We start from the raw sequence: 72,089 nt of genomic DNA on the forward strand, positions 1-72,089 counted from the left end.
GCTATCGACCTATCTTGTTTAGCCAACATTCCACAGTATTGAATCACGGAGGTTGCGAGCCGAGGATCACTGATATATATGGCAAAAGTAGGGGAATAAAATCGATATATGAACTGCAATAGACTCATCATCATCATCATCATCAGCCAGTCTCAGATGGGGTGAGGTACGATCCAGAAAGAAAAAGTATAGGCCTAAAAGTAGGCGAACTATCGTCATCATTCTCTGGTGTGCTTGAGGGTTATGATTATATTACGTTATGTTACCGGTATTTTACATTAGGTTAATTTAAATTACGGATGATGATGATGATGATGATGATGATGGTGACGATGCTGTACTTTTCAGAGGATGGTGCGAGTGGGGTGGGTGCGTGGTATAGGAGTGTGGTGTGCTGGAGGGCTGCTGTTGGTGCTACTGGGGTTGGCTGTCAGGACACACTCACCATCCCTTCACCTGGCTGAGATAAGACCCTCTACAGTGAAACTACATGATCACTGGGAGCATCCACCTCGACCTTTACCTCAGCCCAGTAAGGTGAGATACATTATGTTATACTGTACTGTGATGATTACCCGGTACCAGATACCGTAGTAGGCACTGTATTACAGTACATAGCCTATTATACTATACCATGTCATACCGGTACTATACTATACTACACTACACTACACTACACTATACCCTACCCTACCCTACCCTACCCTACCCTACCACACCACACCACACCACACCACAGTACACGATACGATATCCTACCCAGTCTTACCCTACCCTACCCTACCACAGTACACTATACCCTGCCCTACCCTACCCTACCGTGCTACACTACACCTTACCATACCATACCACAGCACATTATATATATATACACTAAACTACCACACAACACTATACCCTATCCTACGCTACCCTATCCTACCCTACCATATACCTTACAATACCTTACCACACCATACTACAGAACACTTCACTGTTCTACTCAGCTCTGCTCTGCTGTATTCTGTTTTACTCTGCAATGCAATACGCTAACTAAACTACACTGCAGTACACGACAATGCACTACACAAATATATCTGAGTTCCTCTACAGTACACTATACTACACAGTTCTAGAAATGGATACTCTCTCTCTCTCTCTCTCTCTCTCCTTTCTGGAATGTGTATTTGTGTAGCCCAGAGTTTGTGTGTGTGTGTGTGTGTGTGTGTGTGTGTGTGTGTGTGTGTGTGAGTAGATTACCTACCTCAGAGTAACGTAGGGGTAGATAACCTTACCAATGCCCAAGTCACGCTCTCTCTCTCTCTCTCTCTCTCTCTCTCTCTCTCTCAACCTTGACGCCCACCCCACCCCACCTATACCTCAGTCTATTCGTACGTACAACTGAAATGGGGACGTGGATCATACATTTGACCGTTGTATAACGTAGTATGCGGACGACTCCCAAACTGTAATATTTTCACCTTAACCTGGCCCAGATTCTCATCCTGTTGTAGCTTCACGTAGCTCAGTGGCGAGATAAGGCACTATGATTCTACATCCTTTCGACAGCACATATTCATGACCCGCACCATCATATTCTAATGTTAACCTGTCGCACCACCATATTCTAGTGTTAATCTCTTGCTATAACTGAACACTTGAGATGAAAAGAGGGCAATTTTTGATCAAGTGTAAAAAGTGTAGGCTGCCTTAATAAACCACGCGAACTTGATATGCACTTATTCTAAGCCCTTTACCTAAAGACAATAAGAGGAACATAACTAAACATGCTATTATCCATCAATATATTCAACCTCCTTTCATTTGACGGAAATGGGCCACTCCCATAACCTGAATACCAAAGTTATGGTTGTATAAAATTCGATGAACCATATATATGAAGGAATGAGTCTTCTTGGTTACTAGTCACATCCATCTTCCAATCTGACTATTTTTAGAATACTACACCTAGAATACAAAGCTTCATTACTGGCTACCTCTCCTGGGTAGCTACTACGCTTAGAATACTACCATAAGTCGTGAATGCATGAAATTCACAGATTCTTACTTTTGAGGCAGGACTGGGTCTCGTCGGTTACTTGTCGAACCAGCTCTCCAATCTTCCTACACATGCCATCGACGGAGCTGAAAGGGGTTAAGGATCGTTGTCAGGTTATAACAAACACACTATAACAACAACAGCATAAGTAATGAAAACATTACTACAGTTAACCCCTTCACTGCGATGACGTACCGTACGTTAGTCTTGCTACCGTACCTCCAGAAGATTTTACCCAGCTCAAGAGTTACTTGTTGAAGTGGAGGGATTTAGTATAACCGTCATCAACCCCTTTTATTCAAGAAGCCATTGCCAAGTTGAATAAAGTCATCTGGAGGTAGTAAAAATAAACTTGTGAAGAAGGACTGGAGGGATTAACAGTAGTATTTAATGACACGACCAACAACAATAACAACAGCGAAGTGTGCAATCGATTAAAGCTATGGTCGTCAAGGTGTGCGTGTAAGTGTGTGTGTGTGTGTGTGTGTGTGTGTACTACTCCATAGCGACCAGTGTACAGTACGGCCAGAGTCAAAAGCTTGCACATTATTCCACTGCATTTGCTTTACATTTACGGCATTTCCGTCGTTTAAATGCATTGTTTTTATAATGATGATGATGAGGAGGAGGAGGAGGAGGAGAGGGATGGTGTGAGTTATCGTGGTGGTGGTGGTGGTGGTGGTGATGATGATGATGATGATGATGATAATGATGAAGAGAAGGAGAAGGAGAAGGATGGTGTGTTACGATGATGATGGTGATGATGATGAAGAGGAGGAGAAGGATGGTTTGAGTTATGATGATGATTACAGTGAGGGTGTGAAGGCTGTTTTTCATTAAATTACTGTTTCTGATAATTCTGCGTGACCCGACTCATGTTAATACCGAATAATTTTCCTTGACCTACATTTTTTCTTTCAATACGTTGTCATCTTTCATATTTTTAATTCTTGTTTCCTCCAGATGATTTTATTTAGCTAGGAGAGAGTTTTCGTGCTTAAGGGGTTGGAGTGAGCCTCTATTAACCCCTTCACACTAATAGCTTGTCTCTAGCTGAATAAAGTCGACGGTAGATAAGATTTAGAGTCTTTGGGTTGAAGGGGTTACACACACACACACACACACACACACACACACACACACACACACACACACACACACACACACACACACACACACACACACATCTCTTCTGCAAACGCATATATACACACACATACTTTATGTACGCACATGCACTCATAAAGGATACATGCTTACATACACGCAAATGTTTACATATTTATAAACATGCATGCGCAGTAAGCATACACACATACCTTTGCACGCGTGCATACATATACAAACACATACATATAAGCAGGATCACATTCTTACAAAAACTCTAGTCTACGGACAAATATTATTTACTGGTGATCACGTTCTCAAATATTTCTATGAGAGAGAGAGAGAGAGAGGGTTAGTAATGTCTAATATTTCGTTTCAGTTTAAAAAACTGCATTTTTAAATGGATGGTGAAGATACAGCTATCATTAACCCCCTCATTAAGAGAGGCCTTTTTCTGAGTTGAATAAAAATTGGAAAAATCAAGAAACAAAACCGCTGAAGACAAACCGTTAATAATCAACACATGTTTTAACTTTATCGTGCAGGTGGTGGTGATGGTGGTGTGTGTGTGTGTGTGTGTGTGTGTGTGTGTGTGTGTGTGTGTGTGTGTGTGTGTGTGTGTGTGTGTGTGTGTGTGTGTGTGTGTGTGTGTGTCGAGAGAGAGAGAGAGAGGTGGTATGGGGTAGGAAGGGAGGGGAGTAGAGGACGGGAGAGGAGAAGTATGGAAAAGATCGTAAATACATGAATGCACCAAAATCTCACTATAAACAAGAAAGCATCGCAAAAAAAAGTATACACCATTGGGAGGAGAGAAACGGAGAGGAGAGAAGGAGGGATGGAAAGGGAGAGGGTGGTGTATAGTAAAGAAGGGAAGAGGACAGAGAGCAGTAAGGAAGAAGACTGAAGTGGGAAGGAAGACCAAGTAATGGAAGGAAAAAGAAAAAAAAAACGGAAAGAAAGGAGAGAAGAGAAGGGGGGGGGGTTAGGGTAAGGCAGAGTATATTGTGAGAATCAAAGCTGAGAGAGAAGTATGAGAGGAGAAAAGAAAGGAGGAAGGATGATTAGGACAGGTTAGAGACAGAGAATATTATACACTAAGTCTTATGCAGAAATGAGGGAAGGAAGGAAAAAGGTGATAAAAGAAGAGAAGAGATGGGAAGAGAAGGATAAGCTAAGAGGACAGAAGATTGGGATAAGAGAGTTAAGGAAGGTTGGGGTCAGATAAAACTATTGAACTCAATAGACGAGAACAAGTGAAGGAAAAGTAAGAAGGAGAAAAAAGAACAGAAGAAGGGAGGAGAGAAGAGAAAAGAAGCGAGAAGAGAGAAGGGAGCGGAGGGTTAAGGTAGGTTAGGGTAAGACAGAGAACATTAGAAGGCTCAAGTGGCAAGGGTGAGGGTGGTTGTAATGAACTAAAAATAGCATACCCGGTATTGGAATATCTGCTTCTGGTTCTGTCACTGCCTTGTATGCTTTTTACTAACACCGTATACATCATCATCATCTTTATTACATCATCATCACTGTGACCCGAAGGATTAGCTGTAGCTGAATAAAATTGCCATGCAGTAGCCACAAGGATAAAAAATGCCAGAGAGGATCTAAATATGTATATGGTTTTATAGGCCCTGTTATCAGATGAATTTAATCAACTTACCGGTATGAAAATTCTCTTGTAGTGACCGGGTATATTAATGCCTATCTAACCTCACCGGTTCATAAAGTGTCCTTAACTTTAAAAAATAATGAGGACATACGAAGAATTTATATGTACATAAAAAAAAAAAAAAAGATCTTGGAGCTCAAAAGGGTGGTGTCCCTCATTAGCCTTTTCTCACTACTACCCGACGATTTATTAAACTTATGAAAGGTTCTCAAAGTGAATGAGTTTATTTAGGTTATATATATTTATCCCTCTAGTTTGAGAAATCAATTCTAAATTGAATAACCTAAATAGGAGATGACAAGAAGTATATGAAAAAAAAGACGTCCCCGCCGTGAATGAGTAATAAAAAATGATAATTGGTGAAACGCGGCTTTGGCAAGTTTTATAATGACCATATTCCCTTGCTGTCGCCATCAGTATGAGCCTTGGGTTTGGAGTTTTTCTTCTCTAGGCCAGCTGCACTGCCTGCAATCCAAGGCTAGCGAGTACAACCTACATCAGGAAAAATTATTGCAGTTGTGAAGAAGAGATACGTCTATGTAGTAGTCTTGTTCCGGATACTTCACACACACACACACACACACACACACACACACACACACACACACACACACACACACATAAACACACACACACACACACACACACACACACACACACACACACACACACACACACACACACACACACACACACACACACACACACACACACACACACACACCGTGTGTGTGTGTGTGTGTGTGTGTGTGTGTGTGTGTGTGTGTGTGTGTGTGTGTGTGTGTGTGTGTGTGTGTGTGTGTGTGTGTGTGTGTGTGTGTGTGTGTGTGTGTGTGTGTGTGTGCAGTATGTTTATGTATTTGAAAGAGAGAGAGAGAGAGAGAGAGAGAGAGATGAAGTGAAGCCTTATGTTAGCACTTTCCTCACCCCTCCCCCTCCCTCCCGTTCCCCATCTGTCACCCCTCACCTCTGTATCTCCCTCACCCAGTCCTTTTTCCTCCCGTCATCGTTTCTCTTTCTCACTCATTTCCCATTTTTCTCATTCCTTCTTATCTTTCCTTCCCCTCCCTCTCCTCCACCCCTCTCACTCACTTTTCTTCTCGTCTTAAATTACTTTCTTTAATCTCTCCCCCTCACACAAGCTTTTTCTTTTCTTTATCTTTCCTTTTGTGTTATTTTTTCCTCCTCTCTGTCTGTCTGTCTGTCTCTTTCTCTCTCACTCACTTCGTCACCCATCTTTCATCTCTCCCTTACCCTGCACTCCTCCTCCTTGGCCTCCCCTCAGTCTTTCCCTCCTCCCCTGCTCTCCCCTCTCCCCCCTTTCCTCTTATCCTCTTAGCAACTGTCTAAGCCTCACCACTCCTTCTTCTCGTGTTCTTCTTTATGGTAACGTTAAACATCTTCACGGCAATGAATTTTTTGTCCTCTTCGTCCTACCACGAGACGATTTATTAAGCTTCGGGGAACCATGCGTAGTGATGGGGTTAATAAGGGCTGTGTCTAACCACTGAAAACAAGAGTAAATGTAACATAGACATCATATGAGTGATAGGGTTAATATTTATCATAATTTTGAAGTTATACACAAAAATGGGAGAATGCATGCATATTATAATACAGTAATAATGATGATGATAATAATGATGATGATGATGAAAATAATAATAGTAATGATAATAAATTACAGTATTACAACAATAATAATACCAATAATAATAATGATAATAATATTGATAATAATAATAATAATAATAATAATAATAATAACAGTAATAATAAAATAATAATATAGCCATAATAATAATAACAGTAATAATAATAATCCATCTATCCATCCATCATCCAATCCTATGTCGCCCTATGAGGAGCGTAGGAACCCAGGGCTAGGCAAGTCGGTCCTGACATTTAAGATGAGTGACTCTCACTCATCCCTGAGTGGCATTACATGAGCAATAAACCCCAACCACCCCTTGGATATAAACCTACACAGGCTCAATCCGACTGGAGCACCTTAATTACCCACTAAACCACCAGGCACCATAATTTGGTTATATGGTTACCACCCAGCGTAGTAAATGGTTTCCTGGTGTACAGGAAACCATTTGGCTTGTCACTCAGTTTAGGGTCACCCATACGCGGAAGGAAGAGAAAAAAATACTACTACTAGTACACTACTACTACTACTACTACTACTACTGTACTACTAATATCAATAACAGTATTAACAACAATAGCAAGAACAGTAACAGTTATAACTGTTCGGAGCTTTAATGATGAGTGGAAGAGTGTGTGTTTTTTTTCTTTTTTAATGCAAGGAAGAAGGAAAAAAAAGCCAGGGGCCTGCAAACTGCTCCCTCCAAGAAAAAACAAAAACAAAGTAACAGAGCCAAATTCAAAATCCATTCATGTCGAGATGCCTGGACACACTGTGTTTGAAAGACTGGAGATCATAGGCAGTAGGAAAAACAGACAGACGGAGACAGTTCCAGAGTTCACCTGTTTCATATATGAAGGACTGGGAGTAGCAGTTAACTCTTGCATTAGAATTGGAGAGAAAAGGGATGTGAGTTTGTTGCTAGACAGGTGCTATGTGCTCACCATAGTGGTGGAGGGATGCAAGCAGACAATTCAGAGAAGCAGTGGCCATTGAAGCAGCGATAGAAATTAGATAATGATGCAACACTGCGGCGAAGAGACCGAGGTTGAAGGGAGCCAGTAAGAGGAGGAGAGTTAATGAGACGAAAAGCCTTTAACTACACCAGTAATTCTCAAACTATGGGTCGCGACCCAATGGTGGGTCGCGAGAGGAATTTTGATGGGTCGCTGGGATATACAATAGGCCTAATGCTTTCACTGTATTTCATTTACTTAACTGAAAATGTAATTATCCTTATTACACTACAGTATTAGCATATTCATAAAAATTACGATAGGCTATATACCGGTTACTCTGTGTGTGTGTGTGTGTGTGTGTGTGTGTGTGTGTGTGTGTGTGTGTGTGTGTGTGTGTATGTGTGTAGAAAAAAGTTTATATTCCACTGTGTACTGGGTATATTTGATTTTTTTACCCCGAGGGTCACAAAGTCTTGAAATATTCCAAATAGGGTCACACACTAAAAAGTTTGAGAACTGCTGGACTACACCCTGTTGAGAAGAGCTGTGTATGGGGAGCCTCCCTACACATGAGAGTTGTACTCTACACACGGGCGAATAATACCCGCTTATAAAGTCAACACCTGTGCAAGGATAAAGATGGTACAGAGTTGGCTTAGCACACCCGATCATTTGGAAACGGATTTTACAAGAGAGGTAATATGTTTTTTCCAAGATAAATCCAGCGAGAATGAAACCCCTAGTATGTTTAAAGATGAAGTAGGATTGAGTTGGATATTGTAAAAAATTAGAGGGTATTCCTGTGGAAGATTTTGTCAGGTTGACAGATGTTAGAACTGAGTTTTTGATGCATTAAAAACAACAAGGTTATTTTTACCACAATCAGAGATATTAGTCAAATCAGACATAAAGTGTGCCATGGCCTCATCCCATGTTTGCTGTAGTAGTGGCAGTAGTTGTTCCCTAGGCAGTCTGGCCAAACAGCCCCGGGTCCCTAAGGAAGGCCACGACCGAGACCAGGCTTTCCCACACAGCTCTCAAGGAGTGTATGTTGTGTTGTTGGCACAGGCGATTGTGTGCAATGCAGTCTTCCATGATGTGCTAAGTACTGTATAGGGTGCTGTGTTGCATCCTGGACAGGCGTCAGCGACTGAGTCATCCAGCCTCTTCTGATCACTCGAGAGGGCTGGATGATGCCCACATCTCAGCCTGACCAGGTGGACCCTGTCCTCATGAGGGAGGTAGGATTCAGAAGGGTGGATATCAGGAGGCCATGCATGCAGCTGCATGTTGTCTTTGAGTGACTGAATGGAGCGGCGAGTGATTTGAGCATGCATATGCTTCTGGAAGCTGGTTCAAGATACACGAGGGGGGAGGTGGCAGCATTTGTGTATGATATCCTATGCTTGGTGTTGTTTTGATGTTCCTTGGTGTGTGAGGATGTGCTGCCACTTAGTGTAGTGGTTGGTGTGGGTTTGTGGATGCTGCAGCAAGAATTTGTGTACCTCTCATGTCTAGATGATCCTTGACATTGAGGACTTTGGTTTCTTGGTGTAGGTGGTCTGTAGGTGTAGTAGCTGTGCAGCCTGTGATTATTTTTAGGGATTTGTTCTGTATGGTCTTTAGGGTGTTGTAGTGCGTTTTAGTGAGGTCAGAAGCCCAAGCAGGGCTCGCATAATTCATCAATGAACGTGTAACTGTTTGTATACTGTGGTGGTGGTTTCTTTGTTGTGTCCAAATGTTGTATGGGTGAGTGACCTTAGGACGTTAAGTCTTGGTGTTAATTTATTTTTAATGTTTGTGATGTGTTGTTTAAATGACACTGATGTATTGTATGTTACACCAATGAGTGTGTGTGTGTGTGTGTGTGTGTGTGTGTGTGTGTGTGTGTGTGTGTGTGTGTGTGTTAGAGGGGTGTTGTTTATGGTGAGGTGTGGAATGTGACTATGTTCTGCTGTCCAGTTTGTGAGAAGGGTCACTGTAGATTTGGCTGGGGCTATTTTGAGTCTGTTCATGGTGAACTATTTGTGCAGTGTGTTGAGGTAAGGTTAGAGGATGTGTGTGGCTGTGTTTGCGTTTTGATGTGTACATGTGCTATGTCGTTTGGACAGGAAGTTATGGGTATTTGTGATGTGTGGCGTGTGGGTATGTCGTGCATATATAGGTTAATGAGTGTTGGGGACAAAACAGATCCATGAGGGATACCATTTGTGAAGTTTCTGATGTTTGAAGACTGACCGGCAAATGTTACATGTGCACATCTGCCTGCTAAGTAGTTTGCCAGCCATCTTTTTGTGTTATTGTGCATGTCTGTGTTGAATATTTTGTTTGTGAGGTTGTGGCAGGGGATGGCATCAAAAGCTTTGTTAATGTCTAGTGTGACTAGAAGTGTTCTCTGTGGTGGCCTAGGTGAAATGATGCCATTGAAAACTCATTGCATAAGGTCTGTAAGAAGAGTGTTTGTGGAGTGTAGCAACCTAAAACCATGTTTTGATGGCAAGAAGGAATGGTCCAAGTTGATAGACAACAATGAAAGACTTTACCTAGGCAGGGTGTGTAAGTACAGTTCTTGAGGACAACAGAAGAGACCCCATCAGGCCCATATGTGTGCTTATGACTGAGCATGCTACTCAAAAGTTTTATTATTTTTTTCCTCATTCCTTGCGTGCTGGGAATACCTCAGCCATCTTTGGGGGGGAGTAAGAAATCATGCTGCTGTTGCTGATGATGATGATGATTTAACTTTTTCAGGAGAAAGATTGTTCAAATGGTGCATGTCGTCGTGGAAAGTGGATACCCAACCTGCCGACCCTATACATAGTCACGCCTACATACCCGAGAGCAGAGCAGGTCCCAGAACTGACTCGATTTGCCCAGACACTAATGAATGTGCCCAATGTTGTGTGGATTGTGTCAGAGGACGCCCCACAAACCACACCTGCACTAGTAACATATCTGAATGAAACAAATCTTAGTACTGTTTATCTCAGAGGTGGGTATAGTTACATCAATTGCTATTTGACCTTTTTATACAGTATGTTCCTATTTGCCATGATATACTGTACACCCTCACTCTGATGACATCATGTTTACTTGCATTTTTGTTAACTCCTGACAATTAAAATTCATCTTTGGCAAACTCCCTAGAAATGAAGGGATTAAAGGATGCTGGGTATTTTTCTGTAGCTGGTCATGTTTGGTGTAGGTATGTGTACTGTATATGTTTTATATATATAGTATATCTGTCTGTGTGGTGTGGGTGGTGCCCAAATATGTCCCACCATCTAAACCCACCCTCTTGACATACCTCAAAAATACTAGCTTTAGCTAGGAACATAAACGTCTGAGGATAGCATGAATAAAATACAGTATATGAGATGTTATAATGCTGAAGAGGTTAAGTAAAATGATATCGGGTGGTTCATATGGTCGGGTTGATAAGTTAGGAGATTGTCATTGCAAAAAATAAATATTTACTTCTGACTTTATATCAGCTTTGTATTGTGAATCATAAAGAACCTGTATACCGTAAAAAGCCCACGCAACCACTGACCTAAGATACTCACAGTAATCTACAGTATTCTGCTAATGTACCAAGCTGCACAGGCTTTAATGTGAATGTGAGAGTATAACCAATTTTGCCTATATGGCCAAGGGAGGTATATCCTAGGCTGAATATATGTATAAAAAAAAAAAAAAAAAATCCTGGGGCTGAAGAGTTTAATAATCAAACTATTATAGGTATAGCTTAAATAAAAACCTGAAGTTAGATACCTATACTAAAATACTGCATACTCTATTACCCCTTGCAGTTCAGATGCCAGCCCAATATCACAAGGTTAAGAACAAACCCAGAGGTGTTGCCAACAGAATGGCTGGCTTAAACTGGATCAGGGAGAATGCTAAGGAGGGGGTTCTGTACTTTGCTGATGATGACAACACATATGATATCCGGATTTTCGAGGAGGTAAGATCACTTTGCCTAAGGGTACTACATGTGATGATTTCTGACATCATCATCCAGGCAGTTCTCATTACAAGCCATTTTTTTATTTTTTATTTTCTTTTTTAATATTCTTTTTTCCTATTGAGCCCTAAGTAAATTAGAGAATAATCGCCTACTAAGTTTCATTCCTACTTATGATGGCAAAGACCAAGATGACAAGGGGACAGTTAATTTGTAGCCACCTTACAGAATTAAGGCATCTTTCAATTGATCAACAGAGTGATGGATTAGGTCCCTAGATAGATAAATAGATAGATGGATGGATAAACAGATAGAAAGATAGCAACCTATGATGTTCATTTGTCTCTTTCCCCATATTCAGTGTGGTATAATCAGTACTGTAGCACCTGTATGTAAAAAGTTGTGATATTATAAAACTCCCCCCTTACTTATAACAAGAAATGCTTTGAGTACTTCACAGTACAGTACTAAGTAAAAGTACCTGATGTTACAGATGTGGGGAAAAAAAAAAGAAAAAAGGTGTCATTGTTTCCAGCTGGACTGGTGATAGAGCTAGGAATATTGATTCAAACAGTGAATTCAGGATTCAGGATGATTATGATGATTAAACCAGTTCCTTATGTTCCAGATGCGATGGACAAAAAAGGTGTCAATGTTCCCCGTTGGATTGGTCACAAAGCTGGGAGTTTCAACCCCAATAGTGAAATCTGGGAAAGTTGTAGGTTTTTACGATGGATGGATCGCCAAACGTACATTCCCTATTGACATGGCTGGTTTTGCTGTTAACATTAGGTATTTGCTTGAACATCCACGAGCATCAATGCCATATAAAGTTGGGTACGAAGAAGATGGTTTTATGAAGAGCCTGGGCATCAAACCAGAGGAGATTGAACCACTTGCCTATAACTGCACAAAGGTACCGTATTCTTCCAGCCATCCATTCATCCACCCACCCACCCACCAACTCATCCATCCATCCATCCATCCATATAAGGTTCCTGTACATCCACACTTACACCACAGTGTTCCTGAACTTCCTTGTTTGTCTGTTTGTCTCTCCACATAACTCCACATGGTCCTTTCAGATAATTAATTTCCATTAGGCCTACCCCCACTCTTGATTTATGCTCTTCCAACAAAGACCAAGCCTCAAATGAGAGTCGAGATCACAATACTGTCATGAAGTCACTACTGTACTTCCATGCTCTTCTTCCCATTCTTTGTTACAACCTTCGGTGTACTGTATGTACAAATGTAATTATTCAAAATAGCTATAAAATATTCTGGTAGTCTATCCATCTGGTAGAAGTATGCTGAAATAGAGATTTGCTGATATTAAAGGTTTGAAATTAATTATTCATGATGTAAAATACTGTAATAGAGGGTAAAATATTCATCATCTACAGTAGATGTAATACAGATTGCTGAATGAAGAGAAGAATTAGAAAACATGGAGATTGCCAGGCACAAATGGATTGAACTTGCTGGTGAGGCTCTTAAGTGCATGGAAGTTTTGTTATTTGGGAGACATGTTATCTGTTGAAGGTGGGACAGGAGCTAGCTCTGTGACTGACTCTATTGAATACATTTACGTGAAGCTACAGAATGTGGTGAAAGTTTTTGGTGTATCAGGTAAAGCCAGGTTTCTGGGGGCTTGAATGATGAGTGAATGGAAGCATGGCCCACTGAACTGGGCAAACTTGGGCTGCCTGGGTGTTGCTACTCCTCACCCTGCCTTAGGATGGGAAACAAGGTCTGGATGATGATGATGATTAAGAACTGGCAAATCAACTTTACAGGTAGGAGTGGAACTTTAGTAGATAATTTACCTTTACAATAATTTACTGAGAAGCGAATGGCAAAAAGGATATTGCTTATTATAAGAACTGCCTGTAAACAGCCGATCCCACAGTACCCCCTTCACAGCGTAGGAGCACAAGGTTTCATTAATGCTGCATAGTTTGGACTATAGTATAAGAGAGAAGGTGAAGCGTGACTGAGTAAATATGATTTAGAGCAGATGGGGGTGTGTGCAAGATACTCACAGAAGAAATCTGTGCAGCATGTAAGGTGGTGCTTGGGGTGAAGAGAAGACAAAAGGGGGTGCAAGGAACAGCATGATGGGATGAAGAGTTGAGACAAGCTGCAGCACACAAGAATCTATCTATCTATTGCCAGATGCCATAATCCCATAAGGGGTGGCCATTTGACTTTGAGTTATTTGTTTTACGGGGAGGGGCACTAACCCTCCACCAACCCACTTGTTGACACGTAGGGAGCACCTATGGTTTGGTTATATGGTTACCATCCAGCGTTGTAAATGGTTTCTTGGCTTACAGGAAACCATTTGGCTTGTCACTCAGTGTAAAGCCACCTGTAAAGGAAAGAAAAGCAATAAGAAGTGACAGGAAAGCATATAATGAGTGGATGGGAAGCAGAGGCGTGGAAGTTCAGAAACAGAAGAGAGAGAGTTGCATGCAGAGAGGAAGAGAGAGGTGAAAAGATTAGTAGGAGAGAGTATGAAGAGAATGGATGAGGAATTTGGAAGGAATCTGAGTGTAAAGTGGAAAGAATGTAAGAAAACGTTCTGGAAAGACGTAAAGAGAGTAAGACAGGGTGATAATAAAGTTAATCAGGGGGTGAAAGATAAAAATGGTAGATTGCTAGTGGCGAGGGGAGAAAAAGTGAGCAGATGGAGAGAACACTTTTGGGAACTCTTAAACACTGGAGCGAGGATACATGGCCAGGGAATGGCTGGGAGAAGGAGGAAGGTGAGAAGAGAGGAAGAAATCCGTAGGATGGATGTAGTGGAAGCAATGAAGGTCAAAATGGGAAGAAATCAGAAGGATGGAAGTAGTGGAAGCAATGAAGGTCAAAATGGGGAAAGCCCCAGGAACAGATGGAGTGTGTGGTGAAATGCTGAAGCACGGAGGAGAGATACTAGTAGAATGGATGTGGAAGATGTGAAGACTGGCCTGGGAGGAAGGTAGAATCCCAGTAGATTGGAAGTCAGGTATGATTATTTTTCTGTACAAAGGAAAAGGCGAAAAAGAAGTGTGCAGTAATCATAGGGGCATTTGTCTTCTTACTGTAATAAGAAAAGGTTATGGTAGGATACTTATTGACAGAGTGAGAGAAATAACTGAGGAATTATACTCATTTTTTTTTTTTTTTTATCAAGGCAAAGGTGCACTTGACAGGTTGGTGATGATTGGCTGAATGCAGCATGTCCGAATAACATCTTTGTATTTCAAATAATTATCAGTAGCTAATGCAAATCTAAACCTATCTGCTAACCCAAATACAACGATGTTATTCGGACATACTGCATTCAGCCAGTCATCACCAACCTGTCATGTGCATCTCTGTGTCAATAAAAAGAACTGAGTATAGTTAGTGACGAACAAGGAGGTTTTTGGAAGGGAAGAGGATGTGTAGATCAGATATTCATTCTTAGGTCTTTAGTAGAAGAGTTTCTAGAGAATGGAAAGAAGTTGCATGCAGCCTTCATGGATATGAAGAAAGGATACTGGTATGGCAGGGTGGATGGACAAGGAATGTGGAAAATATTAAGAATATATGGAGTAAATGGGAAGTTGTTGAATGCTGTGAAGAGTAGGCCAATGTATCAGGCAGCTAAGGCTGCAGTGCATGTGGATAGTGAATTAAGTGAATTTTTCTATTATGTTGGATTGAAACAGATGTGTCATGTCTCCATGGTTGTTCATTCTGTTTATGGATAGGGTTATAAAAGAGATACAAGGAAGGGCAGTGGATGATGAAACATCCCTAATGAGTAAGGGCTACATTTGGAAACTCCTTGTACTGTTGTTTGCAGATGATACTGTATTGTTAAATGAAGACAAAGGGGAACTGCAAAGCTTAGTGAAGGAGTTTGGAAGTGTGTGTACAAAACAGAATCTAAAGGTGAATCCAGGGAAGAGTAAAGTTATGGTCTTCGAGAGAAATGAAGTCACTGGATGTACAGTGAGGTTGGATGATGAGGAAATGGAAAATGTGAGTGCATTTAAGTACTTGGGAAGTGTGATGAATAAGGATGGAAGTTTGGAGGATGAAGTGCTTGAAAGGGTACAACAAGGAAGATCAGTTGCTGGTTCTTTGAAAGCAGTGATAAGAAACAGAGAAGTGAGCACTGAAGTAAAAAAGTCACTGCATGACAGCATTGTGATACCAATTCTAACCTACAGAAGTGAAGCTTGGACCTTGTTGGAAGGACACAAGTCAAAAGTGAGAGCAGTGGAAATGAGTTATTTGAGTGGAGCATGTGGAGTTACATGGAGAGACCGACTGACAATTGAGGACATGAAGGAGTGTTGTGGTGTGGATATGGATGTGACAGAAAGCATTAGGAGAAACAAAATGAGGTGGCTTGGCCATGTGGAGAGGATTGAAAGCAAGAGACTAATGAGGAGAGTGTAGGCTATGTGTGAGGTGGGGGGGGATAGGAAGGGGGAGACCAAGGATGAGATGGTGGGATGGAGTGGAGAGGTATATGAGAGAAGGAGGTGTGAGCTGGAAGCAGGGCAATGAAATGGTGGGGGACTGAGTGACGTGGAGGCGCTTTTGTTTGTGACCACCCCTTACGGGATTAAGGCGTCTGGCAATAGATGGATAGATAGTTTGGACTATACCAGTATATCCCAAATCTTTCACCTTCATGACATCAAAGGATCCTATGGGTCATATTCTAGGTAGCACAAGAGGCTTCTTAGCACCTCTTCCTTTGTAATTTAATTTACCTAATGCATCTTAATACTCTTTTCTACGTTATTTGTAGTTTTAATACTAACACTGCGTGCATCACTAACATGCAAGAAGATATTACGGTATTAACATATGCTCAGTTTAAATTACTAATGGAAGGTGCTATAGAATCTCCAAAGCCATTTAGCATACGATCCTATATGTTACAGTACCAAAGAGTTAATGCTGAGAATTCACATGTAAGGTCATTATATATAAGTAACACCTTTAGAATTAGGATACGAATTTATGCATTTTGTTTGTACAGTACTTAATGTACAGTGTTTGATATTTGCTTGCATGAGTTTAAACATCATGATGATGATGATCATCATCATCATAACCTTGTGTTCCACTAGCTACTGTATCGGTACTGTACTTCTGTAAAGTGAGTAGGTTTCAGATACAGAAAAAGGCAAGCAGAAAAACAGTCAGTGAAGAGATAAATGATGATGATGTTGATGATGATGATGATGATGATGATGATGATGTTGATAATGATAATGATAAAGTTGGTCTACCTTAACTTTCCAGCAATTTTCATCCTTTTGCTGCATGTTTCTCACAGTTCTGTAACAAAATCAGTACTATGGTCCTATATCCTTTCCAAAGCAGATCTTTGTGGATGGCATAATATAATTCTAGTAATACTCTCTTGCTACAATGAAATGGCAGAATAAGGCAGTACTATGGCTCAAGATCCTTTCCATAGTACATTTTATGACTAGCATCATAGTCTACTATTAATCTCTTGTTACAAGTCTGCATTTCAAGATGGAGAGATGGCATTTTCAGCTCGTTAAAAACAACAGAATATTGCTATAATGATCTTGGTAACAATAAGAATGCTGTATAATAATATTCATCATTACGCCTTTCAGATATGGGTGTGGCACACTCAGACGAAAAAAAATGAGCCAGCTACCCCGGTGGTTCGAAACAATGCAACATTGGGCACAAACCTAGACCAGATCAGTCAGCTGCTGTGGAAGGGATCTGCTTCAAATTCTGGTGCTAAACCCAAATCAGGAAGTTCAGGTGGATCAGTCAAAATTTTGTAGTTGTGGGACTGGGACATGATTAGGCATGATGTGGAATGTGCATTTAGGTAGCAGACAGGTGGCTTTCCATCAACCCTGGGAGGTACTACCATAAGAGTTAAGTGTGGCTGTTAGCTTGGTAACTAAACACACAATCATCACTCTTAGGCAGGAAACATTCAACCACAAGTACAGTCACTTGATGATCTTTTTTTCTGAGTGACAGCACACAGAGTCAGAGTCCAAGCTGAGACTCTCACACTGTTGCAGATATTATGCATCTCAAGTAGGCCATCTTTTTTCCCAACAGTTTCCAGCAACTGTTAGGAATTTGCTGGTTTTGGAACTTGGTTTAGCTTCCAGTCCATAGATAACAACACCGCATCATTGCCAACCTCAGTGTGGGGATTCCTTACAAGGAACTATGGCTCATTTTTATTTATGTACGTATGTATGTGAAATGGTAGGAAAGCTAAATCAGCCAAATCAGTAAAAACACTGTAGTTGCAGTGATGTGACAGGATGAACTGTGATGTGATTGGTGAAACATGGCTTGATGTGATATCACAATGAGACTTAATTTAAAATAGCATATCTCACTGGGTTTAAAGCAAAACTCAGTCAAATCAATGTATTGTCAGTTCTCATCATAGCTTAGGGATATTTAAGAATGGGACAAGGTCATAGAGTGTGACCTCAGGGTTAAGAGACTGAATAGAGGGCCTGCTAGAAATTGAGCAGCATGGAGAGCTGTCATTAGGTGACTTAGGCCATTGGATGCAAACATGTTGGAACCTTTATAAATAATAATTATAAAAAAGAAACTAGAAACAGATGGTTTTGCAAATTTAGGGAGACTAGGAAATAAGCTGAGCAGGTAACACTGGCACTTAAAGAGGCAAATTTTTCAAGGATTTTATGGACCTGGTAGCCAAAAAGATGTAAAAAAGGTGACATATAATAAGGACTTATTGTAATAGTGGGGTGCAAGCTGTGGCATAGCCAGGTTTCAACAGAAGGGAGGGCCAAGCCCTATTTTTGGGGGACCCAATGCTAGACATCATCCACAAATTAAATAATCTGACATTTCAAGGGTCTGACTGGAAGACCCAAGTCCCCCCATAGCTATGCCACAGGATGCAGGTGATAAATGATGTGATGAGATTTGAAATGGTATAACATTTGTATTGTATCATTTATAAAGACTCCAACATGCTTGCATGCATCAGCCTTGGTCATCTAATGGTGGCTTTCCATGCTGGTTGATCTATTGCAGCCTCCATATATGGTCCCTTACCCCTGAAGTCACACTCTAGGACCTCGTCCCAGATCTTTTTTAGTCTGCCTCTCGCAACCCCACCCAGTGGTCATCCTCCATCCTCTCAACATTCCCAAACCATCTCAATCTACCCCTTCTCATCACAATACCAATAAATTCATACATAACCTTACTAACACAAAAAACAAAATTAGTCAAATCGATGTAGTTGTGGGGATGTAACAAATGTAATGTGATATGATATGACTTGAAATAACATAACCTCACCTCATTTCACCTGATCTGAAGTGAAAGTATAAATTCTGGCATGGATTGACATGAAGTGATGACATGATATGACCATATAAAACCTGATGTGATGGGAAATGGTGATCTTACTTCCATCTGACTGAAACATAACGCTGTGAAATTATGCAGCCTGACTTCATCACTTCTAATCGGACATGATGTATTATTTAATACTGCAACATGACATGATGTCTTGTGAGATAATGTGATTTGACCTCATCACATGAACCATGAAACTATAAAATGATCTTTAACTGCCTCACCCCATCCTGTGTTTGGAAAAAGGTCATGATAATGATGATAATGAAGAACTTATCTGACAAGACAAGAAAGTGTGAAATGATGTAGCTAACTTTGCCTCGCCCAACAAGACATGACCTGCTGTGCCCTCACCATGTGTGGAGTGAGTTGTGTTCTGCACCTGACTTCACTCCTCTGCCAGAACTTCTTGTTTCTGTGGCTGTGACTTTTATACTGTACATTAATTTATGTTATGATATTTGTATTATTCTTAGTTATTAAGGATTTTTTGTAATAAAGGAGTATTATTTTCTACAGTGAATATACTTTCATGTTTAAGTACTGTGATGCAGTGGCAAATGGTTAGCAATGCCAGCTATTACCTGTGAAGACATTCTACCACCGCGTTCAAATAAGTCATATAAAATCTTGGAACTGGGATGGTCTCTGAGCTCAGATGGCTGATGGTGAATAATTTAATACATCATACATTCAACTTCTGCCAAAAGAGAGACTGACATAAACAAGTGCTTGGCTAAAACCACATTATAAATTGAACATTTCAGGAGGCAAGATTTAACTCAACTTTGTAGCAACTTCATTAATATAGACAAAAAACTATATAAACGTCAGGATTTCAAAATTCGGCCTTCATTTCTGGGGAAATAAAACAACGATTGCAGTGTATTCTCTTCTGTTATATTTTTGTTACAAAGCTTTTTCATTACAGTACTTCAGTAGTGTACGATCGTTGTCATGATGGAATCCTTCTAGTCTAGCTGAGTTCTTCTAAACAGGGAGCAACAACAAAGCAGGCTTCAACACACCTTAAAAGTACAGGGTAAACACAGAAATTCCAGATGGCAGGATAAAAGATTTATTATTGCACAGCCTCTATATACAACCTTACACCCAATATGAGTTTTATATACTGGTACAAGAAATGGTCAATTGGGGTGAAATGGAATTGGGAGGGGAGACTTGGAGGGAACATCCCCAATATAACAATGACACCCGTCAAACCTCTCTGGAAAAGGATGGGGCCAGGTTTTATCTCTACGTCTGTAGGCAGTGTTGGGGTGTAGCTAGTGAATTATTTGAGGTAGGACCAAGGAGGAGACAGACTACGACCCTGGCTCCAGCAAAGTGGAGACCAGATGTCTGACTCGTTCTCTCTCTCTCTCTCTCTCTCTCTCTCTCTCAGCCTGGGGATAGAGTAGTGTGGTCTGTACCCAGAGTGGGTCTAGTGGTGAAGTTAGAAGGAACCCAAGATAGCTGGGACAAGTTTATACAGTGCTGTATTATTAAGCCCAGGATTCCTTTTCCAGGGTAGAAGGGCGCTCTTTAAGTGTCTGGGGGGGAATGACTTCAGCTTAGTGTCACGTTGGGGAAGCCTGCTGGACACCGGGGAATGTATGGTCTGGAACTCCTTCTGCGTTGCCACACCACCTCTAGCAAGCTCGGTTGTGCTGTGTCTAGCAAGTAACACTGGAACTCCTCCTGCATTGCCAAGCTGCCTCTAGCAAGCTCAGTTGTTCTGCATCTAGCAAGCACTCTAGAATGCTGGAACTCCTTCTGCGGTGCCAAGCCGCATCTAGCAAGTTCGGTTGTGCCGCCTCAAGCAGGCACTAAGCTGACGAGCCCCACTGTTGCTGGTACTGGTGGCTCAGGCTGCAATGGTGGCGGTGCAGCAGCCCCAGGCTAATGGGATTTCCGGATGCTGGGCATGCAAGTTCTGTGTCCTTCTGGTGCGGCCACTCGTATTTCAGCTACCCGGTGATGGTTTCTTGCATTGTGTTGTCCATCAGTGGTTGCAGTTGGAGCAGTCCTGGTTATTTTAGTGGAATTTTGCCACACAGGTTCTCACATTAACAAAGAAAAATCACTGTAATTTAACATGCACTCGTGGTGGTGAAGCTGTTAACAGTGGTGGCCTCTGGTAGCATGCAGCTTCACGAGTCCTCCATTCATTAAATGAACATAACATTCGGCCAGTTCAAGGTAGTCGTTAAAACTAAAATTCGTTAAAAGAGGGTTCGCTATATTGAGGGTTAACTGTGTGTGTGTGTGTGTGTGTGTGTGTGTGTGTGTGTGTGTGTTTCTCTCTCTCTCTACCTGTATATCACTATTGAAGCAAATGCATCATTAGCCAACCACTTAGAGTAAATGGGAGTGTGGATATGTAGACAACGTATGACTACAAATGTCCATACAAAATATGGAATACTTTATTTTAAAACAAACTGCATGAAAATGGAAATGACAACATGTCAGGTGATCAAGTCGATAAAATGGGCAATTTTAAGTGCAAAGAAATTATGCATAAAATAAATACATGCAAAAATAAACAGCAAATTAAAATATTCATTTCAGTTTCCATGGAGAACGAAAAAAAGAAATTGCTTACTCTTTGATGGAGTGCAAGTGAACTTCCTCTATATGGATGAAGTGGATTGGTGGTGTAGATCATGGCTCTGGGATGCAGACTTCCGTTCTGTGCACCATTTTTGCACTTTTTCTTATCCTTGAAAGTTTAGGTCTGTGTCCTTTGCATCAAGTTTGGTTAGATGTTCCTAAGTACTGTATCAGGCTAGGAAAGTTTATTAGTCACGACGTTAATATGTTTGGTTTGGGTAGAAGTTATGCAAGGGTAATGTGATAAAATAAGATAAAAGTGGAAGAATCAAACTTAAGCGCACTGTGCAAATATGGCATACAGAACATCCGGTTTCACCAAAGTGCAATATCGCGCTGCGAGGTACACACTTCCCCGTTGCTTTCCGATAGGGGCAACCTTTTCATATCGAGTAATTAACAGTGTTTGCAAGTTACAAAGTTTGTTCACTGCGTGTAATTATCGTTACTTGAGCACTCACAACTACCTTGATCATTTATGTTACGACTTATAAGTTACTTGCACATGATCACTTATTGTAACGACTTGATCACTTTACACCGGTACGAATCGAGCATGACCACTTTTCTTGTCATGATCACATGAACTGCAACACTTCCACATGTACGAATCGAACTTCATCTTATATTAGGCACTCATTTACCACCTCAGTACCCTTGAAGCACTATTTCACGCTTCTCTTGGGAAAGATACCGGAGATAAAATTATAAAAATGATACGCTCCAGCTATAATAAACACTATATCAGTAGAAATTTTTTACCTTTTCGTTACCTCTTCTCAAGTTGGAGGACTAGTGGATACGCTGAAGACAAGTTAAGGCTACAACTGTGTACAGATATAAACAAAATGAATACAGCTGGAGTGGTGGTGGTGAGGAGAAAAATGTACGAGCAAACGCGAGTTTGATTAAGCTCCCGCCTGGCGCGTCTGGGTTCAACATTGCTACTGGAGGCAAAACATTGTCACATTCACTTCACCGTATTGATGCCGGGAAATCTACCCTTGCTATTATTATTCTTCATAACTACCTCTTCCTCAGTGTCAGAGTAACTCACTGTCACTACACACGTATTTAACAAACTTTAGCCATATTTCGCCTGCCGTTGCGACTTTCGACACTTCCGATTGCAAAGGAAGATGGGAGCAACTGATCCTTCGACGGAAAGTTTAGGGAAGGGGTTATTTTTACGGTGGCGCAGGGAGGGACGTTATAATCATGTGATCCATTCAAGCCATACCCTAACTAGCTTTTTCATATTTTATATCTTGGGTATTTATTACTGTAAAGTGAAATGATCATTATAAAAGCATCTTGATTCAATGGTATACATGGTGTCCTGTCTGTGTGGTTATATTTCATGTTTAATGAAAGTGAGACTGAACAGAATGAGGGTATATTGGAAAAGGAAGATCATACTAGCTGTGTGATAATTATGACAGTGGCTCTATATACGGGTTTGAGTGTGAGAGAAAAGAAGTGGCGGAGCGAGAGATGTGAGGACAAACTTTGTCATAACCATTTTCTGTCCTGTGGTTCCCAAGAGTGAGAAGACACCAGAGATGATGTTGATGGTGATTATGATCATGATGATGGTTTGATCTGTTCCCATGAGGAGAGTGAGGACTTAATGGGAGGATGCTGGTGCTAGTGATACTACATGTGATTAAGGGTGATATATTGATGGTTTACTCCTACAGTGAGACGAGAGAAAGGACTTGATGATGAGGACATTGATGGTGATGATTACAATGCTTTTACTCTGCAACAATTTAAAAGGCAGGTATTTTTGGTAAAGTTTTAAATGGATCAACCTGTCGCAGCAACAAGTGTGGCCTTCAGAGGTAGATGGCAAGAAGTTCTCTGGCATGTCAGTTCTTAACTGTTCTTAATGTTATCTATCCATCTATATATCTATCCATCCATTCATCAGTATCTGTCTATCTATCTATCTATCTATCTATCTATTTATAATGAGACACCTTAATTCAGGAAGGGGTGGGTACAAACAAATTGTTTCCATGTTACTTTATCCTCCACCTTCAGGCTGCCTTTCCAGTTCCACCACCCCACACCATCCTCATTCATACACCTCTCCACCTCATAACCTTTCATCTCATCCTCGGTCCACCTCCACCCTCTCGAGCTTTCCTCACTCATACAGGCTACCGCTCCACCTCATCCTTCCGCATATTTTCTTTCAGCTCTTTTCATGGAGTAGATTTGAACTTTGTATAAAAGTTATTTGTGCTCAGAAATCCATCATTTTACCACGTTATAGAACATTGTACAGTTAAATAGAGGTAAGGAATTGTTCATTACAGTAACTCTGGGTGTTTCTGAGTATGTTGTGGTTAGCTCCCAACATATCGCGCGATTCGGCGATTCGCATCCATTCCCAAGCCGGGTTGTAAATGGAAGGCAACTTTGTGAGAGGGGTTGTAAGTTTTATTAGGTTTAGATTAATATTTCACTGTTTATTTGTATCGTTTTGACACATAGGCCTACAGGTATTCTGGGAGAGGTTGACTAGTTCAGACAATAGCATATATATATACAGTATATACATATATAATTTTTTTTAGCTATTGATATAACTTGGCCTAGAGGTGTTAATGATTTTATTAGTTCTGGCCAAACATTTTAGAATTTAAGATGTAAAAAATGGCTTGCTCATAGATGTAGTTTAGTTGAATTAAAATTAACACAGCCCTGGACCCCCACAAAGGTGAATATGGTCGTCAGGAATTAGCAGGAAAAAATGCTAGAGTTATGCCAACCGTGAGAATTAATGGTAGCGGTAGTAACGCAGGTTCCTTTACTTAATCAGCCGAATAAAACTGTGCAACGTTTGCTTGATTAAAAAGAGCAGAGTTGTCCTGATTCTTAGATGCAAGAGTTAAATTTCAGAAGCCAAATACTGTAGGTTAAGATGAAGAGATCTGCCGTTGTATTGAGTACAGTAGCCTATTATATCTATTGATGTTTTTTGTACACTTTTTGGTCTAAATCTGCCTGAAATTGCCATCTCTCCATCTAGAATACTGAGTTCAAATAAGAATTAACACTTAAATGTGGTGCTAGTTATGAACAGTTGCAATGGAAAGGCTGTGGAGCCATAGCTTTATCTTATTCTGCCATCAAATTTTGTGCATTAAGTTGCAAAAGGATGACAGTATGGGCCAGGTTAAGGTGAAAGAATCGTAGTTTCAACTCATATTCTACTCAGTCAGTTTGTGGATGTTCTGTGAGTTGCTAGACCTTATCAGCAGAAACTGGTACAGTTAGGTGAGGTTAGTTTAAATTGGGTTAAGTTAGACTGGCTAATCTTAATATAGGTGCGCTGGGAACGCGGCAACTGAGTGGTAGTGTGTCTGGCTCAAGACCGTGAGGTCAAGAGTTCGCGTCTCGCCCAGGTGGCTGCCGTGCTGGGAGGAATAGCACTCTCCCATCACCCTAGCAGGGCTATATGATCTAGTAAGGACTAGCTTGGGGGATTATTCCTCTTCCTAATATAGGTGCGATAACAAGCAGTATTAAGAGCTGGAGAATTTCTCCCTTCCTTGTTCATGAAGTTCAAAAAGAAGCATTTGCAACGGAAGAAAATGGAAAAAGTCTTATACATTTTATTAGCTGGTAAAAAACTGTATGTACAGTATATGTGGATTAATAATGAAATAAAAAATTGTACTAGATTATGAACCAAGACTAGCTTCTTAGTATGGAGAGCTAGTCAGAGTATTAACACTCAGGCATCTTTATTAAATGTTACGGTAACTGAATAAAGTCATCAGGTGTTAGCAGGAAGAGAATACGGTAGTAGAGTTGTTCTGACCATGAAAGAGTTAATATAGCATACTGGTAGGTGTCAATTCATTTTGATTAATCCACTGGATCGTGGTGAAGTCCCTTTTTTTTTTTTTTCTTTAAAGTTTATTATTGCTCATACCAGATAATTCATAGCTATTAAGAAATAGCTCATTGAAAGAGTTTACTGTAATAAGGCTGTATGTAACCCTTGTGTGTGTGTGTGTGTGAAGTATACCCCAGAGATGAATAAAATCATCAGATGGCTACAAAAGAAAATAAGACAACAAAATCTTTTCACTGGAAATTAATTTGAGGGAAGCTATATCTGAACTTATGTACAGTAGCTACCTAAGCAATCCTGAGGCCTAGCCAAAGGTGGGACTAGAAGGATTTTGAGTCTTATTTTCATTGTCAGCACAGCTGTCCATTTTTGGCATAAAGTCATAAGTAAATTAAAGTGTCCTTTAAAGTTCCATTGCTACCTGTATTTATAATTTGCCAGTGTCCCCCAGTTTGCATGATAACTGTATGCTCTTCATCTGTGTCTTTCATTTGCTGAGTAATTTCTGGGATTATTGTAATGTGTTTGTTCGAACTTGATATAGATCCCCGTCCTTTTTCAGCTCATTTGGTTACCCAGTGTAGACAGATCAGAGGCTTAATATGACTAGTAACCAAGGAGATTCATTCCTGCCTCATAAGTAAGGCTAATCAAATTTCACTCAACCGTGGCTTATCACTTAAGTTATGGGAACGATAACTGCAGGATGATTTTATTGAAGTTTGAGGAGATATTTTGTGTTTCATGGAGAGGTTAATGAGAGCTGTGTTTAACCCTTCAAGTTTGAAAAGTCTCACATGAGGCAAATAAAATTGTCTAGAAATAGAAAGAACAAAATTTGAAAACTGTAATCCCATTGTTTTACAGAAGCATGTCACAAATGGGGTCACTGAGGAGGCTGGTGGGCATTGTTGCCAAAGTCCCACATAAAGGTAAGTATCGTATTGTACTGTTAGTATTTTGTTGCTAATGCTAATCTCATTGTAAGTATATATTTATATATACAGTGAAATCTTGAATTTCTATGGTTTAGATTTCAGCTTTTCAAATTTCGATGCATTTTCAAGTGGTCCACCTATCTCACTTTTCGATACCAAAATCACGTTTTTTGATGCTTTCGGGGCCCGACTTCAACCAAAACAAACTGTGCACAAGGCAGTGTTCTGTTGTTGGCTGCCATCTTGCAACTCTCCTGCCCTCTACAGCCAAGCGCCGCAGTTTCAGCCTTTACCTTCCATGTGTGGACGTGCATTTCGCTACAGTTTCATTGTATTTTCATTGCAGCTTACCTGTTTCAAGGTGGCAAGCAAGAGTCATTCTTCAGGTAGCAGTGGTAATGGACGAGAGCAGCCTGGCTCCTCTAAATTTTTGCAGCCAAGGGAGAAAAGGGAATACAGGAAGGGGCAGAAATACACCAAGTATACCCTTGCTGGCAAGGCAAAAGTCCGTATTCTACACTACAGTATGGCAGTTCAATGCAGAACTACAGTTACTTAACCACAATAATAGTTCATATAGTTTACATGGGGTGTGGGCGAAGAATAATGATTTTACATAGTGAGGTTCGGAGGCCCCGGACCCAAACCAGTTTTTCCCATAAGAAGTTCAATTTAAATTTCAGTTATTTGAATTTCAGTGCAGTTTTTCAATACGCATGTCCATCAGAATTTGAGATTTCACTGTATCTGGTTGTTTCATCCCATGCCCTCCCTAAATCTAACTTGTTCCCTACCTATGCTATCTGTTAAGCTATGAACCTTGTCTGCAAGTGATGGGAAGCATTAGGAGGAATACACTGAGGTGGTTTGGCCATGTGGAGAGGATGGAGGGTGAAAGACTGACGAAGAGAGTGTATGTGAGTGAGGTGGAAAGGGGGAGAGGGAGGGGGAGACCAAGGATGAGATGGGGAGGTATATGAGAGAGGGGGGTGTGAGTTGGGAGTAGGGCAGCGAAATGACGGGGGACAGGGCGACATGGAGGCAATTTGTTTGTGGCCACCCCGAACGGGATTGAGGCATCTGGCAATAGATAGATAGATAGATAGACTATAAGTACCCTTCCATACACCTTCTCTGGTAATCTGAATAAACTACAGTACAGTACCTTTGTAATCCCTCTTTGATTCTTACACTTTTCCTCTATATATTGGAACTTGGATGTCCTTTCTCCAGTCTTCTGTTACTTTCCCTGTATCTCATACCAGTCTGCATGCACACTGCACTGGTACATTTTATACTGGCAGCCTCATCGTCACCATACTTCAGCATTTCTCCACCAGTGGTATCTGCACCTGGTGCCTTATGTAGCTTCACCTTAATTGCTGTATTCCCCTTTTGCTAAACTGTCCAATTTCCACCAGTCTAACACCTCTCATATCCTTGCCTCAACAAGTAACTATTGATTTTTTCATATCTGCTACTTCCACATAGCTGAAATATTCTCTCCATCCCTCAAAGTATATTATCCTTATCTTTCAGCAGGTTACCTTCCACACTTCAAATTTTACCCGCACCCCTCTCTTCACCCTCAGTCCTGTAGTTTCCTTCACTGTTTGAGAGTACCTGTACCAGTAGTTCTTTTTATCATTCTTGTACTGAACACTTATCTTTATTCCATGGTCTCATCCAGTCACTTTCTGGCTTCTTTTATCATTCATTTTTCTTTGTGTTCTAATCTGTTACATTCCTGCTTCCTTCTTTCTCTTAATTTCCAAGGTACACCTCTCTAAAGCATCTTCAGTGTCTCCTTTTTCAGAGCTACACTTATATCATTGTTAAACCATGCATTACCTCTCAGTTTACCTCTTTTCACTATTTGCATATGCTTCAGCTGTTTTTATCACACCCTTCTTTACAACTTCCACATTTTCTCCTTATCTTTCTGTTCATATACCTCCATGTCCAAATTCTATTCTATTTGTCAACTTCAGTGACATCTTTCAGCAGTTTCCATCACCTCCAGGTTCTGTAACCTTACTCTCTTCCAATACTGGTTTCTCGTTTCTTTCATACTTCCGTTTTTTTTTTTCTAATTCTGATCTTTCCCAGTACTGTAAAGGGATCTGATGTCGATATACTGTACTCAAGGAGGATAATTTGTGGTTTTATATTAGTAGTTAATGTGTAAATGGTTGCCACCATCAGTCCTGGAATGTACTGCCATGAGAGTGACATGTGGCCACAAGCTAGGTATATGGCAGGACACAACCACAAGTAGTCTACAGAATCAGAGTCCAAGCTGTGACTTGCATTGTTACAAATTTTATTACACATCCTTATTATTATTTTTTTTTTTTTCTGAACAATTTCTGGTAGTTATCTTAGCATTTGGTTTAGCATCCAGTCCATAGAAATCATCAGATGTAGCTACAGACCAATGTCATTATGGTGATTTCTTAACAGGAAACATGGCATCATTATTTTGTATTTACTGGTTATTTGTATGTTCTAGTTGCTGGATTCCCCCTACCTCTTTTACCATATTATAATGGTGGGGGAGGAGTAAGGATTATGATGATTTATTGAAGGATAATTTTGGGTTTCATGTTCCAATTTCTTGTCCCTTCCATCCCATGTACAGGTATTAGTGCAAAAGAAAGGCAGAATGGTGACGATGATTTTATGTGATTTTGTATTCCAGGATCGTTTTTGGCGGCCACAAGTTTACGCCTTCGTGAACCCAGTCAGACTGCAAACAGTAATGAAGCCAGCCTCTGCAGTAATTTGCAGCAGCTTCAGATCATTCAGAAATTGGACATAAACGAAGCTGAAATGTGCAGTAACTTTAGGCATCTTGCAGTATCTCCAGTTGAGGCTAAGTTGTCAGCACAGGCCTTGACATCAAGTGCTCTGTTAAAATGGTCGAAACCCATTCCTCATGAAATAAGGTGAAGTTAGAATTTACCTCCCTACCTACATAGCCAGACTGTAGTCCAGTCCATATCAGAAATACACATGGCCATGACTTTCACCTTTTCACACCCGCCCATACCCCCTCGCTCTAGCCCTATCATCTTTAACTATATAGTAATATGCTCTAAGTCAGAATTACACTCGGCCATGAGTCTCAGCCCTCCACACTTGAACACACTTTCTCACTGCAGTCCTGTAACTTGTAACTAAACTGCACTTGAGATTAGAGTAATAATTAGCTATAGTTGAAATCTAGGGTGAGCAGGCATGAATAGGTGTGGTAGAGTTTGAGTCATAGCCCAGCGTATTGTAATTTAAACATGGAGTGGATTTTACGTGTACTTGGCAGGTTACGGTTTTTGCACGGTGTAAAGACTTTCCACATGTTTGCACGTGTCAGTCTTGTTCACCTGATGCTGGGCATCCATGCCACACAGTCTTTGGCAGCATGTTTATTCACTTCACTCTGATACTGTATTTTTTATTTTAATGTTACTGCTCACAAGTGATTGTATTTAGAGTATAGAGACTTTCTGAAGTGGAGGGGTTAGATAAAGCCTTCTTTAACCTCTTCTGTACAGGAGATCTTTTCCAAGTTGATAAAAATAATCGAAGGAGCAGAATAAAGTGGAAAAATGTTTCATTGGATTGAAGAGATTAACCGGAAAGTAATTTTGCACAACTCTTTCCAAGTCATCCTTGCTTTACCCACCACATTGATACTAGATCAGATGATCATATTCTAAGTGACCAGAGATTTTGTAACACTTATTTCTTTAGCAGTTTACACCTCAACATCTTCTTATATGTTGTTGATATAAACTATTTCACCAATAAAACAGCATACAGTACTGTTAATAATATACAAGAGAAGGTAAACGTTTAATATGTAACTTAAGTCACTAAGAAAGAGGTACTGCAAAGTCTGTGCCATTTAGAATGAACCCCTGAATATGAAAATTAAGTATTTAAAAATTCATGAACCTCTTTGAGTTTGAACTATTATTATGTAGTACCTTTCACTATAGTTCATCCACTTTTACTTGGCCTTGATTTCTGTAATTTTTCAGACTGTTTGCAGTAACTTAGTGGTAGGAAACGATAATACTATGGCTTTGTATCCTTTTCATAGCACTATCATGTGACATCATCATATTATAGCATTATTCTTTTCTAACGACTCAGCATTCAAAATGGAGAGAGAGTAATTTTAGATCTAGTTAAAGTAAAAAGAGTATTGTGACCTTTTTTCTTCCAGGTTGCCTTCTTTGATCAGACCAATCAACATAACGGTTCCAACAATGAACAGCAGCGTAATGGAGATGCCAGCAGTACCTAATCGATTAGAAAAGATTGAACCACAGATTAGACAGGAGAGTTTAGAGGCTCCATCTGGACAGGTAAGGCTTCATATAAAATCTGATAAATGATGCCGTACTTCCTCTTAACCTGGGTCTGCAAAGCCAGAGACGGGTTGAACAACAAGAAAAACTACAGTAACCCTTTCAATCTGGTAACATCATTTCTTAGTTCATTCTTGCTAGCTCCAGGCAGTGTTATTCATCTGAGGGGAGACATTTACATAAGGCAGTAGAGAGAGCCTTCATTGACCTTTTAAGTACTATGATGCTTACCTGTGCTGAATAGAATCTTCTGGAAATGTCAAGAATAAAATATTAAAATGCTAGAGTGGGTGGGTTAAGGAATTCCCAAATTAATGTTGGCTATGGTACAGCTGATGTTTTCATTGGATTGAAAGCTAGTTTAGGGGCCAAAATCAGCAGCTTACTTTCCAACAGTTAGTGGAAACTGCTGAGAGAAAAGAAATAAGCTGTATAATAATATCTGTAACAGTGTGAGTTTTAGTTTGGACTTCAACTGTTTACACGTGGCTGGATGGATTGTGTCTAAGAGTGATCATTTTGTGGGTAGCTGCCAAGCTTTCAACCATACTTTACTCATAGTAGTACATCCCAGGTTTCTTAGTAGGCAGCCATCTGTATGTAAGCATAAAGCTGTATTCTGTGATATCTCTTTGCCCTTAAATTTAGGTAAGGGCACACGTTATCCCATCATTAAATGCTGTTCCATCTTTAGGTGGCTACAGTGAGTAGTATTCTGAATGGCTTCCTAACTCAGGATACCATTTAATACATTGGGTGATTACCGTATACCATAGCTAATCAACAATGGACACCTTCTGGTGTACTCGGTTATAGTTGCTCCATCTGATGTGGTTTGGTCCTTAGGGGTTTCAGTGCCAGGGATTGTTGGGGTTTATTCTCATAATACCACTTGGGAAAGCAGCTGGTCAAACTCATTCTGAAATATCTGGATTGAATATTCTAACCTTTATACTTCTGATGGGTCATTAAAGGTGTTTGATGTGGGACTTACCTGTAGAGTGCTACTGGATAGGGGTGCCTTCATGCAGTGACACAGAAATAGGTGGACAACTTTTCTTTCTGCTTACACAAATGCCTTTCAGCTCCTCCCTGTCTTCTGAAAGGGGGATGGTGACCTGAAAGAGAAGGCAACTTCAGACTGCAGTCAACAGGATTCGCATTCAGATGAACCTGGGATTACAACTACAATATACTGTACAGTACAGTACAGTACTGTACTAGGGTTATGATGGTGATGATGATGATGATTCATTTACATTATATTCCCTCTTTCCTTGTTTCCGAATTCAGTCTCAGCTCATATCTTGAATATGGATTGGGTTGATTATGGTGATGAGAGAAGCTACGGTTCATTCACCCTAACATGGCCCAGATTTTCAACTGTTTGGAGCTTATTTTACATAGCTCATTGGCAGAAAAAAAGGGCAGTTCTGCAGTTTTACATACTTTTCATAGTGCTTCTTCATAATTAGCATCATATTCTAGTGCTAATTTATTGTTGCAGCTCAGCATTCAAGATGGAGTGATGACAGTTTTAGGTAAAGTTAAAACAAAAAGAGTAAATACTGTACTGTATAGTGCTGAGATACAGGTATTATTAGAAACTCATTCACTTTTCAGGTAGAAGCAGAGAAACAAGCTGCTCGGCTCATTGTGATTAGAAGACGCAAGATGAGGAAACATAAACTCAAGAAACTTCGCAAGAAGATGAAGTTCGTGTTTCTCAAAGTGCGACAAAAGAGGGAGTATTTAAAGGAGAAAAATTTCCAGGTAATGTAGGATGATATGTATATATATAAATATATATACAGTATATATCTTTCTTTCCTTCATTCTTTCCTCTTCCTTCTGCCTATGGGTGACTCTACACTGAGTGACAAGCCAAATGGTTTCCTGTACACCAGGAAACTGTTTACTACACTGGGTGGTAACCATATAACCAAATTTTGGCGCCTGGTGGTTTAGTGGGTAATTATTGTGTTCCAATTGGATTGAGCCGGTGAAGGTTTATATCCAAGGGGTGGTTGGGGTTTATTGCTCACGTAATGCCACTCAGGGATGAGTGAGGTTGGTCACTCTCATCTTAAATGTCAGGACCAACTGCCTAGCCCTGGGCTCTTATACTTCTCATGGGGCAACGTTGGATTGGATGATGGATGGATGGATATATATACTGTATATATATATTAGTTTTTTCTCACCTGAGGTAACTGGGGCACCCCCATAACTTGATTATTAAGTCATAGTTGCATGAAATTCTGTGAGTCATAGTTATGAGGTAGGAATTAATCACCTTGGTTTTTTGTTAGGCACCAGGCAGGTTAGAACAAATGCATTCTAATGTCTTTGCTCTAATGTACTCTAACCTAATGGTGCATGATGGTTTAGTGGTTAGTTTGCCCCAGTCAGAGTGATGGCCTTGCATAAGTTTAATCCTGAAGAGATGAGTGGAGGCTTTTTGATCATGTAATCCACCAAGGGGAGTAGGCTAGTCATCTACTCTTGTGTACTGAACTACAGTAGCCTAGCCTTAAAAAAAAAAAAAAAAAAAAAAAAAAAAAAAGTCATCATAATCGTCTAATCCTGTGTTACCCCATGAGGAGCGTAGGAGCCCAGGGCTAGGCAAGTTGGTCCTAACATTTGAGATTGATCAGCCTCACTCATCCTTGAGTGGCATTACGTGAGCAATAAACCCCAACCATCCTTTGGATATAAACCTGCACAGGTTCAATCCAATTTTAGCACCTTAATTGCCCACTAAACCACCAGGCGCTATAATTTGATTATATGGTTACCACCCAGCATTGTAAATGGTTTCCTTGTGTACGTGAAACCAGTTGGCATGTCACTTATGAGTCACCCATAGACAGAAAGGAGAGGAAAGAATGAAGGGAAGAAAGACAGAAGAGGAAGGAAGGAAAGAAAGAAGGAAGAGAGGAAAGGGCAGTCACTGGAGAATTAATCCTTAGGTCTTTAGTGGAAAAGTTTCAAGAGAAGGGAAAGAAGTTGTATGTGGTGTTCATGGATTTGGAGAAGGCATGTGACAAAGTGGATAGACAAGGAATGTGGAAAACGTTAAGAATATATGGAGATTATGGGAAGTTACTGAATGCCGTGAAAGGTATGCATGAGGATGCTAAGGCTGCAGTGCATGTGGATAGTGAATTGAGTGAATGTTTCCATCTGAATGTTGGATTGAAAAAGGGATGTCATGTTTCCATGGTTGTTCATCTGTATATGGATGGTGTTGTAAGAGGTATAAGGTAGGGCAGTAGATGTTGGTGCGACCTTAATGAGAGAGGGCAGCGTTTGGAAGCTTCCTGTACTGTTGTTTGCAGATGATACTGTACTGTTAAATGAAGATAAAGGGGAGGTTGCTAGTTCTTTGAAAGCAGTGACAAGAAATAAGGAAGTGAGCATGGAAGTAAAAAAGTTGCTGCATGATAGTATTGTGATAGCAACTCTAACATATGGAAGTGAAACTTGGACCTTGTGGGAAGGACACAAGTCAAGAGTGAGAGCAGTGGAAATGTATTATTTGAGAGGAGCATATGGAGTTATGAGTGAGAGCAGTGGAAATGAGTTATTTCAGAGGAGCATGTGGAGCTACGAGTAAGGGCAGTGGAAATGAGTTATTTTAGAGGAGCATATGGAGTTACATGGAGAGACAGACAGACAGATGAGGAAGTGCAGGAGCATCGTGGTGTGAATATGGATGTGATAGAAACCATTAGGAGAAACACACTGAGATGGTTTGGCCATGTGGAGAAGATGGAAAGCAAAAGACTGATGAGGAGAGTGTGTGTGACTGAGGTGGAGGGGAGGAGAGGGAGGGGAAGGCTGAGAATAAGATGAAGGGATGGAGTGGAGAGGTATATGAGAGAGGGGTGTGTGAGCTTGGGGAGGTCAGTGAAATTACAGGGGACAGGACAACATGGAGGTGAATTGTTTGTGGCCACTCCTTAAGGGATAGAGGTGTCTGACAATAGATAGGTAGATATTTGTTCTAACCTTACAGATCCTTAAAACCCATTTGTACAGTTGATGGGCAAGTATAGTCAGTTTGGAGGGGTTGATGATGATGTTAATATATGTAATGGTGGTAGTGGTGGTGATTAAGATGATGGTGTTGATGAATATGGTAGTGATAGTATTAAAGGTGATGATCATGATGATGAGGAATATAGTGATAGTGGCAATGGTGTTGGTGATTATGGTATGGTGATGATAATTAATTTTTTAAAAAGAAAATTACAAATATGGTCATGGTGATGACAGTGATAATGACTATTATTACAGTATTTTCATTACAGGCTGCCGAGATGGCCAAAGTGAGGGAATACGAGGCTTTCAATGCAGCAGATTACGTGGCGGATATTCTCTACAGAGTCAACGAAAAACCGACCCCAAATTTATGGAAAGGCAAAAAGCTCCCTAAGCCCATTATAGAAGATTTGATGGCAAAGGAGAAAGAGAAGAGAGAGAGGAGGAAAGAAGATAAAAGATACAGAGAGGAGAATCTTAGGAGACTGGAGGAGAAGGGGATATATTATGATGAGGAGGTGGGGCATATGCCACTGTATGAATTTCTGGAATTAAACAAGAAATCATAGAGAAGTTAATATCAAAGGAGAAGAAATCAAGCTAAAGAGAAGCAATGGGAAGATGCTCAAGAGATGGTTGATTTATTTGTTGTTTTATTTTTTCATTACTTTTTGGGCACCCCGTTTGGGAGACATGGCGTCTGGCAATGAATGAATGAAAATGGAACAAATGAGCAGTGTGTGAGAAAAAACATGGTGCAGGCAGTCTTTGCAGTAAGTAGCCCTTTTTTTTTTCTTCTTTTTCTTTTCTGTAAATCAAAGAAAAAATTCACAGCTATATGAAGAATGTAGTAGTAGTAATTTAGAACTCATCTCTTGCTTATAACAAGGACTGCCTGTGTTATGGTTTAGAAAAGCTGGATATTATTGTGGCACTTTAGTAATATGAGTCCTTACTGTTCAACAATGTCATTTAATTACTTCACTACTTCACTCTGATGATGTATTTTCTCTTGTAGTCTTGCTACCATCAGTTGTACTTAATGTAGGGGAGACTCAAACTGGACAGATTACAATATTGTATATACAGCCTTCATTGATCTGCTCTGTATAAGATTTTCCTAAGTTAAATACAATTATATGGGGTCAGAAGGAAAAATGTGTAAAGGTCCTGTGCCAGTTGATTGAAGGAGTTAAGTGTAAAGTATTAGAAGAAAATATGAGTGATAGTTCAACATGAGTTATTTAATAAATTGTGTGTTGTTGTTCACATAATATTCTGTGCATTTCATTGACCTCTTGGAGTGCCTTCTGTAATTCATTAAGTTTGTGCTGGTATGACATTTAATCCCCTGAACCATATAACTGGTGCCAGAGAGGGATCTTTCATGTGGTTGCTTTAATTTAACTGGTGGCATTGTTGCCTGGTTATATAAATGCCCCTCTCATCCCTCCCTATCCCCCTGAAGAGGGATCTTTCATGTGGTTAACTGATTTAACAGGTGGCATTGCTGCCTGGTTATATAAATGCCCCTCTCATCCCTTCCTATCCTCCAGGAGGAGGATGGTTGAAATAAGATGGGCAATTCCACCCTATAGTCCATTAGGTTCATGTCCAGATGAATCTTGGGGCACAACAGCAACAGTCATGTGATATATGTTTTCATGGTCACCAAGTCTCAATACAACACAAAGCAAAAGTTAGTCTGTACAGAACCATGCTGGAAGAATAATTCTTGGCTCAGCATATGTCAACTATACCATCACACCTCAAATTCTCAGCTTAACAACCACTTCAGATACTCATCAAGCATACCTCCACCAGTTTGAACTCAAACTCCTGATCCACCCTCATCACCCGAACTTGCTCTCTCTTTCTATCCCACCACCTCATGCCACCATATAACCAAATTATGGCACCTTGTGGTTTAGTGAGTCATTAAGGTGCTCTAATTGGATTGAGCTGGTGAAGGTTTATATCCAAGAGGTGGTTGGGGTTTATTGCTCACATAATGCCACTGAGGGATGAGTGAGGCTGGTCACTCTCAAGTTAAATGTCAGGACCAACTTTCCTAGCCCCCGGCTCCTACGCTTCTCATGGGGCAACATAGGATTGGATGATGGATGGATTACTGTATTCATCATCATCATCATCTGGACCTCCTTTCCCACCCTAGGGCAGGGTGAGGAGTAGCAACGTCCAAACAGCCCAAGTTTGCCCACTCCAATGGGCCACACTTCCATTCACTCATCATTCAAGCTTCTGGAATCCTGGCTCTATCTGGTACGCCAAAAACATTCACCACATTCTGTAGCATCCCATAAATGTATCCGAAAGAGTTATTAGTGTTATTATTAATAATCACTAAAGTTATTGTTGGCTAAATTCCAGGCCAGTGCCTCACTGTATAAAGTGAATTCATACCATTTTATATACCTAATGGCATATTCACAGTGAGCTTTTGCTCACTTATAGATATCAAATTAATTTTTCAAGCATCAATCCACAGCTTACTGAAATATGTAAAGTTCTATATAAGTCACTCACATTATCAGACCAGCCTGGTTGACTAAAATTTCTCCTGAATAAGATTAAATATACTGGTACTGAACTTCAATCTTTCAAACAATGAAGTATTTCTTCATGGCTATTTCTAATGCTAGCTGTGTGTTCCCCATTCTCACATTGCATATTAATGATAATATGGTCCACCAAATCAGGTATTACCACCATACAAAATAATTTGTGAGTTACTGCAATGTGTTTGCAATCCTTATCTGATACAAGGATTTGCAAGTAGGTTGGCAAAAGATAATTTGCATTTCTCTTGTAAGATCATCCATTGGACAATTTTATTCACCTTATGACAGGCCTCTGATAGCAAAGGGGTTAAGGAAGGCTATATGTATCTCTTCCAATTCAAAAAGTTTCTCAAGCTGAATGAAATAATATTGTGATAGCATAAATAAACTAATATAATTTATCATTAGATTGAATGTGACAGCATAAGGTTTCCAGAGCACTAAACTATTACTTGCTTTTACAGGGAGAACAAGCAGAGTACATAGTCTTCCCATGTCTCCTACTTCTCTAACAGAAACAGTGCTTACTTAAGGAGAAACATATGAATATTTTTTTTTTCCCTTGGCAGAACAGGAATAAGAGAATGCTTAGTGTTCCCATGTTTTCTGTTGCTCCCACAAAATACATCTTATTTATGAGAAAATATCATTATTCTAACCCAACCTGACTTGTGAAGTATACTTACATTTTTCCATCTTAACTTGGCTGAGGTTTTTACTTTTGCAGCTTATTTTGCATAGCTCAGTGACAGAATGAGACACTGCTAAGGCTCTACAGCCTTTCCATATCACTTCTTCATGACTAGCATCATATCCTGGTGGTAATCTATTGTTACAACTCATTGTCAGAATAAGAGAGTACTACAGCACAACATCCATTCCATTGCACTTCTTAGTGCCTTCCTTCATATGCTAATACTCTGTCTATCTGTCTATTGCCAGATACCTCAATCCCGTAAAGGGTGGCTACAAACAAATTGCCTCCATGTCGCCCGGACCAATACGACTTAACTGCCCTGCTCCCAGCTCACACACCCCTCCCTCATTTATTCTAATATATTCTCATTCTAATGTTAATCACTTATTATAGCTTGTCAGTCAAATGGAGAGCTGTCAATTTTTGGTCAAATTAAAGTGAATCTAGGGTGACAAAGTGTACAAGACATCCACTTACCATTTTCCATTGGCTGCTGTGCTGAGGAGTGAGGAAGACTGAGGCAGTCTGCCAGAGCCATTTGGTTGTTGAAAAATAGCAATAGCTGACCATGTGGTTTATAGGCCATAGAAGGGGGTGGATGGGTGTTTGGAGGTTGTGGGTAGACGTGAGTGGTTGTAGGTGGGAATGAGTGGGTGTGGAGACTGTAAAGTGGGTGTGGGAACTGCGTGGAAGAGTGTGGATAGGAATCAGTAGGTGTGGAAGGGTGTGGGTAGGAATCAGAGGGTGCAGGATAGTGGTGGACGTGGAAAGGTGTGGGAGGGTGTGGGTAAGAATTGGTGGGCGTGGAAGGGTGTGGGTGGGAACGGTAGGTATGGAAGGGTGTGGGTGTGTTTTGGAGGGTGTGGCTGGGTGTAGAAGGGTGTGGGAGGCTGTTAATGGATGTGGGAGATTATGGATGGGTGTGGGCGGGTGTTGGTGGGTGTGGAAGGATGTGGTTGTCGCTCAGGTATTCATAAACTTTCTTGAGCTTAAGATTTGTATAATATCAATATTTTATGCTTTTACTATATGTAACTCATGGCAAAAATTTAGTCCTTGCAAATTTAAAAATAGTGAAAAAAATGACAAAACATTATTTTTGGTCATATTTAATTGAAATGAAGTACAAGATCTCTTAGTTTTCGTATTCTTTCATGGCACTACTTCAAAACACGTTACCATAAGATCCCTCCCCAGAGCTGATAAACTTGATGGTTTGATTGGTCGACGTGTGGCTGACATTACGTCTCCATAAAGTCACGTTTCTGCCATTATACTTTAACAAAGTCATCTGTCACTGAAATTATAAACCAAAGGTCACCCGCATCATCATCATCATCAGTCTGGACAAAGGCTTTTCACACCTTTTGCCATTTTGACCTACTGGCTGTTAGCCTGCTTCATCCATTATCAACGGCTGGGGTTTGAACTTAATTGAAAATAAAGAATCCAGGTAAAAAAACGCTGCTCCCAGACGATTTTAGTCAGTTTATAACAGCAATCCAGGTGAGAAATTAATGAATGCGATTTGGGCCTCCAGTTTAGGAAAGTCACCTGGTTAGATGCCTCTCATAAGCTGGACGAAAAGGTGTGGTTTTTAACAAGAACGCCATGTAAAGGATGCTGTGGTTCAAAAGGAAGTTAATATAGAGAATATAGAAAGGCTTTATTAAACGTCCACAGTTTACCTTTTATTATTAGAGAACATAGTTTATCTTTAATTTATTAATTCATCTTTTATTTTTATACACAGCTTACTACACACGAACATTGGACCTCTGGGTGTCAGGATGATTGTTCTGTTGATGAACCACCGAGTTGTTTCCGCCATATTCACACTCTGTAATGTGACAATAAAGAAATTAATGTAATTTAATATTACATATCACTACTTTCACCACTACTGCCACCACCCCCACCACCACAACCAACTTACTACCAATTCCAAACAACCAACGCCACCACCACCACTCCTGAAACCCACCACCACCACCACCACCATCACCACAACTCACCCATCCACTAAGCACCACCACCACCAGCCAACCATCATCACCGTCACAACGCACCCACTCACCAACCACAGCCAGTACCACAACCCACCCACCATTCAACCAATCACCACTACCACCACCACCACCAGCATAAACACAACCAATCAAATAACCAATATATATACTGATGTGCTGGAAGGCTCTGCGGCCATCTTAATATGAAGATTTAATTAATTTATTCCTTTCACAAGATAATAAATGTGCCGAATCCAGTGGGGAGAGTGGGAGAGATGATACAGCCCCCCATCTGGGAAGGGGGGCTGTATACGGCCCTTCCTTGCGCTGTATTTGACATATGCCCATTTTCTGTGCTTTAATCACAGGCCTGTCGTGAGTAACAGGTTACGCTACATAATGTAGGTTACCCTGGTTACTGTGGTATCGTACATTATCCACAAATTGTGATACATGGGGAGGTGGAAGTGAAGAGGAGCAGCTGGGGAGGAAAGGGTGCATCAAGAACATTGTAAATATTTAGGCTTAACCTTTGTCATTGATTTATTATTTGCATACAGTAGTATAACCAAAGATGTCCTAGGTACTGAAATAGCAACCATAAGCTAAATACGTCTTCAGGTCAGGGGTTGGGAAAGGGAGTGCACAGTACTCTGAAAATTGACAGGTTTTGCCTTCACAACTGTCCTCTTGTGCGTGTAAATTGCACAACAATTGGTGGATTGTTTAACTTGATTGGGCATCCATATCTGCGATGCACGGGGGAGGGAAGCTGGTGGGAACAAATCTGCATATTAACAGGCTTTACCTATGTGTGCAGTGTTGCACAAAAAGTGACCTAGTTACTGAGAAAAGAGATAAGATTCTACAAACTGATGCGTCGTAAGGGGAGAGTGGGTTGAGGGAAAGTGAGACCTAAAGCCCTCAAAATCAACTGGTTTCGCTCCTTCCACAGTTCTAACGTGTGTGTGCAAAACTGCAAACTTAAAGATGGTCTGGTTAATAATTCACAAACTGTGATTCATGGGAGGGGGGGGGGGAGATTGGGAGGAAGATCTAGAACTTTAAAATCAGTGGGATATTGGTGGGAAAAAGAAATCTGAAAACTAATAGACTCCGCTTTCATCATAGGCCTATTGTGTATGCAAAGTTGCAAAAGCCATGGTTGCCCGGTTACTTAAGTATCGAACCACAAGCTTTGACGCACATTGATGGACCCGGGAGCATGACATTAAAGGCGAAGCATATACTCTGGTAAATGAAGAGTAAATATACTGTATACTACATCAAGTTACCCAATGACTCATACAGTCTACACTCACCACAAATACGCAAAATATACTCTGTCTTCAGGCACCCAGCGTAATCACAGTTCCCGTTCAGCGACCACCATACATGCCATCACCTAACGCATACCCTACACACACCATCACACTCCATACTCATAACTGCCAAAGTCTTTACTTACTGCTGGTAGTGATAAGTACGTCGGGACCAGTGTGGGCTTCTTCCTGTTGTGTACGTCTCTCGGGCACTGCGGGTGAGGTTTTGGTGGTGAGCGTGGGAGGATAGGGCACATCCGCTCTGCCTGCATCCCCACCCATCAGGCACTGACATCTGAGGGGAGGTTAATGTCAGGGTTTGAAGCATAGAAAGGTTGAGATAAGTAAATCTTTTTTCTCTCTCTCTCTCTCTCTCTCTCTCTCTCTCTCTCTCTCTCTCTAAGTCAGATGAGATATTAGTCTGCTTTTGGTACCATGTAATCCAGTATTATCTGTTTCATGGTAGATCATTAGCAATCGTCAGTGTGTGTGTGTGTGTGTGTGTGTGTGTGTGTGTGTGTGTGCCAAGATGAACAAATACTGATAAACATGAGTCACTTGATTCCAAAATCCTCAAGGCTGCCTAAGTCAGTACCTGTAAGAGCGGACGAGTGTAAGAGAGATGGCCAGGATAAGTAGCCCAACAAACCCGCCCACGAGCCCAAGAAACACGCCCAGCAAGGGGGATACACCAGGAGTAGACACCTCCACCATGCGCTTCTCCGCAACCTGGGGAAAGAAGGGGGTAGGCTGATGGTGCGTGAAATTGGGAAGGGTGTGTGAGAGTGGGAGGGGTGTGTGAGTGGGAGGGGTGTGTGAGTGGAAGGAGTGGATGAGTTACAAGAATGGAAAACAGAAGCTAATGGTATAGCAATGGTTACTTGAATCGAAGAGACTAGGGTCTTTGGTAATGGATATGAAATTATTATTATTATTATTATTATTATTATTATTATTATTATCATTATATTTATTATAATCATTGTTCGTGGTGGTAGGTGGTAGGTGGTAGTGGTAGTGGTGGGAATACAGTGGTAACAATGTTGGTAACGTAATAGTTAACAGGACTAATATTGGTAGCAACAATACCAGAACTGGTGCTAATGGTAGTGGTATGGTAGGAAGTATGGTAGGGGGTAGCCATGGCTGTATGTGTCAGCGCGATTGATGGTAATGGGGCAGGAGAAAAGTAGTTGTGACGTTGATGGGGCAGTGTGGTGATAGTGGTGATGATAGTGATGCTGATGGTGGTGATAACAATGGTGCTGATAGTGATGACAGTGACATTTGCGGTAGTGGTAATAATGATAGTAACTGGGGCATAAGATTGGCAGTAACACCGATGGGGCAATATAGTAATAATAGCCTAGTGGTGACAGTGGTAATTGTAGTGTTATTAGTGGTGACAGTGGTAGTAACTGGGGAATAAGAGTAATAGTGACGCTGGGGAGGGGGCGAGGGCAGTGTGGTGAGTGATGTTAATGGTACTGTACTCTTTCATCCCTCCCTCACCTTCAGTCTAACAGCATCGATCTCCTGTGGTTGGCTGGCCCCTTTGATATTGACGGCGGTGATGGTGATGAGATAGTCCTGCCCTCCAGTCAGTCCCGTTACCGTGAACTTTGGGCTGGCCTCCTGCAGCGTGGTGAGGAGGCTGTGGGAGGAGGTGTCGTACACCCTGCCCACGAACCACTGAGGCAGCCCTCCGTCGAACCCAGGCGAGCAGCGGACTTCTAACGTGCCCCCCGTGAGGTTCAGGAGCTCGCAGTCTTCAACTCGCTCTGGAGGGCCTGTGGAGTGTGGGCGACGATGGATTGAGGTTGGGAAGAGAAGATGGGGGTTAGGGGATGAAATAGCTCGTAGGGTGAGGTGGGGTGAAGCAGGGAAGTGAAGATGGAGGTTAAAGGATGATGTGGTCCATGGGGGGAGGTTGTTGGGGTAAGGAGATAAAGTGAAGATGGGAAAGTTAGGAGAGGAGGTAACGGTTGAGAGATAAGGAGGGAAAGTGAGGGTGGGGTGGTGGGGAGGGGATGTGAGTGTGAGAATTTTAGGTTAAGTGAGGAAGAGGAAAAAGGGAAATAAGGGTGGGTGGGTGTGATGGGGGGGGGTGGAAAGGTTAAGCGTGGATGAAGAGGTGTAGAGGGGAAGTGGAGGTGGGAAAATTAGGTGAGAGTTGGGAAGTTTGGAGGTGAGGTGGAGATGGGGAGGTGAAGGGAAGAAAACAGGAGAAAAGGGTAGGTGTAAGTGACAGTTGCATATGGTGGGCAAGATGAGAGAGAGACAGTGGCGAGATATGAGAGAAAGGATAGAGAGTTGGTTGAAGCGAAGGAAAACAGCAGTACCAATGAGGGAAAATTATTACAGAGAGATCGGTCAATACGAATTCCTTTTGTGCGGGATAGGAAAGGACAGATAGTTATGCTGCAAGGATACGAAAAAGGAAAGCGAAGCAGGATACTCCAGCTTAACAATCCTTCCGTGTGAAATCAAGGAAGGAGTGATGCCTATAAGGAAGTATGTTAGTACTGATATGGAAACTTCACACTATAGGATGGGTGGATAGTATTTTATTTAACATTATCAATAGGAGGGATATGGTATTTCATTGTATTCTAGAAGTAATTATGTCTCTCCGGAGGAATAAAAAAAAAAAAAACGGGGGAGGAGGACTGAAGAAAAATGAGAGAGAGAGAGAGAGAGAGAGAGAGAGAGAGAGAGAGAGAGAGAGATGAGAGAAGGAAGAACCTGGGAGGAAGATGAAAGGGATGTAAGGAGAGATATGGATAAGTGAAGTATAAGGGGTATTGAGAGAGTGAGGAACAAGGACAGGGGAAAATGAACAATGAGATGATGGGAGGGAAAAACGTGAGAGTGTGATGAGGGGGAGAGTGAGACCGAGGGGTGAGGCGCCATGGGAAACAGAAGAGGGGAATTATCCACAACGAGCCGAAAATAGGTTGGGGTGAGGGGAGGAGAGAGAGAGAGAGAGAGAGAGAGAGTCACAAAGACAAGCAGTACCTCAAAAAGTGTTACGATCCATACCTAGGAGGTACTATGAATGAAATTACCAGGCAAGAGATAGATAGATAGATAGATAGAGAGAGAGAGAGAGAGAGAGAGAGAGAGAGAGAGAGAGAGAGGTGAGCTGAGGTGAATATGACATGATCTGACCTGCCTCGAGGACTGTGAACTGGCAGGGATCCGCTTGGGTGCCCACCGTGTTGGTCGCCCAGCAGGCCAGGCTGCCGTAGTCCCGCGATGACCTGCACACACACATACACACACACACACACACACACACACACACACACACACACACGTACAGACATACATACGATACATACACATGCATCAGATACACAAAATCGCATACACACATATGCACAGAAAATGCACACACACATACAGAAAGGAAAGATTACTCATTAATCTTGCTTCACTGAATAAGATAAAATTACATAAGGCAACTAGAATAGTATATATTATATATATATATATATATATATATATATATATATATATATATATATATATATAGTATGTGTGTGCGTGTGTGTTTGATATTACATGACACTGTGGCAGTATATCCATATTAGGCTCCCGATACCACAAACAGTATTAATAACACAATCTGGTATTCTCATTTAACTTTGCCTAACCTAATTCAACTTTGACTCTAACACGAAGTTGTATGTAATCAAACTTTACAAAATACTAACCTAACCATGCCCAAATTAAACATCTTTTTCTAATGTAACCCAACGCAGCTTAAATTTACACTCCCCTAGCCTTACCAATCACTGCCAAATGCATCGTACCCTAACCTAAGCAAGGCAAAACTATCCAAGTCTGTCCTTGCCCACCTTATTCCAATCTACTTAAAACTAACTGCACACACCCCACTCTGTCTAAAGCAAAACAAACTAACCTCACTTAACCAGCCGAACTCAGCTATGTTTCAGTCAAACCTGACTAAAGCTACTCTAGGCTACTCGAATCTTGCCTTGTGAAACCAGCCTAACTCAGCCTCACCACAACATAACTGCTATTATTAGTTCCTTTATACCATCACGAAAACAAGTCAAAAGCTATGAGATTTTGCCTAACTAACCAGTTATAATCAAAGGAGCTGAATTCTCGCTTAACACTTTGATTGTATATGATTTCTCTGACGAAAAAAGAAAGAATAAAAGAAAAAAACTTTTACCATTTTAGAGAAAAATTCTCAAATATATTCTTTGCCGTTTGACTGCATACGTTTTCTCTCTTAGTAAAGTTATTCATGCCTTATTAATATCGACATGGATTACATGAATTAAAATAGTATTATCAGGCCATATGCAAAAACAAACTGACAAGGCAGAGCCGCCCTGGAACTTTCTTATCCGACTAGAATACGTCTCCTGGACTGCATTGGTGTTACCTTGGCGTGTAGTCCAGGTAGGAGAGCCCTAAGCGGACCTGGACGCGGTGACGCTCCACCTCCACTGTGTCCAGGGTGTTGTTGAAGTACCAGGTGAAGCGCAGGTCCTCCTTTGGCTTGGCATCCACCCGGCACGTAAGGCGTACGTCCTCGCCCTCAGGCACAATCACTGTCTGAGGTCCGTCCAGGCACACAGGTAGGTCTGAGGGGGCAGTCAAGGCTTACAAACACTCACTGTTGATTCATTCGTAGCTGACAAGGAACGTTCTAAAAAAAAAAAAAAATCAGATAGGGGTGAAGCAAGCGAGGCAGAGTGAGTGCGAAGTGAAGTGACAGAGCAAATAAGCAGAAAAGAAAATAGGACTGAGGTGAAAAAGGCTGAGAGAAATAAATAAGAGGATGAAAGGACTGGAGTGAGTGAGCAGTCCAGATGGAAAAGAGTCCGAAAAAAAGGAGTGGGGTAGAGAATGCAAAACAGAGAAAACGGTCGAGGGGGATAAATGCAGAAAGGGGTGAACAGAGCAGGTAAGGGAGATGGCACATGAGGAAAGGGAGAAAGTACAAGGAGAACAACAGAGCACTGAGGGCAAAGCAAGAAAGTAGAATGGAGAACTAAGAGAAGAGGAAGGAAAGGGGGAAAGAGGAAAGGACAACAGAGGGACGAGAGGAGGGGGAAGAAATGGAAGGAGGAGGAGAAAATAAGTGAACTGAATGCAGGAAGAGAAGGCAACAGAAGGAGGAAGAGTGGAAGAGAGGAAGATAATAAAAGATGACCGGAATGAAAGAAAATAGTGGGTAATTTTCAAGACAGAGGAGGAAGAAAAAAGAAGCAAACTCCTATATCCTAAGCCCCACACCTACATAAACTAAACCCTATGCATTAAAACCCATATCTTCTCAAAACGACATCCTAAACCTAAAAATCCACACACACACACACACACACACACACACACACACACACACACACACACACACACACACACACACACACACAATATCCCAAACCCCACAAGCACACAACATCACATACCATAAACCCCACATACATATCACTGCAAACCCTGATCCACACGCATACACACTTACTCCCTTGTCATTACTCACACTTAATGTTGAGGGTAAGTGCGTTGCTGGTGGTGGTGGCGAGTGTGTTGGTGGCTTGGCAGGTGTAGTTGCCAGCTGAGGTGCGGCGGACCATTTGCAGGACCAGATTATTCCCAGAGACCAGAACTCCCGCTCGCTGGTCGTGGCTTACTTTAGTCCCCTACATGGCATAAAAAATGGGGGTTAAATGGCACTTAATGCATAGTTGGCGCTCCTGGCTGTCTGCTTGATAGACGGCTTACGCACTTGAGTCCAAATACGTCGATTATATTCTATCATGCTATTATGCGACAGAAAAGCATAAGATACCGAAGACAGGTTAAAATGTGCATAAAACAGGTGTAGAAGAGGTTAATACTGACATCTTTAAACCAGGTGATGGTGTCAGGGGGTGGGTTGCTGGCCACCTCACACTCGAAGAACACATCCTCTCCCTCTGTCACAGGCCGCTGGATCTGGCTGTACCCCCTCTTCAACGTCACACGGGGGGCGACTGAGCGGGAAGATAGATAGATAGATAGATAGAGATAGATAAAGATAGACAAAGAGACAGACAAAAGATAGATAGATAGATAGATAGAGAGAGAGAGAGAGAGAGAGAGAGAGTATGAATTTAAAGCCTCCATTTGGCAGTATCGCGTTACCTTTAATTAAAACACAAATGCCTGCTATGTGACCTGAATCTAGTTTGGTCTGTTTTCATCTGCTGGACCTGACCTACTTCAACGATTCAGAAGGCGTAGTTGTATATAATTCGATCAATTTTAGTTATGAGGTGTGAATGAGTCTCCTTGGTTACTAGTCAAATTTACCTTCCAGCCTAACTTCACGTACCCATTAAAGAAGCTGAGAATTATGGATCTTCGTCAAATAAAAGAAAACAGACTATAGTGGTAGGTAGGGTGGTAGATGGATAGGGTGGTAGATGGATAGGGTGGTAGATGGGTAGGGTAGATGAATGGGGGTGTTTGATAGGTAAGGTAGTAGTTAGGTAGATCAAAATATATGTAAATAGCTGATAGGTAGAATACTAGGTAGCTACAGAAACACACAGGCAGGGGACTGAAAAAGAAGCTTCCGTGCCCGTGGAATCTCCTTTAAAATCCTTGTGCACGTGACCCTCTCCCTGTTAATCTCCCTGTGCACGTGAACCCCCCTTTAATTCCCCTTTGCACGTGAATATGAACCCTCTCGCTAAACTCCCGTGCACGTACACCTCCCATGTTAATCTCCCCGTGCACTTGTACCCCTTGGCTACACCTACACGTAATCTGCAGAACGGTGGATGTGGTGGTCGCTTTGCCAGGTATGTGTGGGTTGTGGGCCCGGCAGGTGAGGGTGGCTCCGTGGTCCCCAGCTTCAGGCACCAAATTCAGCCACGATGACGTCATATCACCGAGACGCACCGACTGTGGGGAGATAATGGGGTGACAATTGGTGGACCAGATGAGTGGGGTGATAATTCAATAGCTGTGTGGGGTGATAATTCCGTAAATAAGTGGGGAGTATAGTAATGGATATATTTAAGGGATATGGTAGAGAAGTGTGAGATACAGCAGGGTGATATATTTGTGGGATCAGCAGATGAGTGGGATGATAATTCGGTAGATGAGTGGGGAGTATAGTAAGGAGATATATTTCCCCCTCTTTCTGTCTACGGGTGGCTCTACACTGAGTGACAAGCCAAATAGTTTCCTGTACACCATGAAACTATTTACTACGCTGGGTGGTAATCATATAACCAAATTATGGTGCCTGGTGGTTAGTGGGTAATAGAGGCGCTCCAGCCGGATTAAGTCTGTGCAGGTTTATATCCAAGGGATGGTTGGGGTTTATTGCCCACGTAATGCCTTTTATATCCAAGGGGTGGTTGGGGATTATTGCTCACGTAATGCAATTGGGGGATGAGTGAGGCTGGTCACCCTTATCTTAAATGTCAGGACCAACTTGCCTAGCCCCGGGCTCCTACGCTCCTCATGGGACAACACTGGGTTAGGTGATGATGATGATGAAAATAAAGGACAAATGAAAGGCTGGTAGAGGAAGAGGGTGAGGAGTTAGTTGTCTGTGTGGGGCAGAGGGCAGGGGTGATAGCACAACAACAAGTAACCTACACCAAACTACTATACTCTAGCATTATGTCCTGTTTATCTTCTTGACCAAATCCCTTCTCTTCCACTAACTAGCCCGTAAAAATAAAACATAAAAAAAATAAAATAAAAACCGGGCTCCTGGTTATGAAGGCAGGCCCGTCCACCCATTATATTGAGCCAACACCCCATTAACAGGCACCACAATAAGGCGCCTCCCTGCTCCCTATCTCACTTTTCCTCTCCCCCTACCTCCCTCTCCCTCTCATATTTCTCATCTCTCTCTCTCTCTCTCATCGATTACCCTCGCTATCACCTTACCTGTCACACCAATCCTACATCATTCATCATCACATATTTAGGTTCTCTCACTTCTTGTTCATTTACTCTAACTCACCACCCCTGTCTCACTTTCTTACTTCACACTCACCCTCACTACCTCCCTTTCACACTTTATGGTCACGTTCAGTTTACTACACCACTCGTATCTCACTCTCACTTTATGTTCAGCCTCACTCTGTCTCACCACCTCAACCCCTTAGTCATCTTCGTGGAATGGTGTTGTGTCGATAAGTAAGAGTCATTGGAGTATCAAACAGAGATCAACGAGACTCAGTACTCATTTAATTAACAACATAAGCTCATTTACTAAACTCGTATCTTTTCATATACATAAACAAACTAACTAGAAATCCATGTCATCGTCACATAATGTCTCTTTTTGTATACAATGTTGATAATTAGATAAAAAAAAATTGCTACAGCTCAGTTCTTTGTCGATGCAAGTAACGAGCTTTCCCTAATTCCCGAAAAACTCGTACATCACAATTACGAATACATGCAGCAACCCAGATCTCAAATGGATCAGAAATGCTCAGAGACACAGCAATGGAACCACAGCATAGTAGAAACTGTAATGAAATAGCTGCAGATGCCGAGGACTTAGATACCTTGATGAGAGGAACCCGTAATAACACAGGAAAAATAAACTAACTATATTTCATTTCAGGACTCCCAGATAAGAGCCAAGCAACTTTTCATTGTCCACACGACCAGGTAAAAACTTCTCCCATGGTAGTACGCTAGTAGTCCCATACCCCCTAAAAGTCCACTAAGCTCTGTAAAAACTCTATACAAGTCCCAAAGAAGTATAATACATGTTCTCTCTATATACTCCTAAAAGTCCACACGGAAGTCCCCTGAAAGTCACACAAAATGCCATAAAAATCCACATAAAGCCCGTGAGAGTCCTCATAATGCCCTTAAAAGTCACCATAAAACCTGTAAAAGTCGCCATTAAGGCCATGAAAGTCACCATAAAGTCCATGAAAGTCACCATAAATCGCGTGAGAGTCCGCATAAACCCCGCAAGAGTCCCCGTAAAGCCAGTGAAAGTCGCAATAAAGCCCGTGAAAGTGTCCTAAGCCCCCCTACATGTACACAGAGTCTTACAGATGCCTTGAGTTCTGTAGATCGGCCCTCCAGTGCCTTTTCCCAGGTAATGACGGCTGATGGGTAGGTCCCCGTGGCCACGCACTCTACTCTCGTCTTTCGCCCCTCCACCAGCGGCTCTCGTGGGGGCTTGATCGACAAGGAGGTGGGCCGGGCTGGGGGAGGAGGCACGAGAGGGAAGGGATTAGTATGAAGTTGGGTATAGAAGTGGAGGTTTTGGGGGGTTAGTGTGGACGTGAGGAGGTGAAGGGATGGATGATGGGAGAGTTAGTGCGACGAGGATGAGGATGAGGATGAGGATGAGGAGGAGGACGAGGAGGAGGTGGAGGAGGGGAGCAGAGAGGGAAGAGAAGGCTGAATGTGTGTGTGTGTGTGTGTGTGTGTGTGTGTGTGTGTGTGTGTGTGTGTGTGTGTGTGTGTGTGTGTGTGTGTGTGTGTGTACAGTATGCTTGCGTGTGTATGCGTGAGTGCGCGTGTGGGTGGAGCAGGTAGCAATCGAGGGGATGGAGTGTGAAGACGAGGCTTGTGGAGGTACTTAAGCGACAGAATAGCTTTATGGAACGACTGACGTAATTGCCCTGGCTGGCAACAACATGGCAATTACCCCAGCGAATGAGAAGGATGGTTAATTAATAATCTGAAGGTACGGAGAAAAAGAAGGAAAGGTATGTGGGTGGAAAAAGAATGTCCATGCAAGAGAAACGGCAAAGTACATGGTTATAAACTAGGAACAAAGCAAGTTACAACGTCAGCAGAAGGTAAAATTAAAGCTTATGACACAGTAATTCATGCACTAGACTGCTACCACACACGAAGATCTGGAATACACACACACACACACACACACACACACACACACACACACACACACACACACACACACACACACACATACACACAAATATATCTACTAAGACAGTTCGTCTCTCAAATTACTGACAAAGTCTCTTAAAAATAAAAGGACGAGTATTACAGAAGTTTTCATGGGCTCTCAAAATAACATAAATATCATATACCGGGCTCCACGTAGTTGCTGAGTGACTTGGAAAAATATGTGAACACTTGTACAATAAATGGGGTACTGAACAGTTGTGTGACTGCTGCAGTGAAGAGGCTGTTGTAGTGGAAAAGGAAGAGAGAAGTATTTTGAAGTTATCTGGCCATCTGATGCAATTGGAGCGCGAGAGAACAAATAGGGGACTATCTACAGGAAGGATGGTTTTAATATGAAAAGCAGATAGACCATATATAATTACCTCCCAGATTTCCTTCCCAAAACCCTGAAACATTGCCTTTACAAGCTAGACTCCTAGAGTATCGCTCACTCCACATATCATCCCATGACCAAATATTAAGGCAAATTGTGCTGTCATTAAATCAAGCAAAATGAAATGTAAGAATATAGTAGGTAACAGACTATCCAGGTAAGAAGATAGCCTCCCCTAAATCACTTCCATCACATCTACAGCTACAGGGCAGTCCCCCCGTGTACCACCAGCTCCAAAAGCACCATAACCATTTAATAACATTCATTCCAAGGACACTATTTCAAATCAAATTTTTACTATTGTTGACATTTTTTTCTATAATTTGAGAAAGACCTCTTGTATTGATGGGGTTAATGGAAGCTATATCTAACCCGTCCAGTTTGAAAAGTCTACGGTTAGCTGAATAAAATCGTAGGGAGACAGCAAGAATATAATGCAAAGAACCTCATGGTAATAAGGGGTTTTAGGCAACTATGTCTGTTAAATACATAACCAAAACACAGACTGTCAATATGGGGTATTAAATTAATGCTCTCTTCTCTAAACACATACATACATACACTAAAACCACTCACTGTACATCTCCAAGAAGACGACCGTGGACAGAGGCTCGGTGATATTGTTGTTGGAGGCACGACAGGTGATGTTAGCACCTGCGTAGTCTCTGGTGAGGGCGGGGATGCTCAGTATGGACCTCACGTAGCGCACGCCCACGCCCACGCCCACAGCGAGCATCGCGTCGTCGTCGTCCTCGTGCGAAGCGAGTAAGGTGCCGTCCTCGCCCACCGCCACGCTGTGGTTGGACAGCATTTGTCGACCCTTCCACCAAGTCACCTCAGGAGGAGGACGACCTGCAGGCGAGGACAAGCGACCTGTTTAGCAGGTGTTTGTTTTTTTTTTTTTTTATATATATACAAGGAAGAAGAAACTAAAGGGAAGAAGCCCGCAAGATTGTTCGCTCCACGAAAAAAGAAAAAAGAAAAAAAAAGACAGCCAAATTCAAGATCCTTTCATTTCGAGATGCCTGGAGAAAGTGCGTTTAAAAGAGCGAAAGTCATAGACAATAGGAAATAAACACATGTATCTATCTATCTTTATTTATCTATACATCTGTCTGTCTGTCTATCTATCTGTCAAAATAATGTATATATTCGAATTTACTTATCACTTCTTCCATCTTTTTTTTTTTTTAATCTAGTAATTTGCCTGAATATTCATCTACCTATTCATTCATGTCATTCTGTTCATATGTTGTCTTAATTTACCTATTATCAATTTATTTTTTATCATAGTCATGCAGAAAAAAAAGGAAAGACGCCTCAGAGCCTGTAAAATTTGAAAATTCATTCCACCAAGCAATTAGCATTACAGAATTGGTTAAGTTATCCTGTACTCATGACACTTTTTTTTTTGTTTCCCCATTGTATTAAGTTTGGCCCGGTGAAAAGTGTTTAAGTTGACCTTGCCCTGCGACATTTACCTAATCTCAAAATGGACGACCTTAAACTCTTCCGCCAAGTTTACTCTAAACTGAATAAAAACTTTTCTGAGTCAAAGGGCAGGTGTAAAAATAAGAATACATGAGTTAATATCCCCCCCTCCTCAATACTAGAGGCACAGAACCCAATTCTTGTTGGTACAGGAAACCTCGTATCACTTCTTCCTCAGTGATTTTCTTTGCATGTTACTTACAACATAATATTTTCTTGCATGGTGTTTAAGTCTTGAATGTATCGACACAGAATGCAGAAAATAATCTACACGAGAGTATCATTTTGTAACAGGGAAAATAAAGCTGTTAAGCCAGTGAGAACGCAGACTATGGTACGAGTACAGATGCTGATAAAAGTAACAGAGACACCACCTAAGACCGAACGCACAAGACTTGGTCATTTCTAGTTGACGAGTTGCAGTGACAGAGAGGATGGGTAGTATCTAGTAGGGGTAAGTGAAGGTAAGGTTCCTCCACACACCCACCCACCTCACTGTAACTCATCAGCCAGAAGTGACGCAGGTCTTGTGCGCCAGGCTAATGCAATGTCTCAGTCTCTTTTGTCGGCGTCTTTGTACGTACCCCCTGACGCAACGCAGTAGAGTGTGAGTGGGTCGCCTTCAGTGAGAGAGCGCAGGACACCCCCTTGGACAGGCCTATTGTGGACGTCCAGGACCATCAGGCGGGACGGGATCACTGTGGGGGAGAAAGGTAAGAGAGATAAGATGATGGGAAAGTGTGCTGCGGTGCGGCTGCAGTAGTGTCATGGTGTTTTGTGGTTTGATTTTACTGATGTGGTGGTTAAAGTATGGTGATGTGATGGTGGACCTGTGGTGGTGTGGTCAAGGAGTTATGGTGATGTGATGGTTGGGTTATGGTGATGTGGTAGTTATAATGATGTGTATTTGTGGTAGTGGAGTTGTGGTAATGTGGTGATGATGTAAAGTTGTGGTGATATGGTTGAGGTGGTGCGGTGTAAGTGTGGTGGCGTTAAGTGTCCAATACCACCAACCGGACGAGATTACTGCGAGAGAGAGAGAGAAAGAGAGAGAGAGAGAGAGAGAGAGAGAGAGAGAGAGAGAGAGAGAGAGAGAGAGAGAGGGAAATACCATCCACCCCACCTACTCCTCCCTTTCTAGTATAGCAATAGCCTTCATCGCAGTTGCTTTTCTTATTTAAATTCTTATACTGAAGAGCGAAAATTCAGATTCCCTGGCCTCCTGGATTTTCAGAAGTTTATTAATTTCAACTTAAAAAAAAAAAGAAGGAAAAAACTCTGGCTCTCCTCCTCCTCCTCTTTCTGTCAGGGATCTTTTTTTTATTTTTTATCATATTTTTCTCGTTTTCAACTTTGTCGCCTGAGTTGCTGCTGTTGATGACTATAAACATTTTTTTTTTAAGGTTCTGTCTGCCTGTCTGTCTGTCTGTCTGCTCCTGTCTTTGTCTGTTTGTCTGTTCGTCCGTCCGTCTGTCTGTCTGTCTCTGTCGCTGTCTATCTGTCTGTCTGTCTGTCTCTCTCTCTCTCTCTCTCTCTCTCCTTGACATCCATGCTAAATCAGCCCCCAGAAAGTTTTAGGAAACGAAAACCATGCTTTTATCTTTACTGTTTTAGATTTCCAAGAATTTCAGAGTGCTGCCTTCACCCCTCTGTTTTTTACCAGTCCCAGTTACTTTATTTATTTATATTTAGAATACTACTCCCATTTTTTTTTTTTTTTTGTATTTTCGTGCATCTTATATCCAGCGACCGGCCATGACACGATGGGGAACACTGACTATTTATTATCTCACTCATTTCCACTTCATTATTATGCTCATGTTCCCATCATTTTCCTCCCGGACCTACCGTAGATGGTAAGGGTGATTATGGAAGACTTGGTGGGAGAGATCTGGAAGTCCACCCTGCACTTGTAGGTCCCAGAGTCCGACCCTTCAGCTGGGTCCAAAGTCAACCTCGTGCCAAAGGGGTCCGATTTCAGTCTACTCTTGATTGAGGCGTCCACTCTCTCCTGCCGATCCTCACCCTCCCGCACGTCTAGGCTGTGACGGAGACAGAGGGAGGTATGGGAGAGTGTGCAGGGAAAAGGAAAAGTAAGGGAGGGTGTGCAAGGAATAGGAGAGGTAAGGGAGGATGTGCAGGGAAAAGGAAAGGTAAGGGAGGGCGTGAAGGGAATACGAGAGATGAGAGAGGGTGTGGAAAAAAAATGGGAGGTGAGGAAGGGCGTGAAGAAAAAAGATGGAGGCCTGATGTCTGGAGATGAGGAAGGGTGTGGAGAGAAAACAGATGCTGAAGAGGGTGAGATGAACGAAAAAAAAAAAAAATGTCGGGAGGGTGTGGAGGGGAAAGTGTGAGTGGGCTTTGAAGGAGAGGTGATATAGGGGAGGAGTGACAATATGCCAAAGGTGTAAATTAATGAACATAAGAGTGGCAGACTAACAGAATTACACAAATACACAGAATACACAAATCTTACAAGCCATCTTAGGTTTGACTTTAAAACTAATAATATTAAAGCTGTCTACCTCCACGAGTTTCAGAAATGACGGACGAGAGAGAGAGAGAGAGAGAGAAACACACACACACACACACACACACACACACACACACACACACACACACACACACACACACACACACACACACACACACACACACACACACAGTCATCTAAGTTCTCTCTCTCTCTCTCTCTCTCCGGTTTATTCACATTCGAACTGAAGTGAAACTAAAGCAGATATGTCCCCTTACCTCACACAGACACATGCATATACTTCTTCATTCACAAAACATTGTTAAAAACATCAACCCCTTACACACAGAGTATAAAGAGAATTACGAAATGTAACACTAACAATAAACATTATAATTATTCTCGATATGAGTATTTATTTATATGGGACGCATTTCCTCTTCTCTGATAATGCTACATTTGTTTTTCTATTACTCTTCCTTGTTATCAATACTCTTTAGTTTTGTGTATTTCCCTTTCATTTTCCGCCAAAGAGGAATTTATGGATGCCAATAATAACCAATATATGTAGCAGGACTTATACTGCAACTGCTAAACAGAAGGGACAAATGAATGAAATAAAATCGAGGTGAGACAAATTAGAGATTTTTCACCCAGTGGTGAAGAGAGTATAGGTAAGTGAATTAACTGTTTACCTATATAGAGTTATACTTATTGACCCATGAGTAATACAAATAAGTGATATGTGAACTTGTATAGAATTACACCCAATGTCAGAAGCATCCTAAAAACTCTGGTGTTAACCTACCAAGTGTTTACTATCCTCGGCCTACTTTATATTTACATAATACTGCTGTTTCTCTTTCGTCAGTGCTGAGGTGTAACAAGAAGTAAACAGAAAAGTATGGTGGAAGTTCTGACGCAGTGCTATGGAATGAACGTAGAGCTGTCGTATCATTTTATTTCGCCAGTGCGCTACGTGAAATAAACTGCAGAAGGAAGAACACTGCCGCTGACGAACTAGCAGAGTATAGACAAAATTTGGTAAGGTTATCGTGTACTCACATATAAAATGGTCTACGTGCACCGTCCTTGTACCACACCACCAGCATCGCCTCGTCGCCAGGTCGGGTGCGTGCGGCTACACAAGGCAGGTGGGCGGGGGTGCCAGCCACTGCGTCCACGCTTGACACAGGCCCTGGAGGAAAGGCATAGGTCACGCGGAGGCAAGAGGCTAGGGTGGGTGGGCGGGGTAAATGAATAGAGCAGAATGGGTGGGAGGGTGGGGCGAGGGAAGAAGGTAAAGTGGATGGGTGGGGTAGGAAAAGAGGGAGGAGTGGGTGGGTGGGATGGGGAAAAAGGGCAGAGTGGGTGGGTGCAGAAGGTAGACTGGGTGTATAGGGTGGAGGAAGGGGGTACTTTGATTGGATAGGGTGGGGAAAGAGGGTACAATAGATGAATGGAATGGGTGAGAAGGGTAGAATGGGTTGGTGGCGAGAGAGAAGAGGGTAGAGTAGGTGGGTGGAGAGAGAGAAGAGGATAGAGTGGGTGGGTGGAGGGGGAGAGGAGGGTTAAGTGGGTTAGAATAGGTGGTCATTGCAGGGCAAGAGGTCAAGGTGAGTGAAGAGGGCAGAGAGGGTGGATGAAGAGGGTATGGAAGGTGGAGTGGGTGTGGAAAGAGGTCAGAGTAGGCGGATGAAGAGGGTAGGGAGGGTGAGCAGGATGGATGATGAAGCCGAAGTGGGTAGTCAGGATGCATGGATGAAAATGCACTGGAGACGCAGGATGGGTGAGTGGCTAGTGACAGTGAAAGGGCAGAATGACCAGGGCTGGGAAAGAGGGCACATTGGGCAGTTACTGTGGGCGGAGTGAGTGGATAGGTGGATGAAAATAATGGACCCTGTAGGTGAGTGTGGATATGTGTGCAGATGGACTGTTGAAGGGTGGCAAAGTGTGAATGAATGTGGCGGATGAGCGAACAGGTGTGGTTGAGTGGGAGGGACTTGGATGGATGATTTGGACAGATACTTTGAGTAGAGCCAGCTGAAAGAATGAAGCACTATCAAATCCTTCCAATACTAGGTGTGTGTGTCTGTGTGTGTGTGTGTGTGTGGGAGAGAGAGAGAGAGAGAGAGAGAGAGAGAGAGAGAGAGAGAGAGAGAGAGAGAGAGAGAGAGAGAGAGAGAGAGAGAGAGAGATTGGTAAGAGGAAGGTGCTGGGGAAATTCCTATGCTGAAGATAACAAGCTGGAAATAAGTACCTCTTGAATCATCACTCACATTTCACGTTGACCCTAGCGACTGTGGAGTGTGCCCAGAGGATGATGAGCAGGAAAGTGACGATGATGCTGAGGAGGGGATTGTGGTACCGTCCAGTGCTGTGAACGCCGGGAAACCACACCATCACACCAAATTCATTCACCATTGCCGTCGATTTATGCATTTCTCATACGTAATTCCACACCATTTCTTTACGTTTGTGAAAGTATGCTTCCTTGTTTTTGTTTTGTTTTTTTAAATATATCTCCATCTTATCTCTCTAAATTTGTAAGAACATGTACTTTTCCTTAAAGGGTTCACGAGCCTTATAATGCACGTCCCAGTTCGTATAGAATTTTCATAGAGACTTTCATACGATTTCTCTGAATGTACGGTAGAAAATTTATTGTTTCTCAGTTTTCGGATGTGTATGCTGATGTTTTCTTAATAAGAGCGTGAAAAGAATTCTGTTTCGGAATTCTTCGTAGTTCTCTTAACTCTTTTGGTTAATTATGAAGTTACTATATTTAACTACGATTATATTTACAAGAGTACTTACTACATGTTTATTTTATGTGCAAAGACAGTGTCAGAAGTTAAATAAACAATGTTTTGTTTGTTCATGTCTCACAAAAGCTCTGTGTAAACAAAAAAAAGTGACACTGACAGCAAAGCTTCACCTCAGACATCCTTGCACAATTCTCAGATATATCTTTATAGATTTGGAGCTTTATGTTCTTTTTCTTTTCTTTTACTTTCTTTTTTTCTTTTCTTCTCTTTTCCTTTTTTTCCTTTTTTCACAACTTTCCTCACTAGTTTTTCAGCCACTCCAGTGAAGGGTTTTCTCAGGTTACATCTACATACTACACTGCCATTTCATTGAAGGACACACCAACTACGTCCAAGGGACGCAGAAGTTTGTGAAACATATCCAGCTCGAAAAATCACACTCGAGAGGCTTCTTGTATTTTTTTGTAATCATTGAATGGTGAATTTTCGATGACTGCCTGATTTTTTTTTTCTCCGCTGGACTTAAGTTACCGTCAGGAGTACAGTATTATCTAAACTCTGGGACCTGTAAGTTAGAAACAGAAACATTAGCTAAATATACCCAAAATCAAAGTTGAGGAAAATTTGCAAAGTATGTGTCTGGATAAAATATGGGAATGTAGATGCACTGAGATAAGGCTGTGGTGCAGCCTTTATTGTTACTACTACTCAGGGTGCTGGACCATACCGACACCCACGCCCACACCCACCCACACACACTTCCACACCCACACATCCACACATACCCACATCCACACACACACACACACACACACACACACACAGATTATATATATATATATATATATATATATATATATATATATATATATATATAGATATATATATACATACATATATATATATATATATATATATATATATATATATATATATATATATATATATATATATATATATATATATATATATTAGTTATACAGACAAAGATAAACATACAGAAAGTCTCAAATATATTTTGATCTATAAAAAAAAACACTAAAAGTTTCAAAGCAAGCAAAAGAGTTTCGCAACCCTTTAAAGACACACACACACACACACACACACACACACACACACACACACACACACAAAGAGATATATATGTTTTTCAAGATGAAGAATAGGATTTGTAAAGCAGGAAAAGTGATCACAAGTATGAAAGTGTTTTTTTTCTCCCTAGAGTCTTATTTTTTTTCCTAATCCTGCTCACAGAAAAATTTTGGAGCGAATGTGAGTAAAGAAAAATTATAAGAACTTGATGCTGTTCTTTGAAGACGCTCAGAGACACTTCAGAATAAATTGGGACTTGATTTTTCTCTCCCTCCCTTCCTCCCTCCCTCCCTCCCTCCCTCTCTCTCTCTCTCTCTCTCTCTCTCTCTCTCTCTCTCTCTCTCTCTCTCTCTCTCTCTCTCACTTCCATCTCCATTTTCCTCGTCATATTCTCCCATCTCTTATCCCCTCCCTTCCTCTTTAATCTAGTCCTTCTCCCCCTTCCTCCATTTTTCTCTTTTCTATTTTGTTTCCCATCCCACTCCTTCCATCCTCTTTATGCCATCATATACCCTTTCCTCCCTTTCTCTTCCTTCTCACCTCTCTCTTTTTCTCTTCCTCTCCATCTTCCCTCTCGGTTAAATTTCAAGTAAGCCATCGGAGAGAAGGACACCTAGAAGATTCTGACAGGTCTGGAATTGGCCTTCGTGGCCGAGAGACGGGGTGTTGTGCCAGGTGGTTGGCTAGTTCATCACCAGGGCAGAGAAGGCCAGCAAGTACACCAGGACCGACTGCTCAATGATCGACTTGGCTTTTGCGGCTACTGAATATATAAAATAGTGGAAGGCGCCTCCCTTCACCACAACGCCATTGGATTGAAAGCAGTTAATGAGAACGACGACAGGGATGATACACTTAATGGATAAGGGAGAGATTTGTGGTTGGTATTACTGCTGCGTTAATCTGACTTGGGATATACGGCTACTTTAACCGGAGACAAGGAAATGACCTGGTCTATTGTGCCGTCCATTAACCAAATTATACCTGGCAAAAAGCAACTATAATCTTTACACTTTAACTTGGCCTAAAATTGTCATCTCTCCATCTTGAATGCTGCGTTGCAACACGAGATTAACACTAGAATGTGATGCTAGTCACGAGGAATTACTAAAGAGATAAGGAAGTGTAATAGTAGGCTATTAACTTTTCTGTCACTGAGTTAGGTGAAATAAGCTGCAAAGGACAAGAAATTGGGCCAAGTTAAGGTGAAAGTAGCATGGCTCTTTTAAGGCGTTGGGTGAGGAGGATGGAAGGTATTTTTGCCATGTATCTTTTCCCACCACCATTCTCGTATTGTAAACGTATACTTCATTCTTCCTCAAAAGCCTTTATTTTTCTCACAAACATCGTCGCCCTACCACAATCTGTTCCCTTTGGCCTAAGCTTACCATCTTTCCTACAATATGGTACTTGTCACAACGAAGTTCCATGGAAACGGTATAGAGCCGTAGTATTGTAATTTTCTGCCAGCGAGCTACGTGAAATATGCTGCAAAAGGACTAAAATCTAGGCCAAATTGAGATGAACGAAATATAGTTCCCCCTCAAGCGAACCCCTGTTATTCCTTTATTAATGACTTTTCTCATTTAGAAGGATCCATCTTCCATTTCTGTTCCACTTATTAAGCTCTGTTTGAGAAGTACCCTTCCCCTTTTCTTAGTTATCTCACAATTAAGTAAAAACGCTTTAACATTTTAGTAACAATTTCCATCATACTGAGGAATGTGCCGCTTTACTGTTGCCTATTCCTTATTTTCCATGTTGGTGACTTTTTTTTTTTTTTTTTTTTTACCATATTTTTTCCAGTTTGCACACACCTTTATTAACCAGCAAACTCTTTTTTCTTGTAATTTAAACACCGTCCTATTTTGGTGAATGCTGTTATCTTCTACCAGTACTGTATCCTTTCAGAGCGAACACATATCCTCTTCACAGATACATATTTCTGAATTTGCGAGCTCATTCCCCATTGAAGCAAACATCGCTTTATCATTATGAAAGACGCCCTCTTCCACGCGCATATTTTAAACTTGATTGATTTATTTATCTTTTATCAAACAGTGTCCAATCCCCCCCATCTGTGCAAACACCCCTCCTTTTGTCTCCATTCACGGGGAGTGTGTGCGCATCAAAATGACATCCTGTTTGATATATAATACGCTTTATGCTGGACTTCAAAGGTTTTCCCCACGGCACGCTGGCAAATACCGGTAATTGTGGATCTGGTGGCGGTGTTTACTGCTGATGTTGGTGGTGGATGGTGGCGATGGTGAGGGGCTAGGGGGACTGTGTGTTTTGATGTGGCTGCTACCACCCCTGATGCATTTCTTGGGTGTTCAAGGGAAAGGGAGATTTTTATGTACGTTATTTATTTTATCATTATTATTTTTTGCTACAACTGCTACTACTTCTACTACTACTACTACTACTACAACTACTATAATCATTATTATTATTATTATTATTATTATTATTATTATTATTATTATTATCATTACTATTATTATTATTATATTGGCTTCAGGAACTGATGGTGGTGCTGCAGAAAGACAGTTGGCAAGAGTGGTGCTGGTAACGGTATATTAAAATAAGGATAATTTTCATTTATTTATCTATTGCTTATCTCATACAGCCCATCACCACAATCACGCCCACACAAGCGGACTGAGCCATGCCCGCCACGCATGATATTACCAAATGAATTTCATGTGGAGAGCAATTTACAGGCATCCTGTAATTTAGCTCAGGACAGCCTTATACCTAACAAAGGCACGTGGAGTGGCAGGAGGACCACACACCTGCATTATTAACAACGGGGTGATGCAACAGGAGATCCATAATTCGTGGAGCACCGACGTTGCTAGATTTTTGTTTCTTGTTCTTTCCTTCCTTTCTTTTCCGGTTTTTTTTTTTGTGTGTGTGTGTGTGAAGCCAGTAAAGATAATCCTCAGTCATATATTGGAACCCAGTGTTATGCTATCGTAATCCTGAAGATTAAAAAAAAAAATTGCTAGCCAAACATCTTTTCCGGTGATTCATTCCACGCATAATATCTCCTTGTCCTTTTATATGGTACTGATACAATCTATATTGATATTAAACGATGTAAACAGCAAACAAAGGCATGTTAAGGTCCAACACGCAAAATAAATCGCTTAGGAAGAAGTGTCACGAAGCCTCTCACTTCACCTAGAAAACAAGGCTTAATCTCGCCGTGGAAGATGGTTAATGCAACAATACCCAGGCTGGACGCGACTCCTGATCTCAATTTGGTAACTCGCGTCGATGCAAATTGGGTTTGTCCCGCGTTACTGCACCAAACTTTGCTGCCTCCGTCACTAGTAATGCCAAAGTCCACCTGTCAAGTTGCTGATTCCCCCCCCCCCACCCAACGCACACACACACACACACACACACACACACTGAATCTAGCATAACGGAATAGGTCGCTTTGCTGAAAATGATACCATCCTACTTGTCAGGATTGAGAAGTAAAATAGTAAATTAATAAGTAAATAAATGGATAAATAAAGATGATGGAACAAGATGTATTAGTGTATGAAGGAAGGGATATGCGAGTGGAGTGGTTGCCTGTAGGGAAAAAATAAGACGGGAACATGATTGGGAAGTATATGTGGGATTTGTGGTTTGTCGTGGGATGATTGATCGTCCGAGAGGAGGGAGGAAATAGACGTGAAATTCCTTTAGACAGGTCCAGCATTCATAGGCAACACAGTCAGGCAATTGCAAGATAGATGGAAAGATAGATAGATTGCCTTGTCACAGGGGGAAAGCAATACAACCACCCCTTGATGCAGGATGAAGGGGATCAGTCCTCGAGCCAGTGCTTCCCCTCGTGGTCTCTTGGGAAGTGAGAGGAGGCGGGGGGGGGGAAGACTAAAGGGGAAAGATGGATGATTGAAGAGGGGTTGTATACGCTGAGGGGGGGGGGGCAGAAATTTGAGGATAAGAACCTGAGAAGAGCTTGAAGGAAAAGACATTTGAATACGAGGGAATTGGAAGGGGAAGAAATATGCTGGGGTGAGGGGGGGAAGATTGAAGGGGAAAGATGGATGACCGAGGAGAGGTTGTATGCGCTGAAGGGGAAGAAAGTTGACTGAGAAGTGCAGAAGTGAACTGAAGGAGATGACTGAAAAAGAGACTGAACTTTGAAGGGGAAGTTTGGGAAGAAGGTGACTGAGGACTGAAAGGGAAAAAAAGTTGAATGAGAAGGGGTTGAGGGAGATGAGGGTTTACTGAGAGAATAGAGAGCTGAGGGGAAGGGAGTGTGGGGAGGTGGGGGAGACGGAACCAGGATTCAAGGGGACAGAGTGATGGCTGACGGGTGGTACGTGTAGGTAACGCGGGATTGAATGATTGACAATGACTGACTGAAGCATCGAGGGGAGAGAAATTGATTGAGAGAAGTGGCATGAGTGAGGAAAGGAGGAGGAAAAACAGCTGATTGAGGAAGGGGTGTAGGCGCTGAGGGAGAGTTGGGAAAGACTGAGGGAGAGGTGGTTTGACTGCGGCGGAGATGTGGACAACGAGAAGGATGAGAGTTAACTGAGGTGGGGAGAGGAAGAGAGTTCATGGAAGATGGGTTGCAAGGTTTTTAGGGAAGGAAAGGTTGACTGAGGAGGGGGAGATTCAGTAGGAGCGAGGATAGGGTAGTGCAGAAAGGGTGGGTGGGGTGAGGTTGGGGAGGTGATTGGGAAGCATTGGCCTCTTGTCATTTCGTCAGAGAGGGGCGCTAGCAACTGGGGAGACAGAGAGGGATGGCTAAACTGCTTGCGCGCGCGTACGCCTCTCTGTGTGTGTGTGTGTAAGTTTCAGAGAGAGAGAGAGAGAGAGAGAGAGAGAAATTTATCTCATAAATAAAAGGCGCTCACAGTACCAGTATATAACAGAACCGTTCATATTTTAAAACTTTTATATCCTTTAGCGATCTGAATACAAAATGCGAGCGACAGAAAAGTTACATAATAGCTCTATAACTTTCTTTTTTACCGGCGGGAGAGTTGGGGCAAAAAATGTCAATAAAAAAGATGAAGTAGCGGTAGTTTTATCCACTGATTATGATGACGCACATTTTCTTTTTCTTTCCTCTTTTTTTTTTTTTTTAATTCGTCTCATTGCAGACCTACACAGGGACGGTGTCTGAAACTTCACCATTAACCCTTTCACTCCGATAACTTGATTTTATGTGCTGCTGGCTTCACACGCTTTTATTTACACTACGGCAGACTTTTACCCTCCACCTGACAAAGTCAGAGAAGGGTGTTCTTATCACAGGGATCAATAGGTGTCCCTCCGTAGGGTTACGGCAGGGAGGCTAGCTGGGCGTAGAGATTTCGTTTCCGAGCCAGAACTCAGAAAGTATTCTCTACAGAGTCATGAAATTTCACTTAGTTACAGTATATGTCTTATAGTGAAGTGGTCGTGCCTCTTCATTGGTAGAATGCTGTGTCTCAAGTAGCTTTTTGGAAAACAATGAAAGTAAAAAAAAATAAAAATCTAGAGTTCAATGAGACCTGCGCACGGAATCTGAAGAGCCCAGATTGTGTGTCCTCAAGGCGATCTCCTTACGCCCATCTTGAAAAGAAAAGATTTGAGGGGGAGGTGAGGGCATTATACGCTTGGTTAGGTGTGCAGGGAGGTGGTGGGTATGTGCTTGGTCAGGTAATGGGTTATTTTAACTGGAAGTTTTATTACATATCCTTCATTCACCCCTTGACTGCTACAGGTCTGTCCTCAAATAAAATCCTTTTTTGGTAGCTGTGTGTGTGTGTGTGTGTGTGTGTGTGTGTGTGTGTGTGTGTGTGTGTGTGTGTGTGTGTGTGTGTGTGTGTGTGTGTGTGTGTGTGTGTGTGTGTGTGTGATCCACTGTCATCTTGAATATAACCACTTTACTTGGATGAAATTGCTTAATCAAATGAGCAGAAAACTTAACATTTACAAACACACACACACACACACACACACACACACACACACACACACACACACACACACACACACACACACACACACACACACACACACACACACACACACAGTGTTTCCCCCACAGCTGATCAAAATCGAGTGTGGTCAGCATTAACAAACTGCAGACGAGGCAGGAGGATATTATTGTCTTGTGAGTGAGGTGGACGTTCTCTCGAGTTGTCCCAGCATCTTTCCCTTAGCGATTTATTTTTACATACTTATTTGATAACGACAGAGGATATATCAATAACGAACAAGAGGATACTGAAATGCAATGCTACAGAATCAGTTGCTAAGAAGGAGGTCTTGCCAAATCTCGAAGGCTACTTAAAATATAATCTAGTGCCTCCTGCACCCACCACATCCTGCGTCTACCACAGCCACCACCACACTATAGGTGCTGTCACGTGGAGCATGGGAGGTGGGAAGGAAGGTGACTGGACATACCACTACTCACCACACCACTCTCATACCGTCTTCTCGCTAACTTAACTCCACTTTACAGCATTCACTGTTATCTCTCCCAAACCTCACACCTTTAATGATATCTCTCCCTCACTTAACACCCTAAAATCATATCTCTCCCTCACCTCATACCCTTAAATCGTATGTCTCCCTGTCTTCACATTACTAAATCATCTCTCTCCCTAACCTTAGCCCCACGTCACACCATCATCTTTTCCGCCTCCTCACCTCCCTTCACATCCTCTCCTAAAATCACATCTTCACTTCATATCCCAACCCCTCACTCTCTCTCATATCCTAACCCCTCACTTCACCTCCCATCCTTACATTTCACTTCACATCCTCACCTCCCACCTCATTTCACATCATCACCCCGTATCTTCACTCCTCACTTCACCTCACATTTACCTCATCTCTCACCTTCACCCCTCCTCTCTCCACCATTAACGTGCCAACCTGCTTTCATTACAGCCGCATTGCCAGTTACGTCAAACACACAAACTGCTTTAGTGTGCACTCAGTGGAAGTTAATAATCGTGAACTAAAATGAAATATCCCAGAACTTTTACATCTCACCATTATAGTCACTGAGCGGGTGAAAGAATAGTAATTGGTGGATGCTGTTTTCTTTCCCTTCCTTGAAAAAAAGGAAAATATACGGTAGTATTAGTAGTGGTGGTAGTAATAGTAGTAGTAGTAATGGTGGTGGTGGTGGTGGTGGTGGTGGTGGTAGTAGTAGTAGTGGTGGTGGTAGTAGTAGTAGTAGTAGCAATCGAAACGCCAATCGTGTAAAACGCCAGAACAGTAGCGCTACGGACAGTACAGAATTTTCAGGCAAGTAAACGAAGCCTTCCGAGAACCATCCCTCGTTCACTTACACCCGGACACGCACGTGACCGCACTTATGGCTATACTGACACCACCAGCGGCCACACAATACGGTCATCTATTATGCCTCCTGTATCACACATCTCCACAATATACCGCTCACTCATAAACGTTTATGCCTCTCACTCGTTAACGTTTATGCCCCTCATCGATGACTGAATTCATTCGGATACACATCTAGTTACTATCACGATGCTTTGACTGTAGCGTAAGTTCAAGCTTCGACGGGACTGTAAATTTGAGGAAACGGATTTAAATCCTGCATATTTAGCACGTACACATGAGAGAAAGTGGTGTGTCGTGGGAGGGGTTATTGCAGAGTGCGGGTAGAAGTGCCAGTAGAGCTTAATGGCGAGAGGTCAGGCGATAGATAGACACTTGGTTCACGGAAATGGTACTGAAATCCTCTGTTATTATTATTATTATTATTATTATTTTTATTATTATTATTATTATTATTATTATACCAGCAATAGATAGACTCTTCGATAACGGAAATGGGTACTGAAATTCACACCACTTAAGATATTGATGTATGCAATCGTTGTGCAAGGACCTGTGAAGCTAAACACACTATCTGTGCCTTTGCCTGCACTCACAGTAATTACGGTCAGAAGCCACCACTTTATTTTTCTGGGGTACAACAAAACAATCACATTAACACTCTCACCTCGAACCCCCCCCCCCACACACACGCATCCCCTCACACCCACACATCTCCCCCCAACAGAGGAGTCAGAGATAATGCAACCACATCACGAACAGGTATGACATCATGAACTAGTAGCACCTGGATATGCACGTACTAATTACCTAGAGGGAGTGTATACAGATAGTTACTCACCTGAAGCCTGGAGTTTTACATTCAGCGTCCTTCCCACCCCTTAACCCCCTCACCACATTGACCTCTTTTTCAATTTACTCATGTTGTCATCAAACGATTTTATTCTTGCTTATAAGATGAACAGGTTAACGAAGGCTTAATATATACACAATTTTTTACACATCTCTGGAAGTTTCATTGTCTTTAGTCACTTAGAATCGTGAAAAAAGTGTACCAAAGTCACTGCAATACAGACGCATGTCTTCAAGCAATGAAGCCGGAAGAACAGAATGAATGAGGCTATATTGAAGCACTCGCACTTACGGAAGGGAGTGTGAAGTTAAAGTATCGAAGCATAATTCATGACTACACAAAAATCACAGCACCATATTTTTTTTTTCCCACTGCCACAAACATTGCAGTGATGATGAAAACTCTCCTGGTGGTGAGGCAGGAGAGTAAAGTCATTTTAGTTAGACCTTACCACTAAATTAATGACCTGTATGAAGTGTGAGGCAAAAGTAATAAGAAGCGTTTTGAAAGTCCACCCAAATCACAGGCTAAAATCTACTTTTTCACTACCACAGTCTTGACGCACTCTCAAGGCGCTGAAGCAGGAGGAAGGGAAGGAAAAAGTGTCCCTCTAAGTGTTCGGGAGAGATCCCCATATCATACGCCACGCCCCGACGAGAGAGAGCGATCAGGCACACCCCGCCCCTCCTCTCACTCCCACAGCACTGACCTAACACTGACTGGCACTGCGCTCTCCTCTACCTGCTGCTACCCCTCCCCCTCCCTTCCCTCTGTACCTCTCCAACTGCTCCTCCCTCCCTCCGCACCTCTCCACCTCCTGTCCTCTTGCTCTTCTCCTTCCACATCTTTAATGATGATTTTTATTTCTGTTTTTTTCTCTTCTTCCACACCTCTCTCCCCTGCTCCTCCCTTCTAATGTTTTCCTCTCCCCCTCCTTTCCTTTTCTACCTCCACATCTCCCTCCCTCAGACCCCTCGTCTTCTTCCATATCCTTTCCCCTGTTCTTTCCCTCCAACTGACTTCTCTCATCTCCTGTCTATTCCACTTTTCCTTCTACATCTCTCCCCTTGCTCCCACCCATCTTCATACCAATCGCCCCTGCTCCTCCTTCCACCTCATTCTCTTCTCTCCCTCTTCAGTCCTTTACTTTTCTCTCTTCGCACCTCTCCCCCTGCTCCTCTTTCCTTTCACTTCTCTCCCTCTCCTGTTCTTTCCTTTTTATTTCTCTCCCCCTCTCTCCCCTTGTTCCTCCACCCCTCTTTCTCTCCCTGTCTTGTCTGTTAATATTTGAGGACCACCGCGCGGTATTTTCTTCCTACTGACACGAGGCGTTCACCAGATTATTTCTTTTTCAATAACCGTATAGAGAGAACTTTAAATTTTATTATTAAATTTTGTTTCATAGGGAGTTTCATGGTTGTACTCGATAATGCGTATTAACTTGAGTTTTTGTATATATTAACTGCTTTAAGACGTTCGCGAACGTAATTTTATTGATGTATTTAGGCTTATGGTCTACAAGAGAGATACAATCCCAGATTTTCGAAGAGAAAATGTAGAAGGGGAGCATAACAAGCCCCAGAAGGAAAACGAAACACACAGTCGTTGATTTTCATTTTAGTTAAGAAAATAAAGATAGCTATCCAAAGAAAATACAGTGTTTCCTTTTTCCCCCATCTTTCTTTTTTTGGGGGGTGGGGAGGGTTGCTTAGGATGGCTTTAAAAGTAATAGTGATTTAGGTACCTTTGAAACATAAAAAAGTGTACTTATATAAATATATATATATATATATATATATATCTATATATATATATATATATATATATATTGAACTCCCCTACTCCCCTAAAAAAAGAAACATAACCGAACGTAATCAAAATCAAGTTCCTGAGCACCGGATGATGAGGCGACACCCAGCTCAGATCTTGGAGCCGTACCTCCTCGGGAAGACACCTGCCTGTGAAGGTAAAGTGACTTTCTAAGCACCCATTTTTTGTGTTTCTTTATAAGGGTTTGGTTATTGAGGATTTTGTGGGTGTTATAGGTCACTGAAAGTGATTTATACAACGGAAATATATTCTTATATACATTTCAAGTACTTCATTGTAAGACTTTTTTCTACCTTGTAATACCGCCCCTTCTAATGAAAAGGTAAAGAATGCTCCCAGCAGACATGGGACCTAAAGTTGATACACACCTCCCTCGCCTTACAGTTGTGTGATCTTAGGCGGAGAGAACATCTTTTGACCTTAGACGGTTCAGAGTGGCACTGGGGAGGGGAGGGGGGGGGGAGAATCTAGCAATATATCCGGGTAGCTCCTGGTGTTCTTGTGGGGAAAGGCGCTTCAACTGAGTGGAGCCCGTAAGATTTTGCATCCAAGGGTAGGGGTTGAGGTTTATTGCTCACATACCGTAGTTCCGCTCAGGGTCATGCGAGGCTGATCACCGCCTTAAATGTCGGGACTGAACAGCCTAGCCCCGAGCTCCTACGCCCTTGAAAGGTCAAAAATAGAATGAATGAGAGTTAGATAGATGGCAGTAAACACCTTGCACTAAAAGGGATAGAAACGGTCTCCTTTAACCACATCCATTCGTGCTGCAAATTAGCGAGGATAGAGTTACGTTCTTAATTGCAACGCTGCTGTTTCAATTTGGCGCTGGTGGATTGACTGGCCTTGTTATCGCCCTCAGCCTCCTATGACACACGGACAGCTGAACGAAATCGTCTGGCTTTAGCGGGGATAGAAAACTAGAGCTGTCCCCACCTTAACAGGGTCATTCGGAGCAATATCCACACTTTTAGGCTCCTGTACCCACTCTCTGACCTCGTTGTCCTTTAACTCCGGGTCGGGCCTTAAGACGGGTTCTCTTGATGGATACCGGGTCGGGACTTATGAGTAAAAGAGCCTCAGGCAACGGGTGACTTCGTATGAAACCCCCCACCTTCCATGTTGCACTTAGAGTGGTCTGGGTTCTGACGTCATATGTAAACAAAGCTGCTGGTACAAATGTACCGGATTTTGGGGTGGATTTTTTTTTTTAATTTTCGCATTTTATGGTCAAATAATTACCTAAGAATGACTTATAAATTGTAACATAATTTTCTACAAACAAATATATGCCTAAAATGCTTCAAAACTATGCTATAATAACAGTACATGTGACGATTTTTTTTTCACGTCTGCACACACGCAGGGTTAAGACAACACGATTGTTTTTATCGTGGAGTTTGAGGGAAATCTTCATTTTTTTGCCCTCAACACTGGCTTCAGATGATATGGCAGAACTGAACAGCAACTTGGAGAACTCTGAAGTGACTAGTAGACTCGGTGAAGAGAGGGAAGTGCATGACATCACCGATTTTGAAGGATTTTCAGCCAGTGATATACAAACTCCATCAACCTCTGGGGTATCAGTGAGTAGTATTGGCGTGAAACGTAAGTTATCACCTGGTTTGGAGTACGATAGTGATGAGCAGGGGAGTGGTAGTGACGGTGAGAGGATGGCAGACAGTGACAGTGATGGATTTATTCCCGTGAGTGACGAGAGTGATGATGATTCAGACCTAAGTGATGATGAAGATGCTGATGATGACCCCAAGGTGTGTGACCCTCCCCGTAGGCCTGGTGGTACTGGTAGTGCGATGGATCTGGGTTTATCTGGGCAAATGGTGATAGATTCATACCAAATTGCTATAGATTTGATGCAACTCACAGTGGAGTGACAAGGGCTGCTGGTGTAGACAAAAACAGTTCTGAAATGGAGTATTTTCTCCGTTTTTTTTTTTTATGGTGAAATTCTTGATTATGTGTTTTGAAAATAATTGTACACAGAAGCAAGAAATAAGTTTTTTTTTTCTAATAAGGAAAGAATGTTCTGTTCAAACTATACGAACAAGAAGATAAGTTTTGTTGAATGAGAGGAAATACAGTAGTTCTGTTCTGATTACTGGTGGCATAAGGAAAGTTCAAAAGTTGAAATTGCAATTTTTTTAAAACATGGAAACAAGTTCTGTTTTGAAAATAATTGTACACAGAAGCAAGAAATGTTTTTCTAATAAGAAAAGAATGTTGTGTTCAAGCTGTAAGTGAAAACAGCAGATGGAAAAAAGTTGTTTATTTACGTTTTGTGGCTTCCTCATGGATTACCCATACTGCATTCATCGGCAGTACCTTCAGTAATGGGCAGGTAAAATATATTCGGTTCATTTTATTATTTTTGTTGATATTTCATCATTATCCATCATCCCAAACACATAAATCATAAAAGTATGACTTCTCGAATTTCCCGAAGCTTTTGCCTCCCGGGGCATATCTGCGGATTCCGAATTGCCTCATAGAGGGGTTGGAGGCTCCCTAACACATCTTCCTTAGCGATTTATTTTTTGGATACGGCTGGTGAACATAATTTTGTACGTCATTAATGAAGAGTATGGCCATATTATAATGTATTAATTAACACGAAGAAGA

The 72,089-nt window shown here is 41.7% G+C and overlaps 3 protein-coding genes across 4 annotated transcripts in view; 2 read left to right on the forward strand and 1 right to left on the reverse strand.

Moving 5' to 3' along the window:
- Nucleotides 1-18,174, forward strand: part of LOC145414701 (galactosylgalactosylxylosylprotein 3-beta-glucuronosyltransferase P-like) — a 28,850-nt gene extending 10,676 nt beyond the window's left edge. Inside the window, exons 2-5 of the mRNA XM_080284224.1 lie at nt 349-532; nt 11,237-11,391; nt 12,020-12,307; nt 17,037-18,174. Of these exons, the coding sequence (XP_080140350.1) occupies nt 352-532; nt 11,237-11,391; nt 12,020-12,307; nt 17,037-17,216 (804 nt within the window). The 5' untranslated portion in view covers nt 349-351 and the 3' untranslated portion in view covers nt 17,217-18,174. The remainder of the gene's footprint in view (nt 1-348; nt 533-11,236; nt 11,392-12,019; nt 12,308-17,036) is intronic.
- Nucleotides 18,175-23,832: 5,658 nt separating this feature from the next.
- LOC145414512 (uncharacterized) lies at nt 23,833-35,883 on the forward strand. Of its 2 annotated transcripts, none has more exons than XM_080284032.1 (7): nt 23,833-23,858; nt 26,156-26,220; nt 28,928-29,174; nt 30,458-30,599; nt 32,226-32,375; nt 34,919-35,347; nt 35,384-35,883. In XM_080284032.1, the coding sequence occupies exons 2-6, from the start codon at nt 26,160-26,162 to the stop codon at nt 35,216-35,218; spliced, it is 900 nt and encodes a 299-aa protein (XP_080140158.1). In that variant the 5' UTR covers nt 23,833-23,858; nt 26,156-26,159; the 3' UTR covers nt 35,219-35,347; nt 35,384-35,883. The 2 variants fall into 2 exon arrangements, with proteins under 2 accessions (XP_080140158.1, XP_080140159.1); XM_080284033.1 differs by lacking the exon at nt 23,833-23,858 and adding an exon at nt 24,879-24,894.
- A 3,802-nt stretch (nt 35,884-39,685) lies between these two features.
- Nucleotides 39,686-58,017, reverse strand: LOC145414534 (neural cell adhesion molecule 1-like). The gene is made up of 15 exons (XM_080284053.1): nt 57,842-58,017; nt 56,628-56,760; nt 54,938-55,131; nt 53,674-53,787; nt 52,175-52,450; nt 50,332-50,486; nt 48,054-48,198; nt 47,152-47,282; nt 46,790-46,949; nt 45,683-45,884; nt 44,431-44,522; nt 42,772-43,049; nt 41,855-41,988; nt 41,406-41,554; nt 39,686-39,768 (listed from the first exon to the last, which is right to left on the reverse strand). The coding sequence occupies exons 1-15, from the start codon at nt 58,002-58,004 to the stop codon at nt 39,686-39,688; spliced, it is 2,409 nt and encodes an 802-aa protein (XP_080140179.1). The 5' UTR covers nt 58,005-58,017.
- Nucleotides 58,018-72,089: the final 14,072 nt, after the last annotated feature.

The sequence above is a fragment of the Coenobita brevimanus genome, chromosome 100 (assembly GCF_032717465.1).
Source record: "Coenobita brevimanus isolate Jiangsu-jjx chromosome 100, ASM3271746v2, whole genome shotgun sequence".
NCBI classification, from domain to species: domain Eukaryota; kingdom Metazoa; phylum Arthropoda; class Malacostraca; order Decapoda; family Coenobitidae; genus Coenobita; species Coenobita brevimanus.

Coding starts and splice junctions, on each gene's coding strand:
- LOC145414512 (XM_080284032.1), top strand. CDS start 26,160: ATGTCACAAATGGGGTCACTGAGGAGGCTGGTGGGCATTGTTGCCAAA. Junction 29,175..30,457: donor CCCATTCCTCATGAAATAAG/GTGAAGTTAGAA, acceptor TTTTTCTTCCAG/GTTGCCTTCTTTGATCAGAC. Junction 30,600..32,225: donor TAGAGGCTCCATCTGGACAG/GTAAGGCTTCAT, acceptor TTCACTTTTCAG/GTAGAAGCAGAGAAACAAGC.
- LOC145414534 (XM_080284053.1), bottom strand. CDS start 58,004: ATGCATAAATCGACGGCAATGGTGAATGAATTTGGTGTGATGGTGTGG. Junction 50,487..52,174: donor CGTCTTCTTGGAGATGTACA/GTGAGTGGTTTT, acceptor CTCCTCCCCCAG/CCCGGCCCACCTCCTTGTCG. Junction 45,885..46,789: donor ACTTACCCTCAACATTAAGT/GTGAGTAATGAC, acceptor CTGCCCCCTCAG/ACCTACCTGTGTGCCTGGAC.